At 42.7% G+C, this 68,769-nt stretch overlaps 8 protein-coding genes across 11 annotated transcripts; 3 read left to right on the plus strand and 5 right to left on the minus strand.

Moving 5' to 3' along the window:
* Nucleotides 1–3,643: 3,643 nt before the first annotated feature.
* LOC133883639 (uncharacterized) lies at nt 3,644–13,586 on the minus strand. 3 transcript variants are annotated; one of them, XM_062323013.1, is made up of 16 exons: nt 13,210–13,586; nt 10,660–11,267; nt 9,547–10,228; nt 9,215–9,414; nt 9,065–9,136; nt 7,713–7,784; nt 7,570–7,604; nt 7,406–7,493; nt 7,188–7,316; nt 6,516–6,707; nt 6,350–6,429; nt 5,577–5,649; nt 5,407–5,508; nt 4,994–5,105; nt 4,181–4,265; nt 3,644–4,100 (listed from the first exon to the last, which is right to left on the minus strand). In XM_062323013.1, the coding sequence occupies exons 1-16, from the start codon at nt 13,511–13,513 to the stop codon at nt 3,920–3,922; spliced, it is 3,015 nt and encodes a 1,004-aa protein (XP_062178997.1). In that variant the 5' UTR covers nt 13,514–13,586; the 3' UTR covers nt 3,644–3,919. The 3 variants fall into 3 exon arrangements, 2 of the variants coding, with proteins under 2 accessions (XP_062178997.1, XP_062178996.1); XM_062323012.1 differs by having other exon boundaries at nt 9,215–10,228; XR_009902927.1 differs by having other exon boundaries at nt 3,957–4,100; nt 5,055–5,105; nt 9,215–10,228.
* A 382-nt stretch (nt 13,587–13,968) lies between these two features.
* On the minus strand, nt 13,969–19,771 carry LOC133883256 (110 kDa U5 small nuclear ribonucleoprotein component CLO-like). Its single transcript, XM_062322529.1, has 10 exons — nt 18,857–19,771; nt 17,564–17,632; nt 16,288–17,481; nt 16,100–16,198; nt 15,838–15,996; nt 15,491–15,576; nt 15,199–15,397; nt 14,963–15,073; nt 14,666–14,872; nt 13,969–14,541 (listed from the first exon to the last, which is right to left on the minus strand). Exons 1-10 carry the CDS (start codon nt 19,616–19,618, stop codon nt 14,443–14,445), a joined length of 2,985 nt encoding a protein of 994 aa, XP_062178513.1. The 5' UTR covers nt 19,619–19,771; the 3' UTR covers nt 13,969–14,442.
* Nucleotides 19,772–22,323: 2,552 nt separating this feature from the next.
* On the plus strand, nt 22,324–26,968 carry LOC133931117 (uncharacterized). The gene is made up of 6 exons (XM_062377930.1): nt 22,324–22,386; nt 22,622–22,867; nt 23,045–23,160; nt 25,311–25,584; nt 26,468–26,572; nt 26,858–26,968. The coding sequence occupies exons 1-6, from the start codon at nt 22,324–22,326 to the stop codon at nt 26,966–26,968; spliced, it is 915 nt and encodes a 304-aa protein (XP_062233914.1).
* Nucleotides 26,969–28,096: 1,128 nt separating this feature from the next.
* LOC133883260 (fructose-bisphosphate aldolase 5, cytosolic) lies at nt 28,097–29,861 on the plus strand. The gene is made up of 3 exons (XM_062322533.1): nt 28,097–28,261; nt 28,518–29,203; nt 29,309–29,861. Exons 1-3 carry the CDS (start codon nt 28,234–28,236, stop codon nt 29,672–29,674), a joined length of 1,080 nt encoding a protein of 359 aa, XP_062178517.1. The 5' UTR covers nt 28,097–28,233; the 3' UTR covers nt 29,675–29,861.
* A 142-nt stretch (nt 29,862–30,003) lies between these two features.
* Nucleotides 30,004–34,893, minus strand: LOC133883258 (E3 ubiquitin-protein ligase RGLG2-like). Of its 2 annotated transcripts, none has more exons than XM_062322531.1 (12): nt 34,663–34,893; nt 33,807–34,065; nt 33,342–33,426; nt 32,789–32,929; nt 32,572–32,685; nt 31,970–32,067; nt 31,745–31,824; nt 31,527–31,632; nt 31,309–31,436; nt 30,902–31,130; nt 30,449–30,505; nt 30,004–30,332 (listed from the first exon to the last, which is right to left on the minus strand). In XM_062322531.1, exons 2-12 carry the CDS (start codon nt 34,017–34,019, stop codon nt 30,252–30,254), a joined length of 1,332 nt encoding a protein of 443 aa, XP_062178515.1. In that variant the 5' UTR covers nt 34,020–34,065; nt 34,663–34,893; the 3' UTR covers nt 30,004–30,251. The 2 variants fall into 2 exon arrangements, with proteins under 2 accessions (XP_062178515.1, XP_062178516.1); XM_062322532.1 differs by lacking the exon at nt 34,663–34,893 and adding an exon at nt 34,443–34,656.
* A 9,516-nt stretch (nt 34,894–44,409) lies between these two features.
* LOC133931285 (subtilisin-like protease SBT5.3) lies at nt 44,410–48,633 on the plus strand. Its single transcript, XM_062378140.1, has 10 exons — nt 44,410–45,026; nt 45,133–45,230; nt 45,333–45,497; nt 45,615–45,723; nt 45,825–46,359; nt 46,482–46,579; nt 47,037–47,291; nt 47,407–47,521; nt 47,616–47,829; nt 47,921–48,633. Exons 1-10 carry the CDS (start codon nt 44,779–44,781, stop codon nt 48,469–48,471), a joined length of 2,388 nt encoding a protein of 795 aa, XP_062234124.1. The 5' UTR covers nt 44,410–44,778; the 3' UTR covers nt 48,472–48,633.
* Nucleotides 48,634–56,061: 7,428 nt separating this feature from the next.
* LOC133883261 (probable calcium-binding protein CML21) lies at nt 56,062–59,473 on the minus strand. Its single transcript, XM_062322534.1, has 5 exons — nt 59,094–59,473; nt 58,323–58,576; nt 57,554–57,753; nt 57,002–57,176; nt 56,062–56,510 (listed from the first exon to the last, which is right to left on the minus strand). Exons 1-5 carry the CDS (start codon nt 59,456–59,458, stop codon nt 56,407–56,409), a joined length of 1,098 nt encoding a protein of 365 aa, XP_062178518.1. The 5' UTR covers nt 59,459–59,473; the 3' UTR covers nt 56,062–56,406.
* A 2,374-nt stretch (nt 59,474–61,847) lies between these two features.
* On the minus strand, nt 61,848–68,674 carry LOC133883264 (uncharacterized). The gene is made up of 14 exons (XM_062322538.1): nt 68,214–68,674; nt 66,175–66,256; nt 65,951–66,054; nt 65,557–65,683; nt 65,381–65,475; nt 64,938–65,061; nt 64,219–64,299; nt 63,669–63,767; nt 63,340–63,525; nt 63,149–63,236; nt 62,991–63,061; nt 62,851–62,919; nt 62,617–62,760; nt 61,848–62,375 (listed from the first exon to the last, which is right to left on the minus strand). Exons 1-14 carry the CDS (start codon nt 68,252–68,254, stop codon nt 62,178–62,180), a joined length of 1,509 nt encoding a protein of 502 aa, XP_062178522.1. The 5' UTR covers nt 68,255–68,674; the 3' UTR covers nt 61,848–62,177.
* Between the last annotated feature and the right edge of the window lie 95 nt (nt 68,675–68,769).

The following is a 68,769-nucleotide window of genomic DNA, read 5'->3' on the forward strand; positions in this document are numbered from 1 at the left end:
TCTATGGACCTCCAACGTGATACAACAAGACCCTCACCTTCACTATGACCCTCCATGCGAGTCTTTCTGAGCAAATCCTTTGACAGAAGAATAGAAATAGCATCATCCATGGAGATAGAATCTGTACCATAAAGAATCTGGTCTCTAATGCTATCATATGAATATGGGAGTGAACACAAGAACAAAATAGACAAATGTTCCTTGTCCATATAGCTATTCGTATTTTGATAATTAAGCACCGTCTTGTTGAACTCATCAATATAATTGCTTGATAGGAGTGCCTTCTTGCATACGCATCCTAAACAAGCGCATCATGAGGTAGAAATGACTTGAGAGTGACTTGTCCAAATAGAGAGCTTCCAATTTCTTCTAAAGAGCTGTAGCAGACTTCTCCTCATAAACTTGCCTCAACACATTATCTTCAAGAGCCAAATAGAGCACTGCCAATGCTTTCTTGTCTATCTTCTTCATCTCATCTCTTGAAATGGTTGCCAAGTCTGGATCACCTTATTCTATAGCACTGTCTAAACCTTTTTCAGCTAACACAGATTGTATTTTTACTTGTCATAACCGAAAGTCACCATTGTCATCAAACCTGCTTACTTCCAAATTTGATATTTTGAAACAAGACAACAACTAAACAAGTGCCTTTGATATAACACGGCTCTGATACCACTTGTGGGTCCAGAGGGGCACAAAAGCGTGGGCTAATTAGCAAGCATTTCATCGAACACCTTGTGTTCATAAACAAGAACAAAGCTCTAAGTTTCAAATCTCTTGACTACAACCTGTCCAATAGATCAACAAGCAAACACTTGCGGCAATTAACTTACTACACCTTCAATCCGCATGATCCAAACATCAACATATCAAAGAATATTATCATGCGTCATATGCCAACTAGCCATACAATAAGAACTTGAGAGATGGCACCAATAGCAAGCTAGATGATGAGCAATCAACACATATAGTAAGAAAAGTACTAAATCAAGAGTAGACACGAAGATATACGTGGAAACCCCTTGCTGGGAAAATCCACGGACGACGGTGAGCAAGCAATCCACTATGAAGACGAAGTATAAGAGGTGGGAGCCAGCAAGATAGGGGAGGCTCTAAATCTCCCACAAATCTCACTCTTAAGTAGTTGGATTTGGTGGTCTAACACTCTCATCACTTCTCCCTAACCCTAGCTTTCTCTCACATAAGAACTCTCTCTTTGCAATGAGCTCATACACACACAAGAGAATACCCCTTCGAGTTTTGTTCTGGAGTTCGCAGGTTCCAGCAGTCTGACCGCCATATTCCCAGTCAGACTATCAGAGGCATTTCAGCTCTGCGCTCCGGAAGTCTAATCGCCCATAGACTCTGGTCTGAGAATTGGTAGCCAAAATGACTGAGTAAGAAAAAAAAAAGGGAGCCGGACAATATCACATAGTCGCATGTAAATACATGTGAATTACAATCCTTGACTCATAAAGTCATAACACTGCATTAGCATTTACTCCATTTTAAAATATTTGCCAAGTTTATTCAGTTTACTGGATTCATCATGTTAATATAGTTGTCCATGGAGAAAACCAGAAGTGTTGCTGTCATTGTCTTCCCAGTTAGGAGATACATCAATACCTGTAGGATATGCTAGTAACCCGAAACAAAACGAAATTTGAATTGTGCATTCCAGAAAAACCTGCAAGCATCCGATCATCGCTTACAGTAGCATATGCAAGAATGCAATGTATACCAAATTTCTATGGTTTTCTTATGGTATAGCCACACAATCATGTTTACATACTCATATGTTTCTAATTTCTATGGGATCCGTGCATCAAGCCAGTTTTTCCCATGTTCTTGTGTTTTTCAATTATTGTTCTCCAATTAGGGCATAGAATGTTGCGCGATTCAAACATCGGCATTGAGCCACCACAGCCTTCAGTTCTGGGTCAATCCAACATCTAAAAAAAAAATCTAACTTACACATTAATTTGCCACAATGCAATTTTTTTTTCGGCGAAACAAGTGAGTTTTGCAGAACCCAAATATAAACTGACCCCAAAAATAGTGGCCCCAGTTCAGTAGCTGGGTCTTGCTCATGCATGGATCTGATCTTCAAGTATAGTACATGATAAAAATAGTTTTCCTTTGCCTTTAAATAGGGTTATGCAATGGTAAACCGCTCTCTTTAATCCCCTTGTCCAATTTATTACTACTGATTTCAACACCCCATAGAGTAATTTAACTTAGGTTGAAATAAGGATAATAGACTTTGTAGTAGTTTAACTCCATATATTGCTTGATTTCAACATATACAGGTAAATCTTATGCATGTTCTTCCTGCTTTTTTTCTTTAATTTTATTTTGGTGTAACGTGTTCGTTGCAATTTTGCACCGGTTCTTGGTGATGATTTTTGTGCGATGGGGATCAGGTAATATCGATCGACGACACCGGCCAAGACCGTCGCCGCCGCTCGCGCGCTCGGCATGGGGGATCATCTGCAGCTGCACAGGCCGGCGGCGATCGAGAAGATCGCGGTGCCGGAGTCGAAAACGAAGAAGGCCCTCCACGTCCACGCCGGCGCCGCGCTGGGGAAGCACGGCTCAGCTTCCTCGCACGAGGCGCCGGCCGTGTGCACGCCGCGGACGGCCCCGAGGTATCACCAGCTGCCGGGGAGCCCCCGGGCGTGCCTCTGCTCGCCGACGACGCACGCCGGGTCGTTCCGGTGTAGGCTGCACCGCGGCATCGCCGGCGGGCTAGGCGGCTCTGTCAGCGTCGGCCTCCACGAGATGGGAAAGCAGCCCGGCATGTGACGTGACACGATCGTACGTACATACGTGCATGCATAAGATATCCGTAGGGCAGGGTTGCGCCTAACTTTGTCAGGTTTAAGATTAATCACGTCATAAATTTTAGATATCTATGATCAACCGTTACAGTTATAGTAAATTATATTTTATTAGTCGCTTAACTCATACATTATGTGACTAAAAATTTAATCGTCATATTTTTATAGCAAACAACACTTAACTAAGATTAATTATGGTAAAGTTAGATATGAATCAAACATACCATTAGCCTCTCTCTTTTTAATTTCTTCTGATTCTTCGTTGTCTGCACGGGAAAGGGGAAGAGATTTTTGCTTGCGTGTTCCTCCTCGCCGCACGACCGCAGCGCACGTGCCGATTTCGTCAGCTTGTATGTACATGCCATGGCATGTTTCAAGATTTTGAGCTGCATGGTCCTAGCTGGGGAGTTCAGAGCGAGTAATGGGAATTTTTTTTGTCAAAACAGCACAGCTAAGAGCGAAACCACACGATGGCCGTTTTATTAAAGCATCGTATGTATGTGACAAAAACTGGTTGGCTAGATAAAAGAACTATTTATGTGTTAGTTGCAGCATCAGCAGAGATGGAAATAGTAGAAGTTCTTCAAGAGCTTGTTTCAAAAAAAAAAGAAGAAAGATTCCTAAAGAGAATAAAACTTATCCCAATGAAATAAATAGAAGTGAACGGCGCCTTAGATCAACTCGGCCACCTCAACTCTTCCAGCAGAAACTTGCCAACCGGTAATTCGCATTTCGCTTAATCAATCAAAATATGCAAATGGCACTATGCTTTAATAAAACGGCAGTCACATGGAACACCAACTGACCGCTGCCAAGACCTAGTTTTTGAGAGAGACCAAGAGTTACTGGGACCAAAGCCACTTGCTTGCAGATGCCACTCCACTTACAAGACCATACCCACTCGACTGTTAGTAAAAGGTATCAATTTCTAGGTGTATTTACGGCGCATATTCCATGGAAAGGACTGGTTTATGGGTCCAAATAACAATCACAGGCTGCACAAGAACATACATACAAAGCCAACACTGGTGGTGCCTACTGCCACACGACTTCTTACATATTGTACTCCAACAATCGGGTCAGCCTGGTAAAGAATGAATTAGCTGAGATACTATCCGGCACAGCCTTAGTATCGCCGCGCGACCCGGTTGAAGGTTCCTTATAGAAACCATAGCCTCGATTATGTTTGGCTGTGCTAGCGTTGTCTGCACTTCACAAACCTTGATCAGCAACTCAGATGGCGCAGATGGATAGACCGAGCTGTTCCAAATAAAACAAGGTTTAACGATAAGCAGATAGTAGAGCAATGTAAAAAGCAGCTTTGATGGTACAGAACTAACCGGTTCAAGTCTGTCATGTCAATGGTGAAAGCAATCCTCTTGCCGCTTTTGAAACTCATGAAGCACAGACGGAGGCCAAGTTGACCTAATTCGTAAAACAGTGCAAATATTGTAGTGGTTACTCAGTTACCTAGTTAGGATATAGAGCGTTCTGGTGATAGAACTTGACATGCAAGTTATGCCATATTCATGCTTCTTAGAAAATAACATCAGTGAACTTACAATAAGAGCCAGGTTGGGTGTTGGAGCTCTCCAAGTAAACCCACAATTGAAAGCATATAACTATCTTTTACTAATATCAGTGATATGCCTTTATCAGTTTCATCACTAAAACATGCAAAATACTACTATAATTTGAAATCATTGTCTAAATCAAATGAAGTTCTCAAATGTACTTTCATCTATAAAAACATGGAGAAATCTCCATTATCTACACTAGCAGACAGTAGTTTTGCTTGAAAACCAATGCACACCATACCTCCCCTCAAGTAACATATCAAAGGGGCAATTTGCTAGGTACCGAAAAATCGTAAAAGTTAGAAAATATTATTGGTGTGAGGATGACATGTGGGTCCTGATGGGCACTTTTGCGATGGTATCCACCTAATTTTGCCTATCAAATAACAGCTTATGCAATGAAGAACTGAAAATAGTAGAAAAAAGTGCTGACACCCATTGTAGCAGTTTTTATGGATACCAACCTAAGATTCTGAGGGATATAATATGTTAAGAAATATTTATTGATAATTATTGTTTTATGACAAACGCACACCAGTACTTCAAGATACAAGAGGAAAGGGATAGAGAGCAGACATGTCTGGGACTCCAAAACAAAAGCAGCGGAGGTCAGATTCGGTAACTCAATTTTAGCAACCTTGATTTCTTCTAGAACATCAATAAGATTACCCAGAAGCAAACTTGTTTCCTGCACAATAAATGATGTGTGTTAGTAAACAGAACTCTGCTATAGGACTAACACATGACAGCTATTTCAAAACTAAAATGTTTAGTGTCACTATGCTCAAATAGATACAACTGATTACACATGACAACCATACGAGGAATTATCTCTATTATATAACAAATATGTGGTAAAAGGGTTATGTCCACTTCATACAAGAAAGGTGCTCCTCGTGGCATTTCATATGAATAAGTTAAATTTACATAAAACAAAAGCGAACAATCCAAAAGCACCTCAGAACTTCCAAATTCAAAGATAAACTCACCATTGTCTTCTTCTGCAAGGACCGTAAATCACTAACTCTGTGGTTCTTCTCAGCTTTAAAAACAAAATTGAATGCCACAGATGCATCCAAGTGTGGAAATGTCTGAACAAGAGTAAAATGTCATGAGATTTATTCCATACAGAAGAAAGAGAACACTTTGTTCATCTCACCTGTCCTATTTTGGTTCCATTCAGTGAATTATTCACAAATATGCTAGACATATCGCTGATGTTTAAGATGATCCTGCCAAAGGGATAGTAGGAAACCAAATAAGGTACAGTGACTAATGAGGAAAAGATATACTTATTTGTCACCTTGTTATCATGATTTACAGAAGTTACGACAATTGCAGCAGGCTTTACTGGCCAGGACCAGGGTTTGACTTAGAAACCAGGATAATGCAGAACTGGAGCACTTTTTTCTTTTTCAGAGACAGGAGAATTGGGAGTTACTTGACTACTAGAAAGTTTTGAAATATTATAAACAGGCCTTTGCATTATTCTTGCACATGTCAAGTCCATGCAGGTTCACGAAAACCAGATGAAACAACCCAGAGTTTACAGCTAGCAACCTGCAATTGAGCCAATTAAAGACAGCAGTTGAGAACATGCGAATAGCATGGTGGTAAGACCTCCAAGTATGCCAACCAGAGCTCAAATCCTGGTTCTCGCAAAAAAATGCCCCTCACAATGTGTTCCCCATGGTCGTGGCACGGTCGCTTAGCGATTGCATGCGGGTTATATCCGGCTTTCGTGGCCTTTTCTCGATCTTAATGCAATGCATTTGGGATGTCTCTCCCTTTAGGTCGAGTTTTTTTTTTTTTTAAGACAGCAGTTTGTTTGAACCAAGAACCAATGATGTAGCAATTTCCCATTCTAAAGTAGATTGCAGAATCATTGTTGCTATAATATGCAAAATAATAGGTAATTCCTAGAATGATTACCTTTGGAACAGCAAATTGTGATAGTTGAGGATGACATCACGCTTGTTGTCCCTTTTAACTATGTCATTCAGCTCCCAAAGCTGAATAAAGAAAAGAAATGTAAGTCAGAGAGAGATAGAGAGAGAAGTATGTACAGTAGATTTAACATTAAGTCATAAACCAATACCCCTGCTTGCTGGTGGATGATGCGACACTGATTTCTCATCTCCAACAGCTCTTCAGCAGACCTCATTACACTATCACTGCTAATGTCACCTTTAATATTGCAAACACATTCAAGGGAACTCCTTAAGTTCTCCACCTTCTGTTGAATAATGTTGAGTTCAAGCCTCTTTTTAGTCACAATAGCTAGCGCTTCCTGGGTAAACACAAGTATAAAATCACCACAAAATAGAATATTGCATGCGAGTGAATACGTATCTGAATTAATTTACAAACCATTCCCTACTTTATTTTGTCAAATGCAAGTTTAGATGATGGTAGAAGCAACAGAATTTACCCAAAATAAAGGATAAAGAAAGATGAGAACAATGGGAAAAGGCGGTCGTAAGAATATAAGCAACACAGCTGCAGAAGCAGTAGTAACAACAAGAAGCACGACTACTCAAAGCCTGGAAGTAATAGATCCAAACCATGGCAGCAATTGAAAAGGAATCTACATTATTGGGGATCAGATCCATCACCTAGTTGTCTGCAGCGTGCAGTATATAGGTGACTACATATATAGGCTAGCCTACTGAAACTAACAAGAAAATTTGGAATGTGACACATCACTACAAAGAAAGAATGTGACACATCACTACAAAGAAAGGCAGAAAGCCTTCCATTACATAATTACCTGTCTATCACTGGCATTGATCGAAGTTGCTGCATGAAGAGAAGCATCCTTCATTTGTGCAGCACCTGAAATCTTCGATTTCAGAAAGCAGCACTCTTGAATTCCGACTTGACATAGCTGAGCCTTATTCTGCACCAGAATGGAAGAAAGGAGTAATCTAGCATCTGGCTGCACCTAGAAGCCTTAAAGGCTTTTAAAAAAGAGGAAGAAATACCTACTGTGAGTTTAGCCAGCTTCATATTATTTATTTGCAGCTTTGCTTTTTCATACAAAAGCTTGTCATGGAGAGATCTTGCCTCCACTAATCTGAAGCATAAAATAGATGTCATCTCATAGAATCACAGACAGCAACGAATGATATGCAAAAGTCAAACAATAGTACCTATTTTGCTGATCACTACAGCAATCTCGAATCCTCTGGGTACAGAAAACAAACATGTAACCTAGATAAGCAGAAGAAACTTTCCTAACGGGAATAGGCAACATGATGTTGGTTAAATTAGCAGCTAAAAGATGACAGCATACCACAGCAGAAGAAAGCCTTTTAAATTTTCTAGCCATCTGAATCTCATCCAGCTTATCGCCTAGCATATCAAGCTTCAAAAAATAAACAGAAAGTAACATCAAGTACAACAACTAAATTTTGTAAACATGTCTATAGAACACCTTGAGTGCTAGATCATCAGACTGAATTGAATATATGTGATATGTCATATGCAGAAATTAATAAATTTTCTGAACAGAGCAATTCGCAGAACAAGTCTAAGAGAACTGTAGACTCTGAACATCAGTCAGCAACTGTACTCATAGCTCCTGATAGGCAAGCCATATCAGACTAGTCTCCACATGTGCGCCAGACTGCCAGTGAGTGTTTGAATGTTTACTACATGATCAGAAATGTGCAGCCTCCGAATTTGAGGATAGATGTGTTTGGAAGTAAATCACATAATGTTGCAAGGGATGGTGGTCATCTGATTAACCACCGTGTATTATTTACAAGATAATGCTACAGCATGTGTTACAGTAAAGACTCCCAAGAATTCAAAACATAATGATATCAAAGTTATGATTCACATCATTTACAATATGCCCTTTACATCCTCAAGCCATAAAAAAAATCCCACCTCCCCCCCCCCCCCCCCCCACCCAAAAAAAAGTGAAGTTGGCACCATAAATCATCCAAGACAAAAAAAAAAGCCAAAAACAAATTACTCTTTAGCTAACTACGTGTATGTCTAATTATCGCAATACATGATTTTGGGAGCATATTTCACAAAGCTAAATAACTTTTGTCCATATTATCACAAAACTGCACTTTTTAGCTAACACGGTTAGCTTGGGCATCAACTGACATCTTGGGCCCAGACGTAAGACGCCATTAGTATGTGAGCTCCACCTGTCTTAATTGTGGGTCTGGGATGTTAGTTGGCGTCCAAACTAATGTTGATAGATACAAAGTGTAGTTCGTGATAGTATGGGTAAAGTTTGTGCAGTTTTGGATATGGGTTAAAAATTATTTGTACGATAATTCAGACCACATAAGTATATTTCTCTGAAATTTACTCTTTTTCAGTTCATCTACCAATGAAAAATTGAAAATAAGTTTGCAATTCAGTTTACAAGATACAACAGTAGCTGTGAGAAATATTGCATGTCCATGTAACGCAAACCCTTCAATATGGCAAATGTTGAAGCATAATTTTCAAACTAGGCTTATCTCAGTAGTAAGTATTGTAACTCTAAGAGTTTCCGAGGACTTGTAAATGATTTTTTTTTTTTTAAACATGTTTACTACAGTGACAGGGCAAAGGTATACAACAACAAAGCCTTTTCGTTCCAAACAAGTAGAGGTAGGTTAGGCAAGGTAAAACCTATACCTGTTGTAAACTAAGCTTATTTATAGATGCTGAGAAAACTTGCTCCGTGGCATTTGAGATGATACACACAACCTGTCGAAAAGAAAACAGTCCTGATTTTGATACATTAAGATTCAGAGTTCAAATATAGTTTGAACTGGTAACTTTTACCTTGTTCCAGTCAACATTTACTGACTTCCCATTATCATGAGCATCACTCTGTTTTTCTTCAACCATACAAGAAGACTGAGATACACAAGTAAGCTGTTTTCCTGAGTTTCTAGGGCTTCTGGCTGCCTTAGCTGTTTCCTCAGGCTGCTCTTGCACAGCATGACCATTTTCTTCAACACTTCTCTTTCTTCCACCACCATCTAAATCCAGAAGAGAATTGCATTCACGACTAGGTTGGCTATCCAAAGTAAGGACATCACGTGATGTATTCTGAATCTTAGTGGCCTCATTTAGCCTCTGTCCAGGAGGAGCGCCTAGAATAAAAGACTCACCGGTTCTCTTCAGCTGATTGTGATCTTCAGCGTTGCTGAATATGTCATTTGCTTGAAGACCAAGTTCATTCCTCTTGACCAATGGTAACCAGGAAGCTGCAGGTGATTCTTGAAGCTTCCTGATCTTCAGTACATTCTCCAGAGCAGAAATTCTCTTGCCATGTTCAACAAACTCGCTACCCAAAGAACAAGCCTCCTGGCTTGCCAATTTACTACTGGATATAGGAGTAGAACAGAAGAGTTTCTGTCTTTTTGCGCGTAGGGAGGATATAGAGCCTTGTGGAACTTGCAGCGGCTGACCTACAGTTCTCGGAGTATGTACAACAATTTCTGTATCCATCACCTCATTTTGTTGGTGCAGCTGCTCAGCATCCTTCAGAGAAAAGGCAGGAGCAGCAGTGGGCAATTGGGAAGCTTCTGTAATATGATTTGTTCCAGGTATTTGATCCTTTGACAATGGTTGATCCAGGAGATGGGGTTCCAAGTCAACATTACTGATGGAGGAGGCACTTCTGCTGCCATTTGATCCAGACAGATGATCTTTTGACGATGATTGATGCAAGAGATGGGGTTGCAAGTCAACATTACTCGTAAAGGATTTATATGGAGAGAACTTTGCAGGAGGTTCTACAGTATTATTGACACCAGGGTCTACAACCTTGTGGTCATGCTTGCAGTTCTCCTGCAAAATAGCTCAATTACGAGAAACAGATAAGCAACGGATGTCCAATAAATGAAATAACCAGATGATAATAAAACTATGAGAAACAAGGCACAGAGTAAGGAAAACCTACTCAAAGACATAAGCTGTCCTGGCATTCGACAATGCAACTGTGAGATGGTCCTTGACTACGGCTATGAAGAATGTTACTCCCTTAGATTGCAAATATAAGTCGCCCTAGAATCCTTACCACATGCCAGTCGAACATTTCATTTTTTGGAACATCAATATATTGAGAATTGTCTAGATTTTCCAGTTACTTCTAAGTTCTAACTAATGGATAGCTAAATGGCATGTAGAAAGTTTCAGACCAAAATTATATCAAAATTGGCAATATTATACATGTGCTGCTTTGCTTAAAAGAACAGGTAGAAAAGGATCAAAGAACAAACCTGAGATTTCTCATAATCATCAATTATCATCTCATTATCTTCTTGAATTGGATCAGTGCTGGTTGGGACTGGATTTCTCACATAAATGTGCTCTTCGATAGTATTAACAGCGCCCAGCTCATCAGAAGATATACCATTGCCAATGCATGAATTCTCTTCCATGTGTTCTTTCTCAGATGTAGCCAAATTTAAAACACAATCAGGAGTTACATCAGCAAAACCAGTCTTAGGAGACTTTGTTTGCTGGACCTGTTTTATCTTCTGCATTACACTGTTCAACGTAGGTGACAGCTTACTATAATCATAACTTCTGGGGTTACCAGTCAGCAAACTCATGTCAGTTAATGCATCCCGGCCACTACTCGATTTTCTTCCAGGCTCAGATACATTCAGTTCCTCTAGGAGTCCCTTAGATGTTGTATTAGGTGTCCTTAGACTTCCAGCTGAGTTGGTTGTACAGTCATCTGGGGGAGCAATATTGCGAAAATGCAAAGAGAATGTCTTGGAATCTAAAGTTATATCATGGTTGTCATCCTCTGATATTCCAGAATCTGATGGTCTTCCTGATTGAATAAAGCTTGATGATACAGGTCCAAAGAAGTTCTCATCTGTCCTGAGAATGGGCATAGTGAGAAAATAGAATGCTTTTCCACGAAGTAATATGGCATTGTGGTTAACATATAACTAAGAAAAAACGGAAGGATCACACTAGAGGCGTGGGCAATGTTATAACTTCTAGAGTGAATTACACTTTGCCCCACATAAAGGTGCCATTATTTCAGAAAAAAACCCATATAAAATATGTTGTGCCAATCACGTTAAAAAAGTATGTTGTGCCACTTAACCCCATAGTAAGCTGCAAAATTGTTTCACTTTGCACACCCTTAGCTCTAAACCCCCCTCAAGCTATCTTCCCACCTGATCGGACCATGATCATGCTTACAAAAACACAAAATCCAAGTCTGATCAGCCATCTGGCATCATATATACAAAACACAACAAAAATAAGACATATCAATCTTGCATGATAATGCAAATATTTGAAGTTTTCACAAGTTTTGTCAAGAATGGTGACACCAATACCCCAGTTGCCCCTAAACCGCACCCACAGGACCCTAAGTACGGCAAGGAAAATTTCAAATCATGCCATAATCTACCACCAAGAAAATTAAAACCAGTGGAAGAGGGCTTTGAGGGGGATTAGAGTTAAAGTTGGGATTAAGTGGCACAGCATGCTTTATATGGGGTTTGTGAACCATGGCATCTTTATGGGGCAAATTGTAATTCACTGTAACTAATCTTGGTAAAAGAAAAAAAAGAGCGAAACCACCACCAACTTCAAATCCATCAACAATGCATGGTTTAAAGATCTTACTGAGCAAACACTCCCACGAATATCTGCTTGCTTAATGTATTGTTCAAACAAAATGTACATTAAAGACCTCTATTTGCATCTGTATTCAGCAGTCAGAACAGTGAATTTGCGTACTACATAAAATCAATAAACATGCGACATGGCACATCTGACCGGACTGAAGCGCTGCTGGGGCTGTGCCCCCTTCCCAAAACAAAAACAAAAAATGAAGATCCGGGTATACGCCTTCTCTGCTGCCTGCAGGCTCACTATCGACTCTTGGCAGGTTGGCCCATCTCAAGACCTGCGTATGATTAGCACTACAACAGCCAGGCAACCAGCAGCACAAATCCATCCTTCCTGCCAGCCCTTTTCTTGTTCTTCCCTAACAGCAATGTCTCCACCATTTTTAGGTCAAGAGCACACTCAAGGAAGCATCAAAGCATGGTAGATCATTAGCTCACAGCTTCTACTCCTCTCCATAGCCAACCCAATCGGATCCCCCAACATTCTCTCAGTTTCCTTCCCCCATTTTCCTGCTGCAGCGTGACGCAATGACATCAAGTGCTCAAGCTGTAGGTCCAAAATTTGCAGTATCAAGTGGCTGAGCTTCAAGTAGCGCCATGCCACCATGTAAGTCAAGCAATTGAGAAATAGATTTAGTTTCTTACAACGGAAGAATCAAGACTCGTGGGGTACTATCTTTCAGTTTGGACTTTGGGGTTATGCAGACCTCTGATTAGTGTTAGTCTCTACAGTGAACTGGTGGTATACTTGTATTTTGGTAGAATTCCTTTGGTCTTAGAGATCATATCTAAAATTTGATAGGATAATACTTTTGTGACCCGATTATGTATATAATCATTCTCTAATGCTTCCATGATTATAAATTGTGCCGATACTTCTTTGTAATATAGCATTTTATTTGTGCAAATGTGTACAGTCCTGGGTCAATTGCCCCACTCTTCATTTGAAGTCACGCTCCACCACTGACATCTGACATCAACATTTGGATCGATCAATTAATGAGAAATAAGGAACCTCCGAGAAGCTAAGCTAACATAATTGATTCACAAATGCAACAACCTGAGCATCAGAAGTAGCATTCGAACAAACAACCTAATCCTACTGTGATGAAATCAAACGGTCTAATTCACAGAGAATTCGTGTTCTAAACAAAGGAAGGAGGGCTTCACCGTCATTGGAAGCGATGGATCCGGCGCCGCTGCCGGGGGACGACGAGTCGACCTCCCTCGGGAAGAAAACCGGGGGCCGCGGGAACTCCTCGTCCTCCGTATCGTCCCCGTCCTCCCGCTCCGCCGAGGACCTCCCGGGGGAAGGGGACGCGGAGCGCTCCTCGGGGGGCGTCTCGAAGTCCTCGTCGCGGTCGAACACGCGAATCGCGGTGGTATCCGCGAAGCTCACGCGGCGGGAGCGCCTTCGCGCGACCGTCTCCTCCTCCGTCGCCGGCGACGGGAGGCGGCCGCCGTCGACGTCCATAGAGGTGTGGCCTAGGACAAATGTGAACGCGAGCTAGGGTTTTGCGTTTGAAATCCTGGGGAAGGCGCAGATGGTGGCCAGCCGATGCGGTTTTTTGGAGGGAATTTTTTTTCAGTCTCTTATCTCCAGGTGGAGTGACTCGATTAGTAAGTTGGGCTGGAGAAGTGAGAGCCCATTTGTTAATTTGGATGGGCCGAAACTAAAGGATTTTTACTTTATCCTGAACTTGGCGGTATCCGTCGTGTTTCTGAGATTGTAGATTTAAATAAATAGTTTAAATCTTTATTTCTAATTTAAAATAAAAACAAAATGATTTACTCAAATATCTTCAATGTATTCACAATACTAGCTTCACAAATTCCTAAAGTTAAAAACATCCAACTCCAAGAATTACCTTGAAGCTGAAAAGCTCTGCCAAGCGTGCCCTAATAATGCACACGCAGCACAACAATATCTTTTACGATAAGTGTACGATAAATTAATGAACTTCAAACCGTTTCACTAATACATTTGTCGGAACTTCAAGAAACGAAGCAAAAAGGAAAGGGATCAAACCAGTAAAATGTTACTCGATCACCAACTCTACTTTCCCGAAGATGACGTAGCCGCTCAGCGTTAAGACGGTAAAAATTAATATCAGCACATACATGATGTAGATGCTACAGAAATAGTACATACATGATCGCGCAGATGGTACTCAATCCTACGATAATCATTTGCTACAGGATATCCGACAATAAAAATCTGCGATCCAAGCGCAACAGGGATGGGCAAATGACAGCATATAGCGGTGCGATTGCCATTGTAACTGGAAGAGACTCGGGTGATTCTAGCTTCCCCCATCTGCGGTGTAACAAAAGGCCAAGGATCATTTGCATCTTCTCAAGTGCCAGCTTGGTCAACCAAACACATCTCATCTCGATTTTGGACTACATCATTTGCAAATGGAGATCAGCAGCCTGTTGAGCCAGCTCGTTCATCATGGCCTCGTCGAAGAACTTATTGATGCTCACATCCTCACTCATGCCCTGAAAATATGATGGTGCATACAGTTAATGCTATGGCTAGTTTAACGGTAATGAGGATATTACTATGTGATAAAAACTGAGGATCGAATTGAACACTTGCTCTTTAATCAGCTATATCTCTTACCTTCCTCCGCCTGGTCTTTACCATGAACTCACGAGCAAGGTGCTGCATAGGTGCCGGTTCCAGAGGCCGGAGGACAATGCTCTTGTCTAAAGGATCTCCAGGAACGATAGCCCAGTGATCAAATATTGACAGACAAAATGCTTGTCCCTGTGTATGGTATCTGAGGTCTGTCTCGAATCCAAAAGACTCTATGACAGGTAAAAATGCCTGACAAAGGCAGAAACAATACTATCAGTAAGAGTCTCAGATTTTCCAGAAGGTGAAAGAAGGCTAAATATAGATTCTTATGTTTGTTACCTTAACAATGTAGATTGGAGTGCCTGGCTTAGGTACATCAGCTGTTACATGTCCACGTCGTCGGGATAGCACCGTATAAATAGCAGAGACACAGTCAATTGGGGTCTGGATCTGCCAAGTGCATGCATAAGATCATCATTCTGGCCAACAAATTCGAATATATTTGAAGCAGCAAAACAGAAACCAAATAGTGTGCATGCATGCGCCTGTGGATATTGAGAAGCACAATGACTAACCTCAACGTAATAGACAGGCTCCATAAGGCGAGGATTAGCCATTAGGAATGCAGAATAGACAACCCGACGTGCCGTGGGAATTATCTGACCACCACCACGGTGCAATGGCTCTGGAGCTATGTTTGCATTTAAGATCTTGAACTTCACATTCCTAATTGGTTCATCACACAAAGGACCTTCTCTAGCACCCCACTGAAATCTGTGTACAGGGCAATAAATAATGTGGTTAAAAAGGGGTAGTGACAAAGATTACAAAGGGACATTGAATTAACTAAAAATCGTGGTGCCCTACCCTTGAACAATTGAATCTTTGACTGCATTGAGCAAGTTTTTATCAACCTCTACTGAAAGTGTGTCGTCTAGCAGAATGTTAGGACCCTGTATGTCAAGTAAGATGCATTCAGTACATAAAATTGATGGAAAACATAGTGCCAACGAAACGACAAAGCTGATGATTCATGGAAAATTCATGGAATAGGAGAAGTCAACATTAATTGCAAAACTATCAACTAAGTTTGCCTGTAAATCAGCAGGCAAAGGGTTCATGCATATCCAGAAACAAGTGAAAAAGAATAGAGCGGTCAAGGTTGATAGACAATGAGTCCATGACAGATCAGCAAGCAGTCTATGGCTTCTTACCTGCTTGTCAGGTCCAAAAGCCCATATTGACCTTGCCGCAAGGACATCCCACTGGTAGCGTTGGCGAAAGAAATCAGTGATTTCTTTCTGCCTTGAATCAAGGCTAACAAGACCATTCTCAATATCTTCTGCCAAGCCCTTCTCTAGTGGTTCAGCAACCTGCATTTCAAGTTACAAAAACAAAAGGCTCAAATTTATATAAAAAAGATTTGCGCAGGAAATGTCAACACTAAATACAAAGAGTGCACTCAGAAAAGCTGACCATAGTAATTTTGTTCCTCTTGTTAGGTGTTTCAGCAAAACATTTCATTGAAGAAGTATCAACAACCGTTTCACAAAATGTCACGACTGGATCTGCAACCTGTGTGCCAACAAGGCAACAGTGTAAATGAATCTTGTTTGCAAAAGAACAAAAAAGAAGGAAAAATATAGTAAGCTCATTGTTCATACCTTCACTTCTACCTCCGAATAAAGCTCTCTGAGGTCCTTCATTATAGAGTCCAGATATAGCTCACCAGTCCCAAGTATAGTGTGTTCCCCAGACTCTTCTACCTTAGTAATAGCAAGAGGATAGCTTTTGCTGATTTTACGGAGACCTTCCACCATCTTAGGGAGCTCACTTGGGTTAAGAGGCTCAGCCGCTATTTTTACAACGGACAAGGTATTGAAGCGTAGAGGTCTAAATATGTACACATCTTCATCCATGTTCATAGGACATATAGTAGCAGTTTTCATGATCGACGCATCTACACCTTCAATAAGAACCCAAGAACCAGCAGGGGCTTTACTAATTGGAACACGATACCGTGCCTGATAAACCCACAATTTGGTCACCTCTTTGACAGTCATATCCTCTTCATCATCAGGAGAATAGCCCTCTCCAAGGACCCTCACAGTCTGTCCAGTCTGTATTGTGCCACTATAAATTCGTCCAAAGGCATCAAAGACACTGCAATCAGACTTGGGATATAGCTTTGTAACATTAACCATAAGGGGCCCAAGAGGATCGCATTTTTTCATAGCATCCACAACAGAGGAATCTTGCGGACCAGTGTATATGTGGTCTATTTTCCTTGCAGCAGCATCCTTCACAGAGGGAATGTGTTTCACCAGCATGTCAGTAAACCCAGTAGCAGTGCCAAAAATTGAGCGACAAGCTAGTCTCAGCAAAGGCCTAACATTAAGCTTATAAGCCGCATTGCTCAGGGTGACGCCTAATTCAGCAAGCTTTGATTCAACATTTATCTTTTGCTCGCCAACAACTAGACTATAAATTTTGTACAAAGGCTCAAGGATAAATTCCACAAATGATCTATTAGCTCCTTCCTTTGGTGGCTTCTTTTTGAAGGTTCTAGAATCAGGGTGAAAATACAAGTCCCCCCATAGACGAGATGCAAACTTCTCATGATCAAATTGAACCCCATGAATCTTTAAATAAAGATGTGCAAAGGACTGTAAGGTAAAAGACCAGCCAGCAGAACCACTTGCAAAACAGACATTTCCAGCAGCAGGATCCACCAGTTGAGTCCCACCTACTGTAGTAGAACACGATGAGATAAGATCATTGATCGCCTCCAGTGTATGCCGCAGCTTGAAATATGCATCATTTGGGGGCAGCTTTAGCTCTGTTATCAATCTGTCAACCTGTAATAACACACAGTAAGAGCAAACTTCAACTTCAACTTGCTACTGGAACATATTATATAAAGGGATAACGAACATGTACCTTGTTAATCACAACAACAATGGGAAGTCTTTCTTGGATTGCATGACGAATTGCCCTCTCAGTGTTTACCTAGCCATCAATGGAGGTAAGTAAATAACAAAACACTTTGCATTTACCTAAAAGGAAAGAAAAACACTCTAAAATGCATATAAAGCCAAGCCACAGTGCACAAACATTAATTTGTAACATTCTTACATGTCTTCCGAAATAACCCCTTGTAATTCGCACCTCATGTCCTCACTATAAACATGAGCAGCACGAGCTACCTTTTTTCCCAAAGTAACTAAATTTGAAATCTGCTGTACAAAAAAATCATTGATTTATGTTATTTTAGTACTTCAAATTCTGCAAATGTTGATCCGCATGCAGACACACAACTTCTGCCCTACTTGGCTGAGAACTCTGCACGATCAACTTAAAGACTCAGGCTCTATTGCATATTGCAGGCTGGCAGCTTAAGCATGAGATCCGTTTTACACAGGATAACAGGAGAAATAATTGTAGCACAATGTTCCTACAAAATGATTTGGTTGTTAAACCCATCACTGCGTAGTTGTAACTTAAATGAAGTATGATACAACTTTCAAGACTTAAGACCACATGGGCCGAGACACAACACTCAATAGGTTGACCATTTTAAATGACAAAATTAAATTTCCTATAATTCAAGAGAAACCATGTAATAATCATACATGCTCAATGCCCCAGAATCCTCAAATGCACTGAGATCCTCCACCAAAGTAAACCCAGCTAATCATAGGAATCCCACTCTATGTCCTCTGCCAAACTGAGGTACACAAATCTGGCAAGCAAGGTATCACCATTTACTAATCTGACTCAAAATCGTGGAGAGTAAAGTGGCCTATTTGCTATCTGACTTGATCTGTGGTTGATTAATCCTTTTGGTATATGCCAGCAGACAGGCCCCCTATTTAATTACTTCAGCAATGTTATCCGTTGCTCATTTACAATGCCTAAATGGGAAGTGATATGTTTGTAGCAGTTGTTGTAACACTAAAAGATATGCTTTGTTCTTTTCCAATCAAAATGGAGCACACTACATATGGTGTGGGTGGGGGTGGGGGTGACAATGTAATGGCGAAGGTATTGTAAGAGAATCTTTGTTAAAGTGAATCGGGTTGAGCGAATCAGCAAATCATACCCCACATACAGATCAGTGCATTTTGACACCACCCTAACCTTTTTCTCTAAAATATGTATGACTAGTAATTCCAGCATAATCCATCACTATAGCAAACAGACAGATATGAAGTCATAGGACCAGTACATTACCATCACACCCTCAGCAGCATCAACAACAAGCACGGCCCCATCCGCAAGCCGCAGCGCGGCGGTCATCTCATCGGAGAAATTGACATGCCCCGGCGTGTCCATGATATTGCACAGGTACGACTTGCCATTTCCCCCTTCGAGAACGAGGGACATGGGCACGGCCTTGATGGAGACCTGCCGCTCCTGCTCGTCAACCCGTGTGTCGGTGAACCTCACGTGCCGCTCCCCCTCGGAGTCGAACGTGTCCACCTCGTGCGTCTGCTCCACGAGCATGTCCATGAACACCGTCTTCCCGTGCTGCAGGTGGCCGACGAGGGCCACGTTGCGCACCAGCGCGGGGTTACCCGCGAGGCCGAGGAGGAAGTCAGTGGAGGCGTAGGTGGATGTGGCCCCGGCGCGGGTGCCGACCTCAAACTTCACGACGCGGGGCGGCGCAACGATGGGCATCTCGAGCGGTTGCTCGTCCTCGTCCATGACGAGAGCCTCTACGCCCGGGCCGTACACCTCCTCGGCGGTGGGGTAGTACTTCTTGTCCTCGGCGAGCACCACGGCCTGCTGGGACGGGTCGGCGTCCTCGTCGTCGTCGACGTCCATGAGGGCCACGGGGCGGGAGGGGGAGCCTGACAGGGACCGCGCGGAAGGGGACGGCGAGCGGGACGCGGAGGGGGACGGGGAGCCGGCGGCGTCGGAGTCATCGGCGTCGGAGTCGGCGAGCTCCGGTCCGATGTAGTTACCGAACTCGTCGTAGAGGCTGTCGTCCATGGCGGTGGCGGTGGCGGTGGCGGTGGCGGTGGCGGTGGCGGTGGCGGCGGCGGCGGCGGCGAGGCCTGGGGGCGAGGGCTAGGGTTTTGGGCGCCGGAAGGGGAGGGAAGGTTTGAGATTTGCGGGAGAGGGCAAGTCCCGAAGTGAACGGGAGCCAGCGGCGAAAACCCGAGATATCTCGCGATATTGCGCGATTTCGGAAAAAAAATCAAATGTTATTTTTTACGGAAATTTCAAATATATTGCACAAATTCGAAAATTTACAAATGGAAACCCACTGTCGCGAGTTCATTGTGCAAAATCTAGATTTCGCACATTGAACTCTGAAAAGTAGATTTTCGCTAGATTTCGCATATTGAATTCTGAAAAATAGATTCTCGCAGATTGGTGAAGTGAAAATAGAAGTTTTTGAAATTTGTAAGTGCGAAAACGTTTTCGTGGAATGATTGTGCAAAAAAAAATTCGCTGTACAGTTGTACGAAAATATGTGGAAACTACATTCCAGTGTTTGCTCATGCGCTCTCGCCTCTTATCTCTGATGTCGGTCATCTCTGTGTTGAAAAAATCATTCGCTTGATCAGTCGATTCCGAGAGAAAGAGAAGGGCAAAGAGAGAAAAAGGGAGAGGATTAAGAAAGAAGGAAGAAGAAAGAAGGAAGGAGGGAGATGAGCGAGAAAGGATTGTACGAAAATATGTGGAAACTACATTCCAGTGTTTGCTCGTGCGCTCTCGCCTCTTATCTCTGATGTCGGTCATCTCTGTGTTGAAAAAACCATTCGCTTGATCAGTCGGTTCCGAGAGAAAGAGAAGGGCAAAGAGAGAAAAAGGGAGAGGATTAAGAAAGAAGGAAGAAGAAAGAAGGAAGGAGGGAGATGAGCGAGAAAGGAGAGGGACAGCAGGAAGAAGAAGGTAAACTTTTGTTTTAGTATTTTTTTTTTAGTTTTGTTATTGTTTAGGTTATCTATAAATTATAGATATTTAGTTATGTTACTATATAGACTTATAAATTAATTTGAGATATTAGTTCTAATTTTTAGTAAGGTTTATATAGTTTTTAGTCTGAGAATAATTGTTTAGTTCATGGTAAATTATTTCATGTTACAAATATGTCAAACGGTATAAGTCTTAGAGTAAATATTTTTTAAGTAACATTTATGTAAGTTTTAATTACAGATTAGGAAAAAAATTAGGCTATACTGGTTTAATATGTATGTATGATTAGATATTAGAAAGATTAATTATAGGCTATATTTTAGGTTTACACATTGAAAAATATTAATTGTAGGTTTAGTATGTATGTAAGACTAGGGGTTATAAAGATTAATTGGAGGTTACATTTCAGGTTGTTAAGATTTAATTATGGTACAGAAATTATGGTTTGTAGAATTTTAATTCGAGTTTTTATTTGTTTGAGTAGTAATTGTAAGTTGATAATTTGTTTGATATTTTTTTTTTACGACATAATTATGTCAAACCCTATAAGACTTTGAGTTTTCTATAAAAATAGCCAAATCTAGAACGGTCCATCTGGTATTTATTTGAGCAATTTTTTGTTTATCATCCTTGAGCACCTAAACCCTGAGGGTACCAGGATGAATGAGATGGTAATGTGGTTTACCCGATATTTTTAGTCGGACCCTCATATTTATCCTGTTACAGTACAATATATATGGACTCGTACTATGGATCCAGATTTTTGGAGTTAAAACTGGTGTATCGGCTGGAAATGTAATTAAATGGTTAGAATGGTGTGGGGCAGCGTGGGGCTGAGTACATCATGCTAGTGCAGGCATGTCCAAAAGTAGTGTATGATAGTAGCAGTGCAGCAACATCGGTATGTCCAAAAGAGGTTGTTATCCATAGGCAGGTGGGGGAGGTTAAGGGTCAGACTGACGAGGTAAGGAAATTGAAGAAATTGTTGTTGAGTTTGAGAATGTGGACTGTAATACAGTCCATAAGGAAGAAGCTTTATTGCAATCTATAAATGTAGGGGATGATAATGATGATGATGAGTCCTCTAATATTGCCATCCCAGATCAATGGAACCGACTGACAATACGAGGATGCAAGTTACGGAAAACCATGATTCAACTTAGGAGTATGGTTTACCTCAATCAGGTCTTCCCCAATCGGTCTGAAATAAAGGATGTAGTGGTACAGTGGGTAGTGACATCACACAAAGAGGTATGGGTTGATGCCTCAAGCCCAGAAAGGTATAGTGTCAAGTGCAGAACTCTTAAATACAGCTTTTATGTTCATGTGTACAAGCCGAAGCATTGTACCTATTACATAGCATCCAGAGTGGTTCAACATAGTTATAAGCTGCAAAACGTAGGTCGAAAGCACCGCAACCTCACTACTACACTAATTGCAAATGAATTGTTCATTGGGATTATTCAGAAGCAGGATATGGAATGCTCGTTCATCCAACAAGCAATATTACGATAGTTCAAATATGATATTTATTTATCAAAAGGCTTGACATGCAAAACAGAAACCTTGGAGAAGCGTTGGGGTACCTATGAGGCTTCTTATTGCAACCTACTTCGTGTGCTTGATATTCTTAAGGAAAGAAACCCTAACACATACACCACTTTTAAGGAGACTGAGATCGATGAAAACCAGCATAGAATTTTTCGACGTGCTTTCTTTTCTTAGATCGACCAAAATCTAAGAATATCTACAGGTTCAAGGAAGCATTGAAGATGTGGATGGAGCTGAATGACAAATATGCTGAAAACGAGAACGACAACGAATCCTTCATGATGGTCAGTTACCTGAACTTTCATATGGGAGATGGCAGATCAGTCATGAAACAGATCTATGAGTTGCAGCTGATCATGCAAGACTTAGACTAATATGGTTGTGTCTTCCCTGAGAATTTCCAGGTTAATGCCATTCTTGCCAAGCTACCCACTTCTTGGTGTGACTTTGTCATTGCACGTTGACACTTAAAGCAATGTCTGACTCTGAATGAGCTCATCACTGCTATAAAATGTTAAGGAGAAGTCTAAGGCAAGCTATGGTGGTGTGAAGGTGCGCGCTCAAGTTGACCTTGTCAAGCACAAGAACCAGCCTAGGAGGAATGTGAAGAACGAGAAGACCAAGTCTGGGTATTTAGGGCCAAAGGCTAATGTTATGAAGAAGAAGAAGTCTGAGATTGTTTGCTACATTTGTGGTGGGTTAGATTACAAGGCCAATAGATGTTGTGATCGTAAGGGCAAAGGGACGACAACTGAGCAGCAGAAGGTAGCCAAAGCCTAAGTGCATGTGACGGTTGCGACGACCGATGATACTAGCAAAGACGACTCCACTAATGGGTATGTATCTGAGGCCTTTATGGCAAATTCACAAGTAAGTTGGTGGGTTGATACAAGTGCAACAAAACATATTTGTGCTGATCAGATGTGTTTTACTTCTCTTTAGAGTGCAGATGGTGGATCCGTGCTAATGGGAAACAGGGTATCGGTAGCAGTACACGGAGTAGGACAAGTGAGCCTGAAGCTAACTTCCGGCAAGACTCTTGTCCTAAAGGATGTGCTGTTTGTGACTGCCATGACCCGTAATCTACTCAGTGAATTGATGTTGTGCCAGCAAGGAATAAATTTAGTCTTCGAGTCAAATAAAGTAGTGTTAACCAGGTGTGGATCGTTTGTAGGAAAAGGCTATGATTGCGGAGGCATGTTCCGTATTTCTATTCTTGATAGCTCTGCAAATATTTTTTACTCTTCATATTCTAATAAGAACATTGATATATGGCATTCTCGCTTGTGTCATGTTAATAATGAAGCAATTGTGCATTTGAGCAAGATGGATCTTATTCTTTCATATAATTATGACAAGAGCCATAAGTGTGAGGTGTGTACAAGCAAAGCAGTCCCGCAAACCGTTTCACTCGATCGAGGGGAGAAACACCTCACCACTTGAGCTCATCGCCGCTATAAATGTCGAGGAGAAGTCTAAGGCAGGCTATGATGGTGTGAAGGTGCTCGCTTAAGCTAACCTTGTCGAGCATAAGAACCAGACTGTGATGAATGTGAAGAAATAGAAGACCAAGCCTCGGTATTCAAGACCGAAGGCTAATGTTATGAAGAAGAAGAAGAAGCATGAGATTGTTTGCTACATCTATAGCAGGTTGCATCATAAGGCCAACAGATGTTGCGATCGTAAGGATAAGGGGCCAACAACTGAGCAGCGATCTGGGGTATTAGAGCTGGCCTGGTGGAGGTGGTTTTGATCTAGGGAGCTAGAGTGGCGGTGCCCGATGAGGGGTGGATGGGAGCAAGCAACACGTGAGCGAGCGGAGAAGGAGAACATGACAACGACGATTTCTTGGAGGGGATCGATTAGGAGGAGAGGCAACGTAGAGACGACGAGAGGCCTAACGGGGGAAGACGCTGCTTCCGTCGTGGGATCGATCGCGGGATGAGGCGGCGACACATGGAGCGCGTGTGTCAGGATTGCTTGCCAATCACCTGCTTCGACCTCACACTATCACCTGCTTTGAGTCAAACACACATGAGAATTGGAGAAACTATATACAAGCACAAGAGTTTTTTTGTTGTTGTCCAACTAGTCAGCTTTCTACATATTTGACTCAACTATATAAAGAACAAAATAGCCTAAACATAGGAGTAAATAGCAAGCACTAAACTCGATAGTTTCTACCACACTTATTCCATACCACTATGTGCTGCAGTAATTCCAAAGCAACGGAAGAAAAAAGGACATTTGGTGTGAACTTTGATTTTTTTTCCCCCTAACTGATGGCGCTCTGCCATTCTTATTCGTCCAGGGTCTCTAAAGGTGTTAGGCTATCTCCAGCAGGATCGGTATTTCCGATCCGTATTCCTGTGCAGCGTGCTAGAGCGTCCTTTTGCCGATCCAGCCGATCGGTATTGAGCTCCAGCAGCTTTGGTTTCAGGCGCTACAGGGAAGCGGGACCGAAATACTGTAGCGTCGGGAGACAAAAATTTGCCGATCGATTGGAGGCTCCGTATTACTGTGCTGAGTGTATGTCTGTGGGCCCGAGGGAAGGAGGAGAATAGTGGAAGGTATGAAATAGGGTGCTCCGGCCGCCGGAGCACCTGGGCTGGGAATCGGTTTTTTGCCCAGAATCGCCGTTTCGGCAGGGCAAATCGCCTGTTTTGGGGCTGTTTTCGCGTGACCCTAGGCAACGGGTTAAAACGGCTAAGGGACAATGGAACGGGTGAGCACGGCACCAAGAATCGCCAGTTTTCATGTGACCGAACCGTGATCTTGCGAAGTCGCAATGTTCGCAAACCTGAACCTGAGCCTGCGGCTCCCTACAAGCGTGGATCCAAGAAACGCCTGTTTTTTGGTGCATGTTACGTGATTTCTCCAAATACAATGGAGCCTAGGCAAAATCTCAAAACAATGAGCCCAGAGACCCAAAAAATCTCCTGAACTCTTGGGAGGGGATGTCCCTGAGGTATAGTAGGGAGGGGTGGTTCGACTGGCCTGGAGAGCGGCCGAACATTGGTTTTTGGGTGGCTGAGCACGGGCTCGGCACCATGCCACCCCGGACCCTGCCGGCCGGACTTCAGCCACCGGCCGGACTCCGACCACCGGCCGGCGGTGGTGCTCCGGTAGCTGTTGGAGATGAAAAAATAGAGGATACTGTAATAGTATTAGAGGATGCTGTAATAGTTTATAAATGATGGATTTTTAGAGTATTTGCTGGAGATGGTTTTAGACGGTTGCCTGACAGCTTTAAGTCCACAACAAGCAATGTTCCATCTGGCAGATCTCTCATGTATTTCTGTCTATTTCTTGCTAGTGGCATATTCCTAGTTTTCATTGCATCCATGATATTTCTGCCAGTCATGGTAATAATGCCTCAAAAGTTTGCAATCCGTTTCACTGCGGGATGTGCCTTCATAATCGGATCATTCTTTGCGTTGAAAGGGCCTAAGAATCAGCTCTATCATATGATTTCCAAAGCGGTATTGGTTCTTTTGTCTTACAAACATTTCCGTAAGCATCGTCTTCTTCTCGCTACCAATTCTGTGAAGTGATGTGTAACATAGTCTGTACTGCTTTCGTCCTGTTAAAAACTTCTATTGCACAGTGACCAGGGCATATTATTATTATTATTTCCATGCAATGATCTCATTATGAAGAAAGGGGCAATTTCTTATATGACATTGAATTTTCTCGTAAAAGTACCATTTGTGGTTAACTCTCAAGAAACCATTGTATTAAAAAAAAGAAAAAAAAACACACACCACCAAGTTTATATGGCACATAGCGTATCCATGAGGTATTGATAATTTGATGAGTTATCAAGTGTGTGTGTCCAATTGTGGAAGTGTTATGATCGTGAACAGAAACATCAGTCCTTATCCACCGGTAGACTCACCTGACTTTAACAGAAACACCAGCCCTGAAGATGCATTGGCTGTGATTTCTACCTCATGCTTGATTTGGCTAAGACATTTTCTATAGACGTTTGATTGTGCTTTGGTTTCTAGGTTTAGAAGATATTAACATGCATTGTACTAATTTTCTATTTTATTTTAGTGACTGCTATGTTGTTATTTGTTCCCCTCCCTTCCTCTCGTTGTAAAAAGGCAACCTTAGTGAAGGTACTTGTGGTATCAACCTTGGTGTGGTTTTGGATGAGAATATGCATCTATTGAGTTTCATGTAATCTGGTTTAGCTTATAACTTGGTTCCAACAATTTATAATATCACGTGCTGAGTCTTGTCTTACTCTAGTATGTGGATTCATTATTAGTTTACGTCTTATACCATGAGTTCATTTGCTGATCTTTAAATCTTATCATTTGTGCTACATTTTGTGATATTGGTTTCCATATGCCACAGAGACTACCTTTCACTCTGGGGTTTGTCGGCAGCATGGTTGCTACCATCTATGTGTCAATGGTGCTTCGTAGCTACATACTTTCTGTTTTCTTCTCCATGCTTCAGGTGATAACCTCTTGAGCAGTCAGCACTCTGCATATTTTTTGCGCTATGTTATAAGACTTTTAAATACAATAGGCACTTTCACTGATTTCTCCCTAAATAGAACCATACTTTGTTCATTCTGCTAGCGGATAGGAACAACTTGGACAAGCAACCTTAATCTATGAATAGGCCACCAAATTCACATACTGCAATCTGGGGCTTCATTAGTTTCTGGTACCTGTGGAGCTGTAACCCTATAGTTTATACTGGCTTTAAGCTAACAAAGTTTTCTCTTGTATTTATCAGGTCCTTACTCTAGCATATTATGCTATCTCATATTTCCCTGGTGGATCTGCTGGAATGAAGTTTCTATCATCTGCCCTTGTGTCCTCGGTGCTGAGATGCTTCGGGCGATGAGTTTATCTGTTAGTTGCTCTCACCCACCTATTTCAGCCTGTTACATTTTTGTTGTCACTACTCCCTAGCTAGTTCCCTTTTAACTTAGAGATAGTGCCATATCAAGATGACTGGAGGCAGTGTCTGTCAAGATATTTGTGTGTAACTTACCAATCGTATAGCTTCTGCGAATGCTCCTCCAATATTAAGACCATTGTTTGGATTGAAACTTGAACAGCAGCAAAGTGAAAATTTAACAACAATTGAATTTTCATGAAGTTTAAAAAATTTCTGTAAATATTTCCTTCATTCTCCTGTGTGATCAAATGGAGGGAGAAAAGGCACCAACTCTTACGCAATAAGCTGTGATCTAGGCCATCTGACAACTCTAGTCTCTATGCAACTTTTTTTTTCTGCATGCCTGGTCTAATCCTGATATATAATAAGTCTAACCACAATCTTTTCCTTTCCATTCCGAATTCTGATGCCTTTTGTTTTAGTCGTTATTTTTCTGAGTGGACCCTTTCTACTTCTGCAGGACTGCTTCTTTCCATTGCCGACTGCTGAACTGATACAGAACGATCTAGCACTGTGTATTATCTTCTTCGTTATAGTTTGGGCAGCTGCATTACTTTCAGAAGTTTGATGCTGTGTTGCAACCCTGAACCCAGTTATACAGTAACTTGATTTTGAGGAGCGACGTTGCCGGGCCTGACCCTTACCAGCATATTGATCGCATCAATTTAGACTAAAATTTCATTGTGCAAAATATCTCACTCAACACTGGGCCTCAGTTTGTACTCATGGCCAGAGCAGGGAATACATGTATGATTCATGTTCTCATACCTTCCTTTCAGCTCAGAACTTACAAACCGATCCCATCCCTACGTTCACCCTGCATGGATAAAGTCCACATCACCACACTGTTTCTTTCATTGTTATTTTCCAAAAAAGTTGTTTCTTCCATTTCAAAAACAAAAGAAATGTTTCTTTCATTGCTTCTGTTGTAAAGAGAATTGCGAGTAATATTTCGTTTGGCCGTCAGAATTTGGGTGGCGCAGTGCGGCTTCCCTATCCCCAAACGGGTGATGGGGTTTCGAGGGGCGTCCAGTGGCTCATGAATCACAGGTTCGTTGTAGGTACTTGGCATATCCTCTCCCTGTGGATGGTTTATAAAGGGTGGTCACAGAAAAGGCTGAGCTCTGCGGCCACACGCGTTTGGATTTTGCTCCTGCTCCCTCGATCCTGTTCAGAAAGCTAAGGCCTCTTCGCCTCACAGAGTCACCATGTCGGCCTTTGTGGGAAAATACGCAGGTTCTTGCACTATCCGAGTCTCCTTTTTGCATGCCCTTGCAAGTTGCTGATAATTTGAAAGTGTCTAATCTTCGAATTTTGTAAGGATGTGTGTATGCTTAGTTTTATCTTTCAACACATTTCGTTCGTGATTAAGGAGACGTTGATATTCTAAAGAAGCTAGTAGACGAGTAATGGCTTTGTAGTTAATCGGTGGTATAAAGCACACCATTCTTGTACTTACGCCATGCACATATGTGTACACGCGCGCGCGCAGATGAGCTGATCAAGACCGCCAAGTACATCGCGACGCCGGGCAAGGGCATCCTCGCCGCCGACGAGTCCACGGGCACCATCGGCAAGCGCCTGTCCAGCATCAACGTGGAGAACGTGGAGTCCAACCGCCAGGCGCTCCGTGAGCTCCTCTTCACGGCGCCCGGCGCGTTCCAGTACCTCTCCGGCGTCATCCTCTTCGAGGAGACCCTCTACCAGAAGACCTCCGACGGAAAGCCGTTCGTGGACGTGCTCAATGCCGGCGGCGTCGTTCCCGGCATCAAAGTGGACAAGGGCACCGTGGAGATCGCCGGCACCAACGGCGAGACCACCACCCAGGGGCTGGACTCTCTTGGCGCGCGCTGCGCCAAGTACTACGAGGCCGGCGCGCGCTTCGCCAAGTGGCGCGCCGTGCTCAAGATCGGCCCGGCCGGCGAGCCGTCCGAGCTTGCCGTCAAGCAGAACGCCGAGGGGCTAGCCCGGTACGCGCTGCTCTGCCAGGAGAACGGGCTCGTCCCCATCGTCGAGCCCGAGATCCTCACCGACGGTCACCACGACATCAAGACCTGCGCCGCCGTCACCGAGCGCGTCCTGGCCGCCGTCTACAAGTCGCTCAACGACCACAAGGTCCTCCTCGAGGGCACGCTTCTCAAGCCCAATATGGTCACCCCCGGCTCCGACAGCCCCAAGGCACGTCACACTTAATTCTAGCTTTGCAATCTTTTTTCCATGCATCCATGCACCAATCACCATGCAATCATTATTCATGGATGCCATTTGAAATGTGTTGTGTAGGTCGGCGCGGAGGTGATAGCGGAGTACACGGTGGCTGCGCTGCGGCGCACGGTGCCGCCGGCGGTGCCAGGGGTGGTGTTCCTCTCGGGCGGGCAAAGCGAGGAGGAGGCGACGCAGAACCTGAACGCCATGAACAAGCTGGAGGTGCTCAAGCCCTGGACGCTGTCCTTCTCCTTCGGCCGCGCGCTGCAGCAGAGCACCCTCAAGAAGTGGGCCGGCAAGAAGGAGAACGTCGCCGCCGCGCAGGCCACCTTCCTCGTCCGGTGCAAGGCCAACTCCGAGGCCACCCTCGGGAAGTACGCCGGCGCCGGGGCCGGGGACGCCGCCGCCTCCGAGAGCTTGTACGTCAAGGGGTACAAGTACTAAGCCGCTACCTCGCCGGTGGCTGGGGTGCACGTCGCGGCGGCGCAGACAGCGTCGAGATTCGTGCAAATATATGTGCTTCATCTATTGTGTGCTAAATTCTCTTCCCTCCCCTAGCTCCTATTTAACCAAAAAACCGTGTCAAAATGTTGATCTGAGTGTAATATATGGATGTGACCTTTTTACTGAAGCTTTGTTTTATGGAGTCTGTGCGTACAAAATGCATATTTAAGATCTCAGAAATGGCAATATATTTGCCTCACAGTATTCATTGTCTATTCCAGACATTTTCAGCTGTTCATCTTATTTACTAACAGAAAGAAAGGAAGATGTACAAAAGAAAGAGAACAATATTATTATTTTTCGGTGCACTTTTTTGCAAGACTAACTACTGTAGTTAATATACAGTTTGTGCCTTACTGGGACAGTAACTGCAGCAGCACTATCTTCTTATTAATACCTCTTATTCAGTAAGGCTAAGACACAAATTACAAGATGAAGCAGGCGGTAGCATTACAGCTGGTTCTGAACATTTTGCACAAGAGTTTCATCGAACGTTTGCAATTCCACAGGCTTTAAATCAGTAGAGCCTGATCCTTGTGGTTATGTGCTGCTGGCATAGAGGGCAGCGCTCCATATTTTTCCCGCATTCGTAGCAGGTCTGCAAACACGTGTATGTTAGCAACCTAGCATGCAGAGCAGTTTTTTTTTTCTCGAATGCAGAACAGGGATTGAGTAGTGAAAACTTTGAGTATAGTTGGCAAAAGGTTTCGGCACCTGATGTCCACATCCAAATGCGAGGTCCTTTGATTTATACATGCAAATGGGGCACAACTGCAGATAAAAAAAAAGTGTCAACCTTCTTAGTTTGTGGTGCAGAGAGAACAGAGGTTTTAGCACATATTTCATCAGTAGATAGAAACTCAACACCTGGAACACCCCTTGCTCCAGGATTTGAAAGCCATTAGTATGGCCAAAAGATGCAATTATATGTGTCCAAGTACAATAGCATGCTTATGACTACAAATGGAACATAAGAAGGTACAAGTGAACTGAGAAAAAAGTCAAAATTGACTAGGTAGTAGGTATTGTGGTCTACAAGGGAAATTAAAAATAACACAATGCAAGGGCCCGATATCAATAATCCTAGTAACATCGGAAGGCACCGGTAAAATCAAATTTTCAGTGTTGCAATTTAACTTCGCATTTAGGCATGGAATATATACGTACGAGTCTGTCCTCTAAAGCATTTTCTGATGCATAAGTGTCAGGTTTTGTTGTGGCTGCAGGCTGTTGCTGTTTGAAGTTCTCAGACCGTTGCTGAAAGCCACTTGTTTGTTGGTCAAAGCTACTAGATCGCGAATAAGCACCAGACTGTTGGCTAAAGCTAGTAGCCCGTGAATATGCAGTCCTTGTCGGTGGTGGCAGAGCAATTCTTGGAGGTATTCTTTGGCGGCGGCTGAAAAAGAAGATGAAGATTTAAGAGAGTGGTCAGCTGGCACATTATTGCCCAAAGCTCAAATTGTAGTTCTAAATTAACTCGGTATGAAAGTGGTCAAATGGCAAATTATTGCCTGAAGCTCAAAGTATAGTTCTAATTGACTTAGAATGGTATTGAGGCGACCATAGTATAATACCCTAAGAGTTGGAGATCAAGTGTTGCTTTGTACTGTGTAGGGATTTCCATCAGTGCAGACAATGCAAATTCTGCCTCCTTTCTATCAGCTGCTATGTTCTTTGACATAATCTCCGTGAAATTCACAAACTGCATCAAATAGAGAATTCTTCCATGCCTATATTACTGTGAACCAGAAAAATTAAGTTGAATATTAGGAATAAGCAGTAGGACAATCACCTGGAAATTGTCAAATGAGCGAGCAGGTATATTGTCATCAAACTGGTGCATCATGTCCCATGGTCCATCACCAACCCCAACAAGAACAATAGACAAGGGAAACTGGCTGGATTTTGTTTTTTAAAAAAGAGATGTCATTCTGTGTTTACTTAATTGGGAAATTAAACTTTGCAGAAAATGAAGATATTACTTTCAAAGCCACAATCAGATAAAAGTACCTAGCTTTTACTATTGCGTCAACTGTAGCTCGCTCCTGTGGACTTAATTGCCCAGACTGTGTATCAACACTTCGGGTAACCTATCACCATAAATTTTATCCCACTGAAAACGGGGTGTACAAACAAAAGTTCTACTAGCAAAGAGCTTTTGCTGGTAACCAATTAATGATCAGAAAGAACAGTTGACTAAAACAAAGGAAAAAACTTGATAATACGGTCACCAACCTGTCCATCAGCAATTATCAGAAGAACATGATATTGACCACCAGTGCTGTCTACAATTCCAATTGCTGTCTCAATTATTGGAGCGAAAGATGTCGGTCCTGTTGCAAGATTGAATCCATGCAAATTTTAGTATGCATCCACTCCTGAAAAACTAGTAAAATTTTAACTGACATACTTTAGTACAATTTAATACTCCCTCCAGTCACAAATAAGTGTTGTTTTGGATATTGACACGATCCCCAAAGCATATCTTTGACAACTACTTTTTGGTGTAGTATATTTATAGAATATAGCAAAGTTAAACTATTATGAAACTACTTTTCGAGACAAATCTACTCATATCATTTTCAAATACCCAAACTCAATACACAAAGAGTAATTTGTAGCCAAAGTTCTAAAATGTTGATTGCATGCAACCCAGAACGACATTTATTTGTGACTAAAGGGAGTAATTAGCTAGCGCTGTAAAATAGTGGTTATGTTTATTTTCTCCCTTTTATGAAGGAAAGAAATAATTTGGTTCGAAAAAAAAGAAAGGAAGAAAAAATTCATCTACATGAAATGTTTACTAAAGAAACACTCGCAAAAAAAGGAGGCCAAACCAGCTAATCGAAGAGTTGGAACAATTTCTCTGTATCTTTCTAGTGCCTCTTCAAATCCGTTGCATGGGCGGTTCTCTGGGTAAAAGGTGAATACCTCCTGATCATGAGTTGATGCTGCTCAGCAGAAAAAAGAAGCGTTAGATCAACACTGTGGTTTAAACATGTTACTGAAAACCCAGCAAGTGATCAACACAAAAAATGGGAACTGAACAATTACCATCACCAAATCCAAAGCAGGGAATCAAATTATCTTCATCAAAAGCTGAAAGTGTCCTTCCGATGATAGATATGGCTTGCTCATATGGGTTTGGATTACTTCCAATATCATGCAGACAGTGACGATTAAAGGAAATTTTACCTAACATAGAAAACTTTTGCAAGTTAAATGAGAACTGAAAAGTATTATGATCCAATAACTGACCCAGGATATGATTATCGGATAAGAGGAACAAGGGATCTGGGAAACATCCTTTCTACAGTGAAACTGTACTCATTGTTAGCTTGACATTTTCTTTAGAGGACTAAATATACAGGAGACGTTGACATGTCATTGGAATTAATGGTCAAATCGTTTTATTCAATAATAATAAACCACAAGCTTTGCAATATGGGCAATTAGATTTGAAAGGGAGGTTTGTCCTAATACCACGCAAATCAAGAAATAGTCTGGCAGCTTCGTGAGCAATAAGCACCAGTTCAGCACAAAGCAAATATAAAAAGAAGCACAAGTACGCATCCAAAGTCAAAAAGGGGAAATATCATCTACTAACCTGTCCATTCATTGCTCTTTGTAAAATCAATACCTACAATAAGATTTGAAGATTCAAGACCTGCTTGTGCCAAAGCTTCAGTCACCTGTAACAGTACAGAACCATAACAATAAATTGGTGTACTTCCAATCTCAAGTTTACAGTACTTGAAGAGGATATAGTGTGCAAGACTCTAGTAAATGCCCTATGCCACTTACAGAACTGAAGCGAAATACAAAATTGAATAAAGTGACAAGCATACAATCTCCATATTGTTTAATGACATGACACTAATGAAGAGCATGCGACAATATCGCCGTTGTAGGGATCCTTTTGAGAAGCTTCTTCCAAAGTTAACCAAAGATATTTGAACCCAAAAGATGAATAATAAATACCACTCTACTAAACTAGAGGAAACCACAAATCATGAGTAGCAAGGCAGATAAGAGAATTGGTAAAAGATGCGGCAAAGCCATGAGGACATACCTGACTCAAAGAGCGGTAGTCATCACCGATCCTCGAATACTTCCTCTGCAATCTGGCATGTGTTTCTGGCTGCACATTGTTCTCTGAGGAAGGTGCGTACCTCGCGCTATAACTGGAGGATGTATTTCCAGAACATCTCGAGTTATATCCCGACGATGAGTTCCCATAATCATAAGAAGAGTTATATGAAGACTTGGAGCCTTTTTGCCCCATTGCTCAATTTGTGCCTATGGATGACTGCAGCACTCGGATGAACTTCCTGATAAAGAGAAGAAAAACATCACCACTCTCATATCCTAACTATCTGGAAACAAAGCAGTGACTTTTCGCATATAAATTAAAAAAAAAACAGAGTTTTCTGACAGATATTAAGAACTCTTCTAGTTCTTCTGGAACTTGATCTATCAGTTACATGGATACTTTTTGAAGGATTCCTAATTCGGGGTGGGATGATTCACTGTCCATAACAGGTAGATTTCCTACCCTTGAACAACCACAGCATCCTACCCCACATTTCCTCCTCATGGACAACATGTAAGATTAACAATTGAAACCAGCCAGTTACTATACAAGCATCGAACGTATCGATGGGCACTCCGCAAAATTAGATTTCTACCTACCAAAAATATCAAATACCTGCGAACAAACAATGAATAACCTAGCCGGATAAGATCCCGGCGGCTCCAAAACCACCCTAGAATTTGGCTTTCTCGTGTACCCTCACCAAGAAACAAGAGAGTGATGAGGCGGGGAGAGAGGATGGGGAAGCGATGAGAAAGACTAGTTCTTGGAAGTTGGAACTGAGACCCGAAAATGGAGCCAAGAAACCAAGCCAAGAGAAACAGGGGAACCTTACCCACGGGACAGAATTCCACCACCGAACAGCACGGAACCCCCAATCAGCAGCAACCCCACGCGGGTTTGCCCCGTTCTGCCTCTATCCGAGAACGCACGCCTCCGCCCCGCGACGAGGGCGACGAAGGGGACGGCAGTGAGGTGGGCAGCCGAGAGGAAGTGAGGAGAGCACGACAACGACGACATGCACCCAGCTAATCGAATACACGCGTCAACCAACGGGGATACACTAATCGGAGAGAGAGAGAAAAAAAACCCCACTTGGCGAAGTCAAGGCAATTGCTCACTCAACCCGGAGGCAATGCAGCGGCAGCTGAGCGGAGAGGAGGTTTCTTGTGTGCGGGGGTCTCTGACCCCAGCGCGCGCGGCCTCGCCCGTCGGCAAGGAAAACGACGGAGGAAATTTCGGAGAGGGAGAGGCGAGGGAGGATGGGTAAAAGAACAAACTTGTCGCAGTCATCGGCACGAGGGAGAAAAGAGAAGAGAGGCATGTTGTTGGTGGTGAGGAGTGTATGATTATCCACTGAGAAAAAAGTCAGCGCTATTAATGTTACGTGCACCCTGGTACGGCTACACGGGATCATCAGCAGCTTAGCGTATTGCAATCTTTGATGTTTCTTTGAAAACCTTGATGTTTGTCGGGTTGTTATAGGCGCTTTACGACGCTATAAATATGATCTATAGAGCTAGGTGGAATCAGTCTCGGCTTTAAAAGTATGGTGTTTTTTCAAGCTAGGAAAAGTCAGACAAATACCTTTAATCTAGAAGCTGAAAGTCTAACTCTTCTACAACACGGAATGACCGGTGAGAAAATCATCCAAAATTTTCCCCTGAGTTTTCTTGTTCGTTGCCAAGCTCCCATAGGCTATAATAATCAGAGGACCAAATTTGGGATAGATTTATGGGGTGCACATTTCAAAAGTTTAGTCGAGTTGACCTGCTATGCTTCCGTGAGATGCATTGAGAGACCAGGCATCGTTATGTCTTTCGCTGTGCCACCCAATTTTGTGAAAAAAACAAACAAATGAACCACTGTGGCACTGTATGTGGGGTGTGCGACTATTTTATTTTTTATCCTTCTGAGGACGAGGTGCGACTAAGAGTCGTTCTTAGCTCATTCTAAAATTTAATGTGTCAAGTTGGAGTTTAACTCGTTTAGATAATGAGTCAGCTCACGAGCTAAACGAGTTAGAGTTATCATCTGCATCATATCGTTTTTTTTATTATAGTCATTAGTTTACTAATTGATCATCTTTATCTTTAATGGAGAGGCTTCTAGTCAGCTCCTCGTTACGATACAACTCTTATCTTTTTTCTTCTTTTTCTATCAATCATTTCTTCAAGCTTTGCATGTATAAACAGGTGTGTGGGAAATGTTGTTTTACATATTTTTTTTAGAAATATTTTGTTCCAGTAGCAGAACATATATAGGTAGATCTGTTGGCTATTGTGCTACATGTGAGTTTAAAAAAATTTTCAGAAAAAATTCAGCTTACATCAATTATACCTCTGATTAAACTATACAAATAAGTATTATACTTATAGATATTACTATTGTTATATGATTTTATCGATGCATTTTTCAATAAATATTTATACTCTTTTCATCCTCCAACGAGTTATTTCTTTAAAAAAAATAACGAGCTACTTAAGTCAAACAAGCTAAACCAAACTGACTTTTCTACTCGTAATATTAAACAGGCCAAAAGAGCCGAACCTAAAGGAGCCCAGCTCGTTATCCAGCCCTACCGCTGCCACTCGTTGGTGGGCTTAGGTCTTATCCGCTGATGCTAAGCGCCTAGTTCGGCATACTTCATTGGGCCCAAAGTCTAATGAGGAAAATTTAGAAACACCCCATGCACGTAACAAAATCACAACGGCCTACCTAGGTCCACCTTCTCTCTCTCTCTCTCTAAAAAAAAGAAAGCGATGCCCACATTCACCTTTTCTTTTGTTTAGTTTCTCTTTGTATGGTTTTGTATCACTTTTATTTTTCCGGGAATGTATCATTTCTATTTGAATGTCTCAAGATTGTTTTTGAATGCTTTCGAGCTCCAATAAAAATATTTTATCTACCTTTTGAAAGTTCAACTCAGATTCATGTACAGTACAATCCACTGTTGCCAAAGACCCACCAACTATTTTTCATGGTCGCACTACAACTCTGGGGGCGATTCTGGTGCAAATGGCCTACTTTTCGCAAAAGGTGCAAATGCACTTGAAGCCTTACTTAGAGTATCTCAAAAATTTCTGAACCATTCCATAGCTATAAATGAGGTAATGTTGTATATCAAAGCACAATTTTAAGTTCAAACTCGATTCTGGTTGCTGAGACAAAAAATGAGAAATTTCAGATGAAATATAACTATATGACAAAGATGTAATGTTCACATCAATTAAACTAGAATTTGTTTTTTAATCTCACAAATGGAATCTGAGTTTACACTTGAAATTTTGTATGGATATATGCATAACACACTACTATAGAACTGACCTTATATGCCGGTTCATCACTGTCGATTCCTAATGGGTCGGCAGATATGGGACATCACTGCAGGTTCATAAGCCGCGTGGGAAGAATCAGTTATCGTGGCTTATAAATCGGCAGTAATAAGGATCATCATTGCCAGTCGATGGATTGAGTCGGCAGTGATGCCTTGCTCCCTCATCATTGTCGGCTTAATCCACCGACCGACAGTGATAGCATAACATCACTGTGATGTCGCGTCTATATAGCATAACGTACTCAATTATAATATTATATGTGTATACATTCTATCTATTGACTCATTCATGGTTATCTCACTCTTTCGACAGCCTCTCTCCCTCCCTCGTTGGTTTTATCTCTACCTCCTTCCTTTCTTAGCTCTCTATATGTATACTACTCAACTACTTGTCATCATTGTATGCAGAACTTCCAGGAAGGAATGGCACCACCAACCACCGATCCAGCCCAGGTGCCAAAAGGAGATGTAGCGCCGCCGTCAAACATTGAAAAAGGTATCCCGAGCCACTACCTCAACCTGGAACAAATAGGCGTCTGTGGAGTCGATGAGGTAATTCATAAATAGATGAATGCGTCTCTTCTACATATTATCATATAGGTTTCGAATAGTTTTTTTTGCATTTGCGCAGATGCTTGATGCTCCGGAGGGTCACGACAATGAGCAATCCCAGGCGCGACATCGTGCTCGAGGTCCCTCGAAGATGCATACCGTGCCATTTGTGATTATGGAGGTCTCTCTAGCAGGGGAGCCAACTGCACCTGAGAGAGTTCTGGGGCCATATAAGTCAATCTATGAGATTGCTGTTAAGGATCACGTGCCCATCAGCTACAGATTATGGACCGGTGAATGAGGTGATCCACATGTGGTTCTTGATTCGATCAAGAATGACATCTTGTGGCCCAAGATATTAGAGAAATCCAACTTCCCTGAATGGACAAATATGGAAATAGTTAGACGTAAGACGCTAATAATCATGGGTCTTTCATTTAAAAATTGGAAGGGCACACTGAATAGAACATATGTGTAGAAAGGTGCAACGCTAGATTTTCGCAAGTGGCCGCAACTGAAAGATCATTGGTAAGCCTTTGCGGAGTACAAGTCGTCGGAAGAAGCACAGAGGTTGAGTGCAGTGAACAAAGCGAACTCAAAGAAGAACCTCTACCCCCACAAAGTCGACAGTCGTGGGTACGTGAGGAAAGAACGTGAGAAACCAAGTTGAAATGTGCCTTGGTTTACTTGTGATGAGTGATTGATATTGTCATTTATTTGGTTTGATGATCTTCGGTTTTGCATGAGCTTTGATGTGATCTGAATTGATTTGGGATTTTATTTGAGCATATTGATTATGGACTAATTGGAATTGAAGTTGGAGATATGTGTTTGCTTGTCTCATGATGTACAGGTGATGGATGTAGCTTGGCGGTCGACGGCGGGATGATCGGGGCTAAGCGGAGTGCTTGGTGCCAGACGATCAAGGAGGCCAGGTGGAGTCAAGGGTGATCCTAGCTGAACACGTGGAGGTAAAGCAAAACATTGAAGGCGAATGGAGACGGCGTGTTGACAAAGTCAAACGAAGAGGATACCGGTGCAAGTGACAAGGCGGCCCGAGGGATCGGGAGCGGGAAAGACTTGCCAGCGGTCATAATCGCATGACAGAGTATACGCGTCGACATCGAAGCGCTTGCTTAAGGTGTAAGCAAGGCAGTGAGTCACGTTTTGAGAAACATGCAGGCAATTTCGCGGTTTGGCCTCAAAACCGTAGGAGGACTGGAGGAGTACGTGGCACTATCATGAAGCTTGCGTTGAGGCGAAACTAAGTTATGAAGGCGTCACGACCGTCCGATGAATGGAGAAGAAAATTGACCAAAATACCCTCGGTAGTAGATAGGAGTGTACTACAAGAGAGAAGTATTTTAGGAAAAAGTTAGGAAACTTATGATTCAAGTTTACTAGGCCTATAAATAGAGAAGTAGAGCTATGAGAAAGTTTGAACCAGCCTCTTGAGCTCTCTTGTGCCACCTATTTGAGAGCCTTAGAGCTAGGCTTTTAAGAAGAGAATGATGAGTACTTAGCCTATGTAATATGTGAGAATTTTGAGAGATAAATCTTTATAATCCGCATAAAATAGGGCTGATCTCTTTGAGTAATGAAGTTTATGGTTTTACATATGCTTGAATTCCCCTCCTTCTAGTTTCCCTCTATTGGTTCTCTTGCAAGTTTGCAAGTTTTTTTTTTCGATTTTGATTTTCGTTTTGGTTTTTGGGCTGAAACTTCAGCACCTTGTGAGGTCATTCTTCTTGTTGCTAGAGGCATAAAAACTCACATACGAGTATATGCTCATGGGTCTTGAGTACTCTTGTCTCTGCGCGTTTTATATTCTTACTTTCATGCACGCATTCAGTCTGGATGGAGATGTTGTTAGGTTCAATGACCTTGAGGTATGAAATAACATATTGATGACTTATTTTCAATTTCTACACGTGTTCAAGGATTAATTTTTTCGATTCTTCAAACGCAGTACTCCAAACTACGCACAAGTGTGTTACAACTTGCTGAAATACATGCCCTTCAAGAACAGATGGCCAGGTTCTTATTGGAACATGTTATCAACCCAAATGGCGAGTTTCATGAACCGATCATGCTGTCCACGCGTGAGAGACCTTCAGATGACACCTTACCTTCAAGCAGAAAGTATGCACAAGGAGGAAGGCTACCAAGAGGCTTGACAATGATTCTATTTTTTCAATTCACACAATAATATTGAATGATATTACCTATTCTACGATATGCCATCCATTGTGAGGATGACAAGTGGGACCTGGTCCCACATGTCATTGATACACCGATGGCATATCGTAGAACCATCACTTATTCAGTTGTAAATCATAGATTCTTTCCATTTATTAATGAATGATATGAATTACTATGTATGATGTGAAGTTGGTATCGTCAGATGAGTCTTCGACACAATAGACTTCCAACGATGATGCGAAGGAGGAGCAAGAAGCGGTGTCTCGTAAACGTGCCCAAGAGGAGGATGAGAGGTTGGACCGTGAGCTGTGCATTGCGGAGGAGCAAGAAGCAGTATCCCGTAAATGCATCCAGGAGGAGGAGGACGAGAGGGTGGCCTATCAGTGTGCTGTAGAGGAGGCCGAAGGCTAAAAATCTAGAGGCGTTCAGGCATCAGACTTCGATATCTTTGACACGCCGACGAGCCTGGAGTATAGGCGATTGCGGTCGATCAGGCGTTGCCGGGTCCTCCGCTCCACCACCATCGACCCCCCGGCATCCTTGGACGTACTCACACCATCAATCGTCAGTTCAGGGACATGGTCCTTGTCGCGCGAGAGGTAGAGGGATACCGGACTGGCTCAACTCAACCGACTTTTCAGGGGTGACTTATAATATTATGTGTTTGTCAATGTCTGACTTGTAATATGTGTTCATTACTATGTATTAATGAAGGTATTTTATTATTTATTTACAGTAAATATATGTATCATTGTATGCATGTATTGAGAGAGACAGAGAGATTGAGGTGAGAGAGAGAGAGAGTACAGAGAGGAGAGAGAGGAGGACCGTGGAGGGGGAAAGGGAAAACATTGCCGGCTCAAACCTTCGGCCGGCAGTGATTCTAACAAATCACTACCGGCCAAAGGATACAGCCGGCAGTGATGCCAGAGAATCACTGCCGGCTGAATCCTTCAGCCGATAGTGATAACCCCATTCACCACCGGTCCACTGAGCCAGCAGTGATAGTTCTCGACTATCACTACCCGTTATCCACTACCGGCTCCAAAACCGGTAGTGAAGGGGGTTTTGGAGCTAGCATTGAAGGGGTTTTCTGTAGTAATGACATTACCTCACAATAGATGTATATTTTATTCAGATTTTTTTAGATCTTTTAAGTATGCTTTCTAGCGCATTTACACATGAGTTGCTCCCCTATAACTCTACAAGTGATCATACATGGAGAAATATTCTTTTATTTAACTATACAAAAGCCTAAATCCCCGGTCTTACTTTCAATTAAAAAAAACAATGTATCCAAAATATCCAATTCAAAATTTTGGATACATCACATTTCAAAATTTAACTATCAGGAATCCAGGAACTAAGAACCTCCCCTTTGTCCAGACAATGATATGTCATACTTCTATTAGCGCTCCTCGCATCATCATGTCAAGCAATTCTTGGAACTTTCAAACTAATTTGCTACAAAGATCAAATGTATCGATCATTAGTTGCATTGTGGAGTTATGGTTAAACAAAGCTCCATTGGCCAATGGTTGTAACAAGCTTGAACAATAGAACTTACAGACCTAAAAAAACATGTTGAAAGCATATATCCTCTCATTTTCTAAACATTCGAAGGACCCAGAAAATGATCGTATTCAACAACTTGTTCTTCTTTTCACTAATCCACAATCTTGCTATGTCTTTATCAAACTCTCCCACATTTTTTATCCAAAAGTGCATGTGTTTCAGCTCAGATAATCTCAACAACTACACACAGCCAGAAAAATAGGTGAATTATTCTTTCTAGCTCACTACAGAATACATATGAACCATCCTAAACACATTCTCTCTTACACGAAATATCTATTGTGTGAATCTTATTGTGAGACAGTACCCAAAGAGAAATTTGGTTCATATTGGAAGATTCAGGTTCCATAGAAGTGAAACACACAAACACCGTACCTCACAACAAAACATTTCCCATTAATATGTAATTAGATCAATAAAAATATGAATGAGGTTCCAAGTCAACTGACCTTCTTACCCTAGTCGATGTTGTACTTCTATTGATGCCACAACTATGCTACTGCATGCAATTACCATCTACATGTTACACAAAAATGTAATTATTTGATATTGCCAAATGCGTATTGATAGAATTATTATTTTTTCTTATTGTCTTTGATATTTTTTACAAAACAATGGGTATAGTGTCATAATTACATCAGACTTTATGTTTCTTGTATAGTGGTACATAACTCTATTGATAGTGCTTTATGAAGGATAGGGAGAGTCACGAAAGATTTTACAAAACCCCATCGCAGCTAAATCATCACTTTTGTCAATCCACCCCCATAAATTTAAGCAAGTTAGTCACCAATGGATTCACTATGATTTACCACCTCTTCAACGTAGTAGCGACCATCATCTCGAGGTGATCAAGTTGCTATTTGGTTGTGGTGTATTTTTTTTCTTCTATAATCTAGCATATGCGCTGTTACCCAACATTCTATTTCCCCAACCATAACTAACACTAGAACGGATGAGGGAAACCCCCAAATGCGAGGAACTGTAAGATGTCAGATATTTCCTGTCGATAGTAATGTTGTGCTAGTTATGTTGATGCACTTTCAACAACCATATTGTAATCTCCTTTTTTTGTTAAACAATTGGTGATTCATGGTGTCAATCAGAAATTACACATATATGGAGTTTACTCTTTTTTACTGCACTAGAGCAACTACACAAGTATGGAGTTTCTAGGAAGATATTGTATAGTGAATATAAGTTTCATCATATTCTATTCTAGCAATAACTATTATATTGCCACATGTCAGATACAAATCAGATGTTGCCTACCATGTACACAGAAGCATCCTCATCCATTCAGTCACATAAAGTAACATGTATGTTTTTGCAAGATCTATATAGAAAGTTAAGTAGTCATGACGAGTGTTTGCGATACATGTCTCTCAAGTATGAAAGTTAGTAATTAATGACTTGTTGTGTTACCAAATAATAAATTGTGAATTCAAAGTACTTATGGATGTCATGGCTAGTTTATTGTTGGCTTAATGTCAAGTAATGCTTTATAATAAAATAATCAATAATTAAACTTTTAAATAACAAGTTTTCATTCAACCCTATTCATCGTAACAGAACACAAGTTGGTTCGAGTTATTGAGAATTTCAAGGATGAATATGATAATGGTAACATGTGTGAGGTCTTTAATTAAACTCATGTTAGCCAATCTTAAACATTTGGGATTAGTTATAGTTCAGTTATAATGTGAATGTACAAATGCCTCAAACATTAAAGGTTAACAACACGTCTATCAATTTAATTCACGGTTTCCTCCAAAAATTAAAAGTAACTCATGGTTTTCGACAAGAATAGATGACACGACATATCTGCAACTCGATCGCAATGCATGCAACAATAACCAAATAAGATTCGATGGATCAGATTTGAGTTGCAATGTTGAAAGGAACATACATAGATGTAAACTAAGCATTGAATGGATATGCACCGATGACCATGAACATAAATGAAATATGACGAACAACGAAGAGATGGTATCTCTTGGCCTCTTGGACTTCTAGTTTTTAATTTAGGGAGAAACATATGTAATAACTAACAACTTAGGTTAGATGGTGGGACCCCTCATTTGGTTCTCTCCTTTTATGTTAAGGAAGGTGCACCATCCACACCCGCTTTGTTCGACTCGGTCGTAGTTAGAATCGACCACCGAACATGCCAAACTTTTTGGCTCACAATTTGTACCGGAAAAAGGAAACATAATTGGCATGATCAAATACTTCATACATATTTGGTTTCCAAAAAGATAATTACTTTTAATTTATTTCTCTCTTGGACTACCTTATTGGAGCCATAACCTATTTGGAACGACGCATATAGGGGTGATAATATATCTTATCAAATTTGCTCAAGTCAATTGCTTAACCCAGAGGCAATGCAATGACAGTGGAGGGAAGATTTTCTTGTGTCCTGAGTTTCTGACTTCTTCCTCCCCTTTGAGAACGATGGAAGAAGCTTCAGAACGGGAGAAGGAAGGGAGTGGGCAAACGATGATTGGTAGAAGAACACACTTGTCATTCTCTTCGCCATGAGGGAGAAAAGAGAAGAGAGGTTTGTTGGTGAGGAGTGTATGGTTATCCATCGAGAGAAAGTCAGGTAGTGAGCATATTAATGTTACATGCACGCTGGTACGGCTACTGGTCTGCGCGGCTTGGCCTCCCTTGTTCCCGTGGCCCGAAGGCAACCAAGAGGAGAGCGAGAGCGCGGACAGCGCGAGGAGCTGCAAAGTGACGCGCAGCGGCCACTAGCCAATAATTAATCTCATGCTCAAGGATGTAAAAAATCCAAAGATGCCCAAGAAAACCAGGGGAAAAAAAATCTAGGAGCCATTTTCTAAAGTCATCTTCTAAAGTCATCTTTATTTCGGATTTAAATTTTGGGCTGTTACAAACTCAATGTTGGTTGCGTCCATGGCTGCTCTTTCGTCCCCGCTCGATCGTCTCCTCCGGCGATCAGATCAGGACATGGGGATAATCAAACTCGCACGGTTGCGTCGCTGGATCCTCGGGCTCTCCTCGCACGGGACGGTTTCTCGCACCATGCAGGTTGGGCCGTAAGGGATGCCCGTCAGATCGAGTGAAACCGCCGTCGCGAATTACGCGCGAGCGGGAGTAAGACAGAGTCCTCTCCTCACTCACCTCGCCGCAAGCACGCGCGCCACCTCTCCTCCTTTATAGCGCGAGCTAGCACAGGACCGGCGACCACTTCTCTTTCGATTTCCTGGTTCGTCTTGCACACCGATCGATCGATTTTTTTTTTTATCTCACGCGGGCATGGAGTCCAGCAGCAGCACGGCGGCCGGATCCATGCGTCTCACCGCTGCCACGGCCTCTGCCTTCCTCCTCGTCTTCCTCTGCTTGCTGCTGCAGAGCCTGGCGGCGCTCGCCGGCTCCGGGAAGCAGGCATCGTCGTACGTCGTGTACCTCGGGGGCCACCCGCGGCGCGTCGGCGTGTCGACGGAGGAGGCGTCCAGGAGGGCCACCGAGTCGCACCACGACCTCCTCGCCGCCGTCCTAGGGGAGTAAGTGCTGCGCGTTGCCATTGCCATTGCTCGCTAAGTTCTTGAGGTTGCCAAGGACTGAAACTCACTGACGAACCGTGTCGATGCGTGCGTTCATGCAATGCAGCAGGGAGAAGGCGCGCGAGGCCATCTTCTACTCCTACACCAAGAACATCAACGGCTTCGCCGCCAACCTCGAGCCTGGCGAGGCCTCGGAGATCGCAAGTGAGCCACCGCTGCACCATCGCGTAAACTTCTCTTGAGACGTGTCATGTCATCTCATCTGTCCTGACTCCTGCGTATGTGTGCACGCGTGGCGTCTTTCAGAGTACCCCGGCGTGGTGTCGGTGTTCCCGAACAGAGGCCGCAAGCTGCAGACGACGTGGTCGTGGCAGTTCATGGGGCTCGAGAGGGGCGGCGAGGTCCCGCCGTGGTCGGCGTGGGAGGTGGCGAGGTACGGAGAGGGCACCATCATCGGAAACCTCGACTCAGGTATCATATCTCTTTGGTCCTTTTCCTTGAAAGTTGTAAAAGATGCTGGTGCCAGAGCACTGTATTTGGTAGTTTCACATGGTAATTTTGATCGCTGTTTTTTCTTCTGACGTGAAGGTGTGTGGCCGGAGTCGAAGAGCTTCGACGAGGGCGAAATGGGGCCGATCCCAGACGATTGGAAAGGGATCTGCCAGAATGAGCACGACATCAAGTTCCAATGCAACAGGTCAATTTAGTTCGCAGATTGCAGCTACAATTAGCATATAATGCAGTTAGTTAGGTTGTTAATCCTGTGACCTGGTGTTGTGTTGATTTCCTTTTGTTCAGCAAGCTCATCGGCGCGCGGTACTTTAACAAGGGCTACGCGCTGGCGGCCGGCGTACCGCTTGACGCCGCGCTCATGACGCCGCGTGACGAGAACGGGCACGGCACGCACACGCTGGCCACGGCCGGCGGCGCGGCCGTCCGCGGCGCGAGCGCCTTCGGCTACGGCAACGGCACGGCCAGGGGCGGGTCCCCGCGCGCGCGCGTGGCCGCGTACCGCGTCTGCTTCCGCCCCGTCAACGGCAGCGAGTGCTTCGACGCCGACGTCCTCGCGGGCTTCGAGGCCGCCATCGACGACGGCGTGCACGTCATCTCGGCCTCCGTCGGCGGCGACGCCTACGACTACCTCCACGACGCCGTCGCCATCGGGTCGCTCCACGCCGTCAAGGCCGGCGTCACCGTCGTCTGCTCCGCCAGCAACTCCGGCCCGGACCCCGGCACGGTCACCAACGTCGCGCCCTGGATCCTCACCGTCGCCGCGAGCAGCATGGACAGGGAGTTCCCGGCCTACGCCGTCTTTAACCACAGGAGGGTCGAGGTACGCGCCTGCTTCTCCCCAGCCAGCCTTCTGTTTCTCCACATCACCTGCAGCATGCATACACGTCATCTGACTTGGTTCATGTCAAGTTCTTGATTTCTTCGACCGATGTCTCGTTCCAGGGTCGGAGCCTCTCGGAGAGGTGGCTGCACGGGAAAGGCTTCTACCCTATGATCAGCGCCGCAGATGCCGCCGCTCCCGGCAACACGTCCAAAGACGCGTACGCTCACTGACTGTTCTAATCAATAACTGTTAGTTAGGGATGTAACTTTTGTATTTTCTGGATCATTAGGTTGACCTAAAACTTAAAAATTAAATCAAATTCACTCCACTCAATTAAGTAAAGGAAAAAAAAAATAAACTAAGTGATGTATAGAGCTAAGCTACCTATTGCGTACCCACTTATATTCTTACTCTTAGCTAGCGCAATAACAATGTTAGGCCTCTTTCAGAACACGGGAATTTATCCCGATTTCCTGGAATTAAACAGTTCCTATGAAATTCTCGCATTTTAAAAGGGGAATCAAAAAACGGTTCTTAGGAGGTATGGTAACGGTTGGCAACCATTTTTTTTGTTTGAATGTGAAATATGTTGACAATGTTAAGTTTGGTTTGGAACAAAGGTATTGTTTTCAGGTTCCTGAGACAAGTAAACCATCTGTGTTGTGGGTGTGCAGCCAGTTGTGCATGATGGGGTCGCTGGACCCTGAAAAGGTGAGGGGCAAGATCGTGGTGTGCGTGAGAGGGAGCATACAGAGGTTGGAGAAGAGCGAGGCCGTCCGCCGTGCCGGCGGCGCCGCGATGATCCTCGTGAACGACGTGGTCTCCGGCAACGACCTCCATGCCGACCCGTACGTGCTCCCGGCGGTGCACATCTCGTACGCCGACGGGCTCGCTCTCTTGACGTACCTCAACCACACCAAGCTCGCTCGGTAGCTAGTCTTCTTGCAACACTTGATCTCAGATATCGTTTCTTTTCCTACAAAAATGGTGTACAAAGAGAGTCATTGCCTTGCCAAATTGTTAACCCGCGCGTGCTTGTGTAAGGGATCCGTCCGGCTTCGTCATCAAGGGGAAGACGATCGTCGGCACAAGGCCGGCGCCGGTCATGGCTGCTTTCTCGTCTCAAGGGCCCAACACGGTGAACCCTGAGATCCTAAAGGTGATTTGGATTCCACAAGCTTTTTGTCACATTTTTCTATCTGCTGGATCTGTGTGGTGTGACATGGTGAATCTTTGTCTGAATCCATCCGCAGCCGGACATCACAGCGCCGGGGATGAGCATTATCGCGGCGTGGAGCGGCGCCGTGTCGCCCACGGACCGGCCGTTTGACAAGCGCCGCGTGGCGTTCAACACCCTGTCCGGCACGTCCATGTCGTGCCCGCACGTGTCCGGCATCGCCGGCCTGATCAAGACCCTCCACCCGGACTGGAGCCCCGCTGCGATCAAGTCGGCGATCATGACGACCGGTAAGCAAGCTCACGAATGACGCTAGCCGTCGACGACGACGACGACGCCAAACGCTAGCTGACGACCGGAGCTGTTTGTTCCTGGTTGCAGCGACGGAGCTAGACACGGACCGGAAGCCCATCCTGAACTCGTCCCTCGCGCCGGCGACGCCGTTCAGCTACGGCGCCGGCCACGTCTTCCCGAGCCGCACGCTTGACCCGGGGCTCGTCTACGACATGTCCGCCGCCGACTACCTCGACTTCCTCTGCGCGCTGGGCTACAACGCGACGGCGATGGAGATCTTCAACGAGGCGCCGTACCGGTGCCCCGCCGCCGCCATCAACCTCCAGGACCTCAACTACCCGTCCATCACCGTGCACGGCGTCGCCGCCGCCGGCTCGGTGACGGTGCGGCGCAGGGTCAAGAACGTCGGCGCGTCAGGGACGTACACTGCCGCCGTCGTCCGGGAACCCGAGGGGGTGCAGGTAGTGGTGACCCCCTCCACGCTGGAGTTCAGGGACGCTGGCGAGGTGAAGGAGTTCGAGGTGAGCTTCATAGCCAGGAACCCCGCCGCGGCGGCGGACTACTCGTTTGGTGCCGTTGTTTGGTCCGACGGGAATCATCAGGTGAGGAGTCCTCTGGTTGTGAAGACGCAGGGATGAAGGGTTCATTGCAAGAACGCTGAGAATTGATCTTGCCTTAAAATATCGTGTCTTGGTAGGTTTTAGGAGTCTATTGTAGAGGGGGGAAATTAGATAGGGTTTTGATCATCAGGAGACAAATGTGATTCAATCAACCATTCTTCTTTTAGATAATGCAATATAAGATCGTATTCGTGCCTCTATATCCGTAGATGTATATAGCAATACTTATTACATTGTTTAAGTATAGATGCAAATAATAGAGGTCTAACAATAATATTGAATACTCCGAGAAATGCCAAAGAACATCAAGCAGAAGATCGTATTCGAGCCTCTATATCTGTAGATGTACATAGCAATACTTATTACACTGTTTAAACATAGATGCAAATAATGAAGGTCTAACAATAATATTGATTACTCCGAGAAATGTCAAACAACATCAAGCAGAAATTCTATTGCTAAATTTCCACCTGTTTGGCAAAAATCTCCATCAACGATTCAATAATAGAGCAATAGTATTGATTCCTCTTTTCTATTTGGAGTATTTGAACGTCAATTGACAGTAACACTACGTGAAAAAAGCCTAAAAATGATAGGTCATAATTTTTATGGGCACCCGTCACCTCGAACACGTCACTAGTGACTAATCATAAGTGATGGGTAAAAATCTGTCACCAATAAGGTCATTGGTGACGGGTCAAAACTTAATCTGTCACTTATTAAGGTTATAAGTGACGGATCATAACAGTGACCTATCGCTTATTATAATTTATGTTTTTCGTATTTTTTGATAGAAAAAAGTCAAAAAAAAAAATCATCCGAGCCATCCCAACGCATGCCTATCACCACTGACCACAGATCACTTCTATTTTTCCAACATTATTTTCAGTCTTTATGTCAAACGAGAATCAAACCCGCCACCTCCCCTCGCGCGCGCATTACCACCTCAACTATTGCGTGTTTGTGATGGACATCATATATTTTATCCTTTTTACCTTCTTTACCGAATGTCATAAGTGACGAGTCTTAATCTTGATCCGTTACTGATGACTGATTTTTTATTTTACATATAAAATTTATATTAATATTTATATATAAAATATGTATTAATATTTACATATAAAATTTGATTGGTGACTGGTTATAATTTACCTGTAAAATTGTATTAATATTTAATAAATTTCTGAATATCTCATGCAAACGATCGTAATTTGATAGGTGTTCCGGAGTGCCTCCGGTAAAATGGATATAACTTTTGCATACGAACTCCGATTTTGAATTTTTTTACTCTACGGACATCTAAAAAAAGTTAAATCAATTTCTCCACAACTTTATCGGGTTGGGGATAAAAAATAAGAAAAAAAATATTAGTGAACTAAATATCTAAGACTATTATCATTAGTGACGGGTCACAATTTGACCCGTCACTTATGAGTGCCTAAGGTGACCTGTCACTTATTACATGTCATAAATGACGGGTCAAATTGTGATCCGTCACTTATTACCTATTATTAGTGACGGGTCAACTTACACCACTCATAAGTAACAGGTCAAATTATGACCCGTCACTTATGACCTGACATAAGTGACGGATCATATTATGACTCATCATTATTATCATAAGTGATGGATCATGTTATGATCCGTTTATCTATTTTTTTTATGTAGTGTAATGCGGATTCTTACAATTTGTTTGATGAGTTTATATGTTACGTAGAACATCACATGCAACAACTAGCATGAAAATGAAAATGCTTATTGATACATGTAGTTCTACAACCCAGTCGCGAAGAATTGACTAGACCATTTATCCACATGACAAGCCTCCATTCAGAACACATAAATCGTCCTGATGACATTTGGCTTCTCTATCCATCTTCATACGACCACATGTGATCACTTAACGTTAACTCCATGCCATACTAAATGGCCCCAAAGGAAATGGAAAAATTGTTTTCATATTCATTTGGCGTGAATAACCATACACGAATTGAATAGAAGAGAAAATTCGGTATAGAGCTTGAGACTAACCAGCTCGATCTTCGTTTTCTTTTAAGCAACAAAAGCACATCAAACTTGTTTAGTCTCCCCGTAGACACAGCTGCGCGAAGAACATATGCTTCTCTAAACCATCTTGCTTTGGTCTCGTGTTTGCTATCGATAGACTTGATAAGTTCATACTTCACCTAATAAAAAGACGTACGAAGTTCAAAATAAAATATGTGACGATCGATATAGTAATCAATCTAAAGTTAGCAGATTATATTGTTTGTGTTGTCTTGATCCTCCATACTAGGTTTGGGATCACACCTCCAAGCTAGTCGTATGTTGGCGGGTACACATCACCTCACTCCAAATCATTAAAATAAGGCTCATAATCTTGAACTTGGAATGTATCCGTTGCACGACTTGCATAGCTGTATATAGGGGGCCATTGTAGTACACCTCTTTATCAAAAGGTGATGGGTGACTCTTATTCACTGAAAGATAGGTTTTAGAGAAAAGAGAAAGAAAAAAACAAAGTAAATTTATATGAATGCGATCCTGTGACACCAGTGTAAATGGGCTTAAGTTGAGAAACAATATTCCATATATAAATATATGCAGAGCGGTTCAGTTAAAAATCTAATTAACGGAGAGTAGCCATGGTGTGATCGAGTACATCTCCATGCTCATCTTCTGGGCCGAAGGCAGCGGGTATCCCATGGAGGCTGGTATTCGGGAAGCCCCTCCGGCACCGGCGCAACGCTACGACAAGCACCAATAACCACAACCAAACGTTTCGATCATCAAAATCAAATGTTCCAATAACCAAATTCAAATGTTTCAAGCATTAATAGCATTTGTTTTAGGCATACACTACAACAGAAACAGTCATCCATGCCGCCCCATCAGTGCCGGTTATAATAGAACCGGCACTGATACCATGTCGCCCCACACCGGCACTGATGAATTATCGGTGCTAGTTCGTAACTTTCTACGCTCGATCAACAATCGGGCTGGGTTGAACCGGCAGTATCAGTACTAGCTCTTAGAACGAATCAACATTGATACTTCAGTGCCGGCTCGTAACTATGAGCCCGCACTGATACTGAGTATTAGTGCCAGTTCATATTATGAGTCGGCACTAATAAGTCGAGTCTATATAAGGCGTCGTCCTCTTCCTCAGCTGTACCGCAGTAATAAAAGAGCTTTTTACGGGACAGTGGAAACTCGTCGCGCTCTGAAGTTTCACACTAGGGAGCATGTATATAAGATGGTAAAGAATCTTAGAATTGTCCTTGGAAAGGGGAAAGATAGTACAAAATTCCCAGCTGAAAAACTCTCTCCTATGTTTAAGAAGAGATCAATTTTTTGGAACCTACCTTATTGGAAGCACTTGACGGTCCGACACGCGATCGATGTCATGCATGTGGAGAAGAATATGTTTGATAACTTGATTGGTACCTTACTGGACATACATGGTAAAATAAAAGATACACTCAATGCATGGTTTAACCTAGAAGATATGAAGCTAAGGAAAATTCTACATCCTAAAATCCTAGGCAACGGGGCAAACGAACTTCCCACGGCTTGCTACACCCTGAGCAAGGAAGAGAAGATGAGCCTGTGCAGTTGATTGCATGGAATCAAAGTTCCGACCAGTTACTCCTCCAACGTAAAGTCGGATCACCTGTACCGCAGGAATAAAAGAGCTTTTTACGGGACAGTGGAAACTCGTCGCGCTCTGAAGGTTCACACTAGGGAGCATGTATATAAGATGGTAAAGAATCTTAGAGTTGTCCTTGGAAAGGGGAACGATAGTACAAAATTCCCAGTTGGAAAACCCTCTCCTATGTTTAAGAAGAGATCAATTTTTTGGAACCTACCTTATTGGAAGCACTTGACGGTCCGACACGCGATCGACGTCATGCATGTGGAGAAGAATGTGTTTGATAACTTGATTGGTACCTTACTGGACATACCTGGTAAAACAAAAGATACACTCAATACATGGTTGAACCTGGAAGATATGAAGCTAAGGAAAATTCTACATCCTAAAATCCTAAGCAACGGGGCAAACGAACTTCCCACAGCTTGCTACACCCTGAGCAAGGAAGAGAAGATGAGCCTGTGCAGTTGATTGCATGGAATCAAAGTTCTGACCAGTTACTCCTCCAACGTAAAGAGCTTAGTGAACATGAAAACTTTGAAGTTAGTTGGCATGAAGTCCTATGATTATCACATGATGATGATACAATTACTTGCTATTGCGATTAGAGGTATTCTGCCGGATAAGGTCCGAGACCAAATAATAAAGTTGTGTTCGTTTTTTAACGCAATTTCACAGAAGGTCATCAATCCGAGCAAATTAACGAAGCTGCAGGAAGACGTGGTCCATACTATATGCCAGCTTGAGAATATCTTCCCTCCATCGTTCTTTGACATAATGCCATATCTCATTGTTCACATTGTGTATGAGATAAAGTACCTTGGTCCCGTGTTTCTGCATCTGATGTATTCTTTCGAAGGGTTCATGTCAGTTCTGAAGAAATATGTTCGTAACCGAGGTCGGCTGGAAGGTTGCATGGCCCAAGGCTAGGGAACGAAGGAGGTCGTTGAGTTCGCCATCAACTACATGGATCTGAAAGAAATTGGTAAGCCTTATCTCGCCATGAGGGAAGGCTTAAGGGGAAAGGGACACTATGTCATAATACAGTCTGATCCGATGATTATGTTTCATTCACCCAAGCATATTTCACAGTTTTGCAACAAGAAACTGTAGTAGACCCGTATGTCAATCCGCACGTGCAAATGCTACGGTCCACAAATCCAACAAGGTCATATGATTGGATTGCAAGAGCGCACAGAGATAATTTTAGCAGTTGGTTACTTAGACACATGATGGATAAAGATATAGATGATGCACTGTTGGAAATGCTGGCTAATGAGCCGTTAACTATGATTCATACATACAAAGCATACAACATTAACGGCTATACATTTTATACGAGAGCACAAGACAACAAGAGCGCTAACCAAAATAGCGGTGTCCGTATTGATGCGTACAACCGCGGTGGCAACAGGGAGACCTACTATGGATAGTGGAGATTTGGGAGCTTCAATATGGAGAACAGTTGAAGGTCCCCCTGTTCCGGTGCCAATGGGTCAGTCTCCCAGGTGGAGTAAATACCGACAAGTATGGTATGACTACCGTCAACCTCAAACTCATCGGATACAGGGAACAACCATTCGTGCTTGCCAAAGATGTTACTCAAGTCTTCTATGTAAAGGCCACGAACCCAATTAACAAGGAGGAACGCCATTTGATTCTGCAAGAAAAAAGAAAGATCGTCGGTGTGGAGGATGTCATCGACGAGGAAGACTATAATTATTTGCTAGTCTCCATAGAAACAATTTAAACTTGTTCTGCATTTTTGCCAGACTTTTGGTCCCGCATTTGAGTGCCCAACTTATATGTTGATTTACCACTAAAAACCCCTTTTGGATCCAGAAACCACGCAAGAAAGTCTTCTAATTGATCCACAATGAGTCTGACAATATAATTTTCAGCATCCTCTTCATTGGCATTGTCCCAAACTAGTTGACTGTCCCACTGATCTGAGCTAGACATCTTATTTGTCATTGTTACTCCCACAATTCATATACGGGGAAATGCTAGACAAGATAGTATTTATGCACCGTGCCGGACGGTGAACAGACGTAGTGGTTGTGCCGGACAAGGAATAAGACTAGCTAGAATTGCTTGGTTGATTTGATTCCTTATCTGTTCAGATTATGACACAACTCTTGTACCATGTAAGCTCTACATATGTGAAAGTAACCAACAGAGATTTGCAATTGCATCACACTTGCGGAAATATCTCAAGAACTTGAGAGGATGATATTTTGTTAGAATTGTATTATGAAATGTTTCAGTGTCCAGTTATTTCCATAAAAAGGACGATACCATTAGATATTTAGATGTCAGGACCCATGGCCCATAACTCCTGCAAATAGATGTGAAAAAAAAAAGAATCATGAGAGAGTAAGTGATATCCACCAAAATTATTATGTGTTATCCCGTGTAGTAGTATTAGTACTTCAGTAAAGTGGAGCTCTTTGTAATTGTAAGCCTTCAAGTTAGGCTTTGTAATTTGTAACTATTTATAGCTTTATTGAGTTTGATTTAGTTGAGAGGATCATTATGTCATGCAACAACATGTATCTACGATATTCTCCCTGCATCTTTTGGTGTATTCAATTCTATGTCATGTCATAGAACCAATGTATGAGATGAGTGATCTTACGTTATGCAGTGTTTTAAAGTTGAAATATAACTGGATATTCTAGTTCATAATTTGAATGTAATTTTTCAGGGTATGTCACCCAGTGGGAACTACTATAGACTCTACAGTTGTGATGATATAATGTACTATGGACATCAGTTCTAAAGGATCTAAAAGACATTGTCACTGGACCATTAGCTACAATTTTTAACACAATTAGATATTATGAGGAACCTTTAGCCTGATCCATTGGCTCGTTTGGTCCGAAGACCACTGTAGGAAGAATGTTTTTGTAAGAAAATTGAAACAATAAAGCAATTACACATACAGTATGTGTCGCTACTGTGGAGGGTTGTCTTGTCTAATGTTAGGACTTAAGGGAAGGAGTTCTTGAGAAACATATTCCTTTATGTTGATATTAGTTAGTGGTGGAGTTGTATAGCTTATATTTATAGAATACTTTTATTTCATCTAATAAATATCAAAACTTTTTATTTGCTTAGAGGTGTGAAATGAAATTGAAACATAACTTTTCGTCTGTACTTTTGATATTTTATCATCATTTCTCTATTTATTGAAAGCTATATCATTCTCTATTGAATTTGACAAAACACGTCATTGTTGAAATAAAAACCCGCATGGAAACTAATTTTAGTTTGAACACTTAGTGTGGTTACTGATCAGTAGCTCAGATGGGCTCCTGACTTTCCTTGATAAATTCTGGGTTAAACCCCATTTGCAACCTTACACACTTACTTGCAAATGAGATGTTGTAGGAAGAACAATTGTGATAGTGGTCTCCATCTACAACCTGCACAATTTCAGACAATCCATCACACGAGGCTTTTAGGTTCCCTTCTAACTGTGCCACTGCTCGTCCGTGCAGGCCCAACGGCAGCTCCAGCTTCATCTCATGAGCCTTTGAAGCTTTGACACATGATGACTCTAGCTGACCTGCCGCCAGTCCTGGTCTCTCGGGTCAGCAATGGCCTTGATCATGGGGACAATGAGCTTGCCCTTCTTCCACACAGCCTTTGGGAGTCGAGCACGGTGTTCTTATCCAGCATAGGGCGCTTCGATCTGTTGTCGGTGACTGTGAATGCCAATCAAGATGACAGTTTGAGGATTGCTAGTGTTTGTATCTTAGGAGATTAGCAGATGTTGTAACGTCTGGTGCACGTATGTAATGTATTTATTCAATAAGACAGATTATATATAGTCTGGGCTGTGTTTCAAAGTACAAATGAAAATTTTGAAAACGCTACTTATGAGGTCCAAATTATTAGGCACAGGTCATAAGTTTGATTACATTTTCTCTGTTCTGTCAATAACACCATACTTCAACAACAAAAATAAATAAATAAAAGTGGACTCATTCCATCAGCAAAAGTACAAGCCATTGTATAGAACAAACATTTCCCACATCAGAATGTGTACACAAAAGACTGACATAAGAGGGGTTTTTTTTCCTTTAGTACTTGGTAACTGTGTATAGACATGTAAGTCATTCTAATAGGAACATGCTGAGACATTATATTAACAAGAACGTAGACAACCAAGATCAACAAGCAACGAATGAACACCAACTACTACTTTTAGCTGTTACTCATTTCCAGCCTCTTCAGGGGCTGATGGTTTTGTGTACAACCAGTATCACTTGAAGAACAACCAGTATTCACAGTCCTCATTCGCCTTCGTCCTCGTTTTCATCAATCCCTACCCAGCGAGTGAATGCAAACAGAAATTCCTTGAAGGTCACCATCCCATTCTTGTCCCAATCCATTTCCTCTAGTGCCATGAAAAAAGGATAGACATTAGGACTGGAAAAACAGGAGGAAAGTTTCACAAAAAGCAACAAGAAATAAATATATGTAAGTTTTTGATTTCGAATAAAATATATCAAAACCTTCATACGAAGCTGCAACATTCCTTGTTGTAACAGATATGTTAGGGTTATAGGGGCATTAAATATCTCATAGCACATATACAGTTTTATTCATACCGTTCAAAGAACTATTAAGTATATCACTTGAGAAATACAGTTTAAAATGACCAGAGAGAATAGAAGAAAAAACATTAGGAAAGTAGTCATTTTCCTGGTTAGGCGTCTTTCTTGGGATAGAAGCATTTTATTTAAAGAGCATGTTTTCCCAGATCTATCTTCTTCCCCTCTCATCAGAGACCACCAGAAGGAAATGTGGTGGTCCACTTCACAAAAAGGGGTAAAGCAAAAACTAGTACGTAGCAGGTAGAGCGCTACTAAGAAACAGAAAACTCACCAAATCTTCTCATGGCTATACGCCCAGATGAGCGCTCTCCAGTCGTGGTCTCATTTATTGCTTGGATCATCTCATCCTTGCTCACGTACCCATCTTTATTCTTATCCAAGAAGACAAATGCATCAACCAAGGTCTCAAAAGTTGCCTCAAGATTTCCTAACCCCATCTTTATCTTCTGTGAAGGAGGTCAAGGAAACAGGAAAGCTCCTGACAGAAATGGCATGACACATCTAAAATAGAACCTGAGTGCAGAAATTTCTGACAGGTCCAATTAAGAGACCTTTATAATTCATTCATACTTATATTGTGATGATTTTTTAAAAAGAAAAAACGGTTTTTCTGTTAACAAAATGCAGTAGTATCTTAAATTTTGCAGTAAGCTGCATAAATATTGTATAAATGAGCAACCGATTTTGCTGATGAACTTAAGAAAAATTATCAAACCAAAAATAAATTGGCATACTTCTGTAGCAACACTATCCAATGTGACAATAAGGCTAAGAAAAACGATCAGGTTGTTACTATGTGAATTATATGAATTATGAAGGATACTGTTTCTGATACAGCTGGTTCATTAAGAAGATAAACAAGGCACAAAAAGACAATGAACTCATTGAACTTCATGCCCATATCTTCATTTATATCACAAGCTTCAAAGAGATCAGATATCTCCTCATCTGTGAATGGCATTTCCAGCTTTTGAAAACAATGCTTCAGTTCTTCTTTATCTATTTCGCCATTAGAATCTTCATCTGTGGAAGCAAAAAAGCCACTTCTTGACACATGAGTGAGAACATGAAAAACAGATGAAGCCTAAAGTAATCGTCTTCATTATCGCAGGTCAATGAATATTTGTCAGAGCAGAACATTCTTCCACATGGCTAATTGTTATTACTGACCACTGTCATACATGTTTTCTTTTGAAGTAAAATGTAGAGATGAGATGTCTCTACCTTCCAACCATTGTATTAAATATTTAAATGCTCAGGAGTTATAAGTACAATGATTTAAATGAAGAAATAGAAGCAGAGGGCGGTGTAAACAAAAGGAGTACAAGAATAAAAGGAAAACAAAAATAAGGGAGCATTGGTATAGATTATTCGAATTTCAATAGTTCATTAGAAGAATTATATGTAAAAAAACACTAAATGAGTTAGTCAAACTATCAAGTCTGGTTCTGAATCTTGAGAATACTATTGATAAAACATGCTTTACCACCACATCACGGGATGCCCCATCCGCATTTCACTAATTATGAGCATGAAAGGATATTTGGAGAGTGACTAGAACTACAGCACACAGGCAAAGGGGCAGAACTCACCAAATTTCTCGAAGGTAGTCTTGCATTTTCTAAAACTCTGATCAATTTTAGGAAACTGCATGATAATACTATAGAACGATTTCAGCGAAGATCCATGCGATGCTCTTTGCTGCATGGCATCCACCATCTTCGCCTCCAATTTTGAACCATGAAAACTCCGCTTGTGGCTGCCATGCCGCCCAAATACACCCCCCATGCTGGCAGTTCGGACAGTGTCCTCCCCACTAGATACACACCAATCGAACAGACGTAACCTGAAAATAAACGAATGTTAAGTCATGCCTCATCCCTCATCCATGGCAACTGTCCCAAGTAGCGCCATAGAAGCAAGTGGTATTAGAAATTTTCCCACATCTACAAGTAGCGGAAGCAGTCGAAACGCTGAACAAGAGGCGATCTGAACTCTGAACAAACCGGCTGAGTCGCAAGAACAAGATTTTACCATCGTAAATTCGTAAAAATGAAATCAATCGAACAGTGACGAAACAGTAGCGCTGTATCATACATACCTACAGCAAACAACAAGGGCACTTGAAAAAAAAAACAAGATTTAAGGTAAACACTACAAGCCTGAGATATTCCTGTACCAGTCTACCAGACCACGCTGAGGAGAACGGGAATCCTACCCGGTTCGTTCTCGCGTACCACCGAACCAACCGAAACAAATCAAGAAACGAGAAGTCGCCTACGTGCAAACCGATCCGTAAGAGCACACGCGGAATCGAACGGCGATGAGAAGGGGAAAAGATTGCAAGACGAGGAGGGGCTTGCCTGGGCGCCTCCTCGCGGCACCACAAGAGCCCGGGAGCGGGATCGGGATCGGGATCGGCGGTGTGGGTTGTGCGCGGAATTCCGCGGCGGGTCGGAATCGGCGGGGAAAAGGTGGGAGCTTTGGACTCTGGTCGTGGCGTGGGGAGGAGGGAATTTGCGAGGAGATTATTCGAGCCGTGGTGAGCCAAGCAACACGGAGAAGAGGTTGGCTGGTGCGGAGGGTGGTGAGGAGAGCAGAAAGCACAAAAGGTGCAGGGTGTTCCAGGGACTCTGCGTCGCCGACAGGTGGGCTCCGGCCGCTTTGATGACACGAGAGCCTGTGCCTTGGGAGCTGCGATGACTGACGAGGGACGACTCTGCCCCATGGTTGAACGAATGTGACGCCGCCTCGACTCCTGGAGTAGTCCAAGTCTTCCTCCATCCATGGCGCTCGACAGCCCGCCGCCATCGTCGCCTCCTCCGGCGCCGCGCCACCTCGTCGTGCTTCCGCCGCTGCTTCCACCGATGAATAAGCAACGATTTAGCGTCTTGAATTCTTGATCTCCCTCGATACCCCAGTAGCATTCTACAAAGTACAGACAGTTTTGCGTCTTGAATAAGCAACAATTTAGCGTCTTGAATTCTTGATGAAGCATTCTACAAAGTACAGACAGTCGCTATACCATTATCAAGCATGGAAATGGCGCGCTATGGTGCCAAAAAAAAGAGTACTGTGCCATTATAGCGTACAGTATTAAACTGAGCAAGAACAGAGTCAGGAGCAAAGATTCTGGAGCATCAATCACACCATGCTCAATTTGCTAACCCTGTCAAACGACAGAGCATGTGACATGGAACTCTCTCAATCAAGAGAGCACTCTGTCAGTCTCTGTCCTCTCGACATGTTACTCAGCTTATTCGTCTACTAGTAGGGAAGCAACTCTAAAATGAGTCACGATTTCGACCTTGTACTCTCATCACAGTCCATCCTCAAACTTTGTTTTTTTTTTTCTTTTGGAACAAAACGGCAGGAGCTCTGCCAATTCACATCCATCCTCAAACTATCACTTACAGTATCACACAATTCGCTAATTAATATTGTCAAACTGTAGAGTTTGTGACGTGAAGCCATCTCAAGTTCTCAATTCTCAACCATGAGAGCACCCTGTCCTCCCAAGTCCCAAAATGTCAGCTAGCTCATTCATCTACGATGGGGACAGTTCATTCATATGCCCCCTAACATGAAATTTCTCTTCCTAGATGGCATTGAATCTATAAAAAATGTTTCTCAGAATAACACCTACATGCAATCATGCATCCATGGCAAGTGCTTTAACAAACCATATTCTGTTCTTTTTCATTTTGGGATTGCCTTTATGTTCTTCAATTCTCTTACTCTGCCTCCACATTATGACTAGTTTAGCATGATATATATCCGACCTGCGAGCTCAGATAATGGTGGTTAAGGCAGGTCAAGTACAAATATGGTGCATTTTCTGGATGTTGTGGAGATTCAGTCGGAAGACTTTTGCCCGAGTCAGGGTGGGCAATAAGAAGCTTACAAAAGCTCGCCGGAGTTCGCCGAAGCTAAAGAAGAAGGGCAGGGAAGGGGATCACCAAAGTGAGCCGAAGCTGTAGAAGAAGAGCAAGGTTGGGGAAGAAAAAAATTCCGGTGAGGGAGGTGGCTAAAATGCTCGGATAAAGTATAGCAAGCCCATTTTTCATTCGTACGAGATTTGCATTGTGACGCGAAAGCAAGCGTTGATCCATTAGTTTTCGCGACTTTAAAACTGGCCTTCTAGAAAAAAGAAACTCCACAAAACAACAGAAGCGTTGATCAAGATATGGCAAAACTACAAATTTGAAGACACGTTTTAGATAGCTACAGGTTTAGTGCTCTTTTTGTCAAAAAATACATATTTTGCGACCTTTAGTTCCTATCTTTCTTTTGTAATGATTGAGCAGCCCCACTTGCTGGGACAGAGCTCTTAGGGCATTTACCAGATAACCTACATATCAGCATCACTTCAAATTTTGAGGCCCCATCAGGATGCCAACATACATGGTTTTGCAATAAAATTGACACCAAATTTTTAGTTATATGATAGAGTATGCCTGCTCTAGCTTTTCATTTGAAAAGAGAAAATCTAGTTTGGCCGGTATATATGTAGTATTTATGAAATTTACTCTTTTTAATAAAAGAATGATAAGTAGGTCCAGTAAGCGTTTGGAACTCGGGATGGTAGCGGTGGCTCGCAGCACATACAACCTGCTACAGTATACACGAGCAATCTTGATATATGCTGGAATTACTGTTCACGCGTACAGCACATGCAATCCACGACACTAATAAAATTAGTTAGATTGGTTAATAGGAATCAGATCATATTATATCAGTTAAAGATCTATTATTTAATCTTAAATATAAGATTTCTTAGTTTAGATGGTTAAAACTAGCTCTTATATAAAGGAGGGCACAATATTTATTGTGAAAGAAGAATTAATCTAAATCTCACAAACCTATAATCTAGTATCTCACTTAACAGCCAACTCCGCCCGACTATCCCCTGACAGGTACTTATCCTAACAAAACTACTAATGCAAGATGCCTTTATCGTATAGTATAAAGCACAAGAATAAGTATGTATAGCTCAAAGGCAAATCCCACCATTTCACACCAGGTACAGCACAACATAGAAAACCTGTGATGCCACTACTGTAACAAGTACAACAGATAAAATTGGAACCATGCAGAGAATCAGAGATGCTACCGAATTGCAAAGAAATGAGATGTTCTGTCGATACGATTCGACCTTCGAAGCACACACAAATCTTGAAAGTAATGCACCCGTGCCCCTTCCCCAACCAGAGTCACACAGTACAACTCTACAATCATGGAATTTACAGGATCAAAGCGGAAAAATAAGGAACAAATATGGAAGATTGGCTGGGGCCATCCATGGCCTGACAGAAGACTCCAAGTAATGTTCAACCAATGTATACAGCATGGGTGGCACCAAATGTCAGAATCGTGGTGCATTTCTGTTGGTGAATCATCAGCGTTCCTAGAAGATCCATCCGAGTTAAAGTGTGTATTCACAATTGTCAAGACGACTTGGTTCTCTTGTGTTGAGCCTTGCCTTGGAGACACAGCCTGAGACGCTGGGATAAGTTTTCCCCTATCTCTTGTCTCTCTTTTTTCAGCCTCTTCCATAGGGACCGATTCTTCTTCTCCTTTGGGATCGTAAGAGGTTTCCTTCGTATCCGTCTTAGTGGTGTCGCTAGAGCTCTTAGTGTCATGCTCTACAGTTTGGGAGAAAATGATTACATGTGAAAAAAATGATGCTGAGTTTACTACTTCACAGATCCAGTCAAAACAGAGCATCACTAATTTGAAATTAGCCTATTTGTTCAAATCCTGAGGGCCTATTTAAAAGGCTGTGAAGAAAATTTGTAAGTGGAAAAACCCTAGTCATATATGATGTGCCTATTAGGTCTTTATACCATAGAATGTAACTGGAAGGCATAAAACGGAAGAATGTACCTTATGCTTATGATTAGATACCCCTGGCCGCTCGCCTGATGATGATCCATCACTAGCTGCGCCCAAGGAAGAACATCTTCCCCAGCTCTCTCTGTTTGAGCTGGTATATGAGCAGCACTCCTCATTTTGTCTCTTTGCTTTATCCTAATAAGCAAAGAAAATTTCTTAACCTCAAGTAAGGAAATTACAAAGATGATTATTTTATCTCAAATAAACAAAGTCAGATTTTTTTACCTCTAATTGACCCTCAGCTGTGTTACCGTCCATCTCAGTGAGGTTGTGATTTTCATCCAAAAGGAAATCCTGCACTTAAATGGAGATATCTAAGTTAAGATCTTAAGTACCAGAGGAAAAACAACAAATAATTGACTTACCAAGTCATTATCATTTTTAACAGACAGCTGATTTACCCTCTCTGTCAGCAATTCAACTACTGATTTTGTAGCTGAAACAATAAAAATGAAGTCGGTGAACAGAAAACAGTTACTTAGAAGTATTAAGTACGGTAACTATTAAGAGGGAAGAGCCACACCATTTGTCAAATTAGTTGTAGCTGCTGATGAACTACCTGCATCAGTGCCAGCTGACCGTAGACCATTGATGATCTCATACAATAAACTCTGAAAATTCAAGTAAATGTATAAGGTAATCTACCAGGGAGGGCTTTCCATAAAAGGCAGACAGTTTCAAACAGGGTTTCAAAGAAACAAAGAGAAAAATTACCTCGTTGGTACCAGCACCAGCCTTAAAAGCACCAAGGTTGTAGTACTTATCAAACTTATTTGAGCATGCCGAAGGAAACTGAGGTGGGTGGAGAACGTTATAGAAGAATATTGAAACAGAGTCATAATAAAATTGGGGCCTTGGGGAATTGTGATCACCATCAAATTTGATTAAATTTTTATCCCCCTGCGGAGAAATACAATGTCAACAAAATTGGCAGCAACAGAAGGTCCTTCAGAACAAGCAAGCACCACAGATGGGACTGTATGTATTTAGAAGGCATCTATGTACTGATCAGCCTTTCCGAAGCAAGCTAGAGTGACACTTACTGCATATGCCTGGTGAATATGATCAGTGTGATGTGGCTGAACAAACATATCATTCGATGCATGTCCAAATAATGCAGGAATAAACGTCTTGGGAGCAAACTGGTGAAGCAAAAGAATAGAGTTGTTCATGTTATCCAGAAAGAGGAGCTAATAAGATCCTATGGGTTTGACTGAAAATCATGATTATGCTAGTAGATTGCCCAGTACCCTTGATAAAAGATTGTACAGTAATTCCAATGCTGCAACGAAATTCACTCAAACAATGTGTTACTATTCTCAATCAACCTCAAGTAGCTGTTCCACATGTCTAATGTCAGTATTCACAGCCAAGGCCATTGAGAAGCTTAATTTGGGCAAAACATAAACATACAGTGAAACATTCTTTTTGCATTGCAGTCAAGTAGTCTAGTTGAGATCTAATCAGGTAATGCATACCACTGCCCTTATCAACTATTACAATGGTAACAAACAGTTCCGATCAACCTTTTTTATATAATTTTACCAAGTACTTCAGCAATTGAATTAGAGAATACTATTTTGGAAAGTGAACCTGAGCAACATTAAGATCCATTATGTCAAATTTAGCTCTTCTTTGAATGACACGTCGCATGTACTGAATAGCCATCTTAATCTGAAAATGTACACAGCAGAACAACCATCAAATGGTGTGAGTAAGCAACAGATGCTGAGAACTTGAAGATGGTAAATAATTAACATGAAGCAGGAAAGACCATGCTGCGAATCTTTACAATATTAACTAGAGCATGCTTATTCTGTGATAATCATATGCAATCTACAACCAGCAAACATTATGTTATGGAATCAGAAGCAGTAGACGACACTTATTCTTCCAATGTATTGCCTAAAAACAAAGTAGCAAATTTCGCTTGCGGCTCAGGTTTTAGAATAGTCAGCTCGATGGAACATCAACACTAGTATCATGCACATCAAAATAGATTGCATTGACATGCCATGATATTTCCACTAAACTAAGGACCTCAACGGAAGCTTATGTAGATTTTCTACTTTTCCATTTTCCTAAAGAGCCGCAGGACTCCCCAAAAGGTTTGTAAACACAATGTTTTTCTTGTTATTACCAACAAGCCTACTATATACATTTGGTACACTGAAGCACCACAAACTAAAATGTAAACTACAATACACAGACATGTGCCTACGTCATAAATGCCACAAAAAGTACAGCAGTAAAATGGTTACTTCATTGAAAATAGAGGGGCAAACATTTAACATTCTGCAAAATAATCATACCGTGAACTTAGGAACCCGTATTTTGTAAACTTCTACAAGCTCCATCATTAACTCATATAAGTTAGAGAAAGCACTGTCCAAAACCATGCCTGCAATTGAGGGGTCTTCTGCTCCATAGAGTAGGCTGCATCAAATATATGGACACAATCACACAAGTTGTGATGAATTACTGAAATATAATTACATCAATGCTAAATATTAAAGATATTTTGTGGATTAAATGTGCAATTAAGTATCAGGATAAAAGGGGGCAACAATTTAATGATCAGTACAAACTCTTTAAGATGCAAAATTTGTATATAATATATTCTACTGTATCCCAACGCTCCAAGTTCTCGGAAAAAAAAAATATTCCAACACCTTCTAAAATGGTCTATCATCAGAGAAACAGAATATTGGGTAATTCTACACAAAGTGGAGAACATGCATTGTAGCCAAAATACCTTGTAACAGCACCCATAGAACGTCCCCAAAGGCCTATGCAAGAAACTTGCTTATTGTTTCGCAAAAAGGACACCACACATTTGAGATCCTGCTTCTGGGAGTAGTAGTATTTTTCAGAACACTGCAATTAAAATATAATATGAATGTACTTACAAAATTTATAATTTTTGCGCACCTCATGCCAACCAAGGCTGACATAGTCTCCACCTGATAGCCCTGACCCTGCAAAGTCAAGTGCAAAAAGGGTGATATTTGAAGGAAGGAGTATGACAGCGGCTTCATTTGCATCTGCTCTGCATCCACTGCATTAAATTAATGAGAACTTGTTAAATGGGCCAACACTATTGGCTATTGATTAAGGTAAACACCAAAATGGAAATAAGATTCATCTTGATAGCTCATAGGCTGCAGTTAGCAGATAAACCCAACACTAAGATTGGACTTTAAGAGTTAACCAGCGTAGACAAGTAAAAGCTTGGAAATCCATTCAATCAGAATGTTAAATATGTCTGATCAGCAGAGAACTTATGAACGCTAAAAGAAGCACATGAGCCAACAAACGTAAGTACCTATTTCCGTGGCAATAGATTACACAGGGAAGGGCAGTGTTTTCTGGGATAACAGCAGGAACGTAGTGGCTGCATTTTAAGGTCTGACTTCTTTCATTTGTAAGCTGCTACATACAAAGTAAATGAATAAGGCTAATATACAATGATGTTGATAATCAGCACCAAGTCTTCACATCAACAAATGAATGACACAAAAGGCCTCAATAATTGTGTCCCTTACTTGCCTCCAAATCTAGCCGTTTGTACTTCCTTCCTGCAAGAGTGAACTCTGGTTCCCATAGATACTGATCCGGATTGTACTCTGCACTGTAGATGCATAGCCAGTTAAGCACCCCACGTAACGAAATAGAGATAAAATAGTTTTACTGTTATCAAAATCGAAGGGCATCAAACTTTTATTCTCCTCGCCTCTTAAAGGAAAGTCGCAAAGTTATTTTAGAAAGTACAGTTGGTATGAACGCACATGTTAACTAGATGCGAAAGCCATTTTCAGTTACTAGCACAAACCAGCTTGGTTGCCACTATTAACACGCGATTAAGAAAAGTAACTGTTCAACTAGAAACCAGTACAGCATTCTCAATAGAAAGTCTGAAGAACTGACTTTGGTCCAATGCTTATGTAACTAGGACATTTCATTTAATTCAACAAGGCTTTGAGCACGCTGCCCGCCGCCCAAGCACGCTGCCGGAAGCCCGTGCAGCTGCAAGGATGGCGGCAGCGGGGCTGCTTCTCATCAGTCGCAGCGGCAGGTTGCTGCATCGGCAGCGGCGATGGCAGCTAGGTTGGACAGTTCCACTCGAGGTCGGCCTGGTTTAGGCAGATCCGCTCGGAGACAACCTCTTCCGGGCATTAGGGATTGGATCCGGGCGAAGGTGGGCATCCAAGCGGCGGGCCAATCAGTCTCGACGGCGGAGACCATCGATCGAGGGCGGGCTCGCCGTGGATGAAGTTAGGCGTCTCGGGGAGGCGCCAGCCATGGGGCTGAACGGACGGCCTAGCGGTGTGGTCGTCATCCGTCTCCATGGCAGAGTTCGGTGGCGGCGGCGGCTGATTTTGGGTGGCCACGGTGGCCCTGGGGCGGTCGCGCTGCGAGGGGTGGACCCAACCACCCCATCCGCAACGCGCTCCCGCTCGGCGAGGACATCACCACCACCAAGTGCCACGCCGTCGTGCGAAGGCTGATGGGCGCCTACGATCCTCGTCATCTTTTGCCGCATTCCGTTGCCGCTGCTCCTGGCCTCGCAACGTTGCACATCTCGACCTACTGTTCCCGCTGTGCTCCTCCCCTTTGCCAATCTGTCTCCTTCCCCCGGATCGTGCCCGTGGGGAGCTCAGCGGCTGGCGGTGGCCACGTGGCCGGCACTTCCGTGAGGTGTCGGCAGCAGGGTTTGTTTGTGCGGAGGGTGGGGATTGGGAGCTCCAGGCGAAAGCCTAGCCTGGCTTGCTACCAGTGCCGACGACGGTGACACTTTTGTGCACCACTAACCTCCTTGGAGGCATCATCGTGGTGCCTCCCCCTACCCAGAGGACTTTTCGGGTGAAAACCCATATCCGGGATTCCGGATGGGCGATAGCGGCGTCCTCGATGTCGCATCCTCCTTGGATGCTTTGTCTTAGAGGTCCTTCCGCGTGGATAGCTTGGTGGTGGCGTTGAGCTCTGCAGGCCTTGTTTGGCTTGATCGACAACGGGACCACACCTGTTACGTTGAGTTTGCTGCTTCTTCGAAGACGAGGATGAGGCAATGGTTGAGGTTCGCCAAAGGAAGTCGGAGCTGTTGCCCCTCCAAGCGAGCTTGGCAACGATGACCTAAGACGAACTAGTTTTTGTTTTGGTTGTATGGTGTGGTGCTTTGTTGTCACCTATGTTATCCTATCGTTGGGTTTTTTTTACGGTTTTCCCTCTAATTAACCACATTGTTGCATAGTTTTTGGATCCAGTTTTCCTCATAAACTGGGTCAACTCTCTTCTTCTATGATAAAATTGGCAGATATCGTGCCGTCGGTTCAAAAAAAACAAGGCTTCGAGTATTTCAAGTACGGAAATCTGGCGTGCTTGGTCTAGATACTTACTCCATAGTTCCATATGCCTGGTCTAGATACTGATAAAAAAACTCGTGTAGTAAACTCCTACAGCTAAATGTGACGATTACAGAGACAGCGCATTACTAACTATGCCGTAAAGGCTGCCAAACTCCACCTACTTGCAGCTGCAGCTCAAACCATACTAAATTTCGGCAGCACGAGTGGGAGTAAAGTGATTACCGGGGCGGCCGGATGACGAAATTAACGAACTGCTCGATCATCGCTTCCCGACGAAGACGACGAGGCGGCCGCGGCAGACACCTCCAGGACTCATGTACCTCGAGCGCCCACCAACCTCTCCTCTCGCAAACCAACTCTTCCTCCCCAGATTCCTTCCTCCGCACAAATCCGCCTAAACTCGCCAAACCAACTCGACCCGACTCCAACTGCCCGCTATCACCCGAATTCCCACCCGGCAGCCTCAGATCCGCTCGAACCGCCGCCGCAACCCGCGGCCTCCGGCAACCCGGAGCTCGGGATGCTCGCCGCGTAGTCCAGCGAGCGCAGACGGATGTGGGAGCTCGAGGGGCGGCTCCCCAGGGCGCTGGCGGCGGTGGTTGAGGTGGGGACCGGAGCGGGACGGGACGGGACTGGAGTAGGCGCAGTGGGCGTGGGATGCGTAGCCTAGAGGAGGGATAATAAATGCGGGATTTAAAATTGTTTTTTTATTCTTGTTTATTTGCTTTTGTAGTTTTGCCCCTGAAATTTTGCGAGCCGCATGGCATGTGGCACCATC

Source organism: Phragmites australis, chromosome 10 (genome assembly GCF_958298935.1).
Source record: "Phragmites australis chromosome 10, lpPhrAust1.1, whole genome shotgun sequence".
NCBI lineage: Eukaryota > Viridiplantae > Streptophyta > Magnoliopsida > Poales > Poaceae > Phragmites > Phragmites australis.

Bases quoted from the DNA above. Each gene is read 5' to 3' on its own strand.
- LOC133883261 (XM_062322534.1), bottom strand. From the start codon at position 59,458: ATGGGGCAGAGTCGTCCCTCGTCAGTCATCGCAGCTCCCAAGGCACAG. The intron at 57,177-57,553 runs GTATCCTTCATA...CCTCCTTCACAG, and splicing joins AACCAGCTGTATCAGAAACA to AAGATAAAGATGGGGTTAGG. The intron at 56,511-57,001 runs GTGAGTTTTCTG...TCATGGCACTAG, and splicing joins TATAGCCATGAGAAGATTTG to AGGAAATGGATTGGGACAAG.
- LOC133883256 (XM_062322529.1), bottom strand. From the start codon at position 19,618: ATGGACGACAGCCTCTACGACGAGTTCGGTAACTACATCGGACCGGAG. The intron at 15,577-15,837 runs GTAAGAAGCCAT...CTTGACATACAG, and splicing joins CTTTTGGACCTGACAAGCAG to GGTCCTAACATTCTGCTAGA. The intron at 14,873-14,962 runs GTAACAAACATA...TGCCTTTGTCAG, and splicing joins CTCCAATCTACATTGTTAAG to GCATTTTTACCTGTCATAGA.
- LOC133883639 (XM_062323012.1), bottom strand. From the start codon at position 13,513: ATGGACGTCGACGGCGGCCGCCTCCCGTCGCCGGCGACGGAGGAGGAG. The intron at 11,268-13,209 runs GTGAAGCCCTCC...TTCTCAGGACAG, and splicing joins ATCCATCGCTTCCAATGACG to ATGAGAACTTCTTTGGACCT. The intron at 5,650-6,349 runs GTAATCATTCTA...TCCCTTTGGCAG, and splicing joins CACAATTTGCTGTTCCAAAG to GATCATCTTAAACATCAGCG.
- LOC133931285 (XM_062378140.1), top strand. From the start codon at position 44,779: ATGGAGTCCAGCAGCAGCACGGCGGCCGGATCCATGCGTCTCACCGCT. The intron at 45,027-45,132 runs GTAAGTGCTGCG...CATGCAATGCAG, and splicing joins CTCGCCGCCGTCCTAGGGGA to CAGGGAGAAGGCGCGCGAGG. The intron at 46,580-47,036 runs GTACGCTCACTG...GTGGGTGTGCAG, and splicing joins GGCAACACGTCCAAAGACGC to CCAGTTGTGCATGATGGGGT.
- LOC133883264 (XM_062322538.1), bottom strand. From the start codon at position 68,254: ATGATCGAGCAGTTCGTTAATTTCGTCATCCGGCCGCCCCG. The intron at 63,768-64,218 runs GTTCACTTTCCA...TTGCTTCACCAG, and splicing joins TGGATCTTAATGTTGCTCAG to TTTGCTCCCAAGACGTTTAT. The intron at 63,526-63,668 runs GTAAGTGTCACT...ATTTCTCCGCAG, and splicing joins ATATTCACCAGGCATATGCA to GGGGATAAAAATTTAATCAA.
- LOC133883260 (XM_062322533.1), top strand. From the start codon at position 28,234: ATGTCGGCCTTTGTGGGAAAATACGCAG. The intron at 28,262-28,517 runs GTTCTTGCACTA...GCGCGCGCGCAG, and splicing joins CTTTGTGGGAAAATACGCAG to ATGAGCTGATCAAGACCGCC. The intron at 29,204-29,308 runs GCACGTCACACT...TGTGTTGTGTAG, and splicing joins CCGGCTCCGACAGCCCCAAG to GTCGGCGCGGAGGTGATAGC.
- LOC133931117 (XM_062377930.1), top strand. From the start codon at position 22,324: ATGTGGATGGAGCTGAATGACAAATATGCTGAAAACGAGAACGACAAC. The intron at 22,387-22,621 runs GTCAGTTACCTG...TAAAATGTTAAG, and splicing joins ACAACGAATCCTTCATGATG to GAGAAGTCTAAGGCAAGCTA. The intron at 25,585-26,467 runs GTATTGGTTCTT...CATATGCCACAG, and splicing joins ATCATATGATTTCCAAAGCG to AGACTACCTTTCACTCTGGG.
- LOC133883258 (XM_062322531.1), bottom strand. From the start codon at position 34,019: ATGGGGCAAAAAGGCTCCAAGTCTTCATATAACTCTTCTTATGATTAT. The intron at 32,686-32,788 runs GTAATTGTTCAG...TCTGCTGAGCAG, and splicing joins CTGCTTTGGATTTGGTGATG to CATCAACTCATGATCAGGAG. The intron at 31,825-31,969 runs GTTGGTGACCGT...TTATGGTGATAG, and splicing joins TGATAATTGCTGATGGACAG to GTTACCCGAAGTGTTGATAC.